This window comes from Anopheles bellator, chromosome 2 (genome assembly GCF_943735745.2).
Source record: "Anopheles bellator chromosome 2, idAnoBellAS_SP24_06.2, whole genome shotgun sequence".
NCBI lineage: Eukaryota > Metazoa > Arthropoda > Insecta > Diptera > Culicidae > Anopheles > Anopheles bellator.
The window spans coordinates 8,759,886-8,830,708 of record NC_071286.1 but is presented as its reverse complement, the minus strand read 5'-3'; the positions used below and the strand labels follow the sequence as shown (position 1 = coordinate 8,830,708).

Below are 70,823 nucleotides of genomic sequence, written 5' to 3'. Positions count from 1 at the left end.
TAATTATCAATTATATCTATGCCTTTCTTTATGCAATTTTATCAAAATTAATTCACAAACTGCCAAAAGATGAGAAAAGTATTATTTTCTGTCCTAATTAATGTACATTTCTCATTCAGCTTTGTTAAATTCGTACCTTATTATAGCTAATACTAATTGAAAATTTGTTAGAATACGATACCACCATTAATGATTATTCGGACAAACAAAAAAACTCATAACTTTTTGCACTAAAATTGGTTTCATTTATTTCTTTCAGCGTATAAATTGCACTATAATACGTTTCCTATATATCATATGCCGAGAAAAATGAATATTCATCCATTTTTGATTGTTTGCGGAATTTTCTCAGTGTCCTTTTCGTTGCTTTGCACACTGCAGTTAGGCACAACAAAACCAAATCCATCGCAGTGTGATTTTTAATATTGATGTTGAGACTTACTATGTAGAAATCTTTTTCGAATTCACCTCTCATTTTCACCTAAATGACTCCTGTTAGTTTATCACTAAAACATTTTTTTATTGTTAAATTTAAAAAATGTAGCGTTTTTCGTTCGTTCCTAATTCGTTCCTCTGTAAAAATGATTTTAGTAAAAGAATATGTCACAATTATTGTAATTGTTTTGGTAACGGTATCATTTGTTTTTATTTTGTGTATGGACATTTTTATACTATATTACCCGTCGGAAGTAACCAATTTTTTAATTTGTTGGTGTGAAAAAAGCGCACAATTCAAACAATTGAACCCAAGGTCTCAACATGGCGGTCTCAACAACTTCCATTGGTTGAATAAGAGAAAACGATTACATTTAAGACTTAATTAAAACGGTCCTTCCTTAATATTTAAAAGAATAGAAAAAAAGGCTTTGAAACCGATGTGGCATCATACTTAAATTTATCATCAAATTACTATACTTCGTCGTGTTACTGCACCACGCTATGCTTTAAGTACCGAATCGTTTGTTTGCTCTTTATTACATCACTTACAAAAACCAATTAACTCTTTGGGCAGAACAAAATAATTCTGTACCTTACCTCACTAAAAATGGTGCTGAAACAATAGCAAGCGTATTGGACACAAGGTTGCTTCAAAAGAACCTGCGCAAATTTACTGTTTCTCTAATTTGTCAACTACAACCACAATTAAAATACTATTCATTTAGTTTTCGCAACCACGATCCGCAATAACACATAATTTTTCGTAATCGATTAGGAACTAAACAACATATCTTATGAACAGAAGAATGACACTTTCTCACATTTATAGTTATGATCACTAGCTATAACTATTCCATACCGGTGAATGACATCTTTCTAATCACTGCATCATAAGCGGTGCGGTAAAATGAGTCGGACACAAAATGGAGAAACCACGATAAAATCATTACCGGAATGCACCGAAAGTGGGCCGTGAATAATCCGCTCCGTTCACGTGTCAATAAGGTCACTTATGTCCGAAATGCGCAGCAATGAGTATGCTAACTGAGTAGATATGGCCATCCAGCTGTGGTAGTCGTCACAAGTGTGATAATTAATCCGGCGAACAATGTAAGCCTTGAGACGAGGAACGCTTTCAAACTGGTGGCCGCCGAGAATTTTATTTTATCTGCAATGAAAAACAGAAACAGAAAAAAACGGAAATGTTTACTATCTTTGCAAATTGAAATGATATCTTTTTAGAGACTTTTCGCATATTCTCAGCTCTTTGGAATTGTTTCGATAGAAAAAAGGATATGCCAAGAAACAGGTTACATGAGTTCTAAAATCCCTTTACTAAACCAATTGAAACTGTTTTAAGATTCAAGGTTAGCTAAATAGCGATGGATGTTGTTGACAATGGGCCCAAAGGATTAGGGTAAAAGCCAAATCCTTTGAGCCCAAAGCCAAATAGTTCCAAATTTCAGTGTGGCAAAGTTCTTTTTCCAACATTGTTAACCTCCAACACACATCAATCGGAACGGTTCGCCAGAGAACCATAAAACCTCTCGGAGAGAGCATAAGAAAACAAGAAAGATGTATGATGAGTAGCAGTCAGTGAGATGAACCATTTGTTGAAAGGAAAACATGCAGCACTGAACAAAAGCTGTGCCCACTGGTGACGAAATAGAGGCCGGTGTTAATGGATCGCCCATCGGAACATGCCAAGGTGCGCGGGCATAGTGGAAATCGACCCTTGCGGTTGCCGTAAAATGACAACTATCGAGTTGACGGTTCCGGAACGATAATGCAAATTTCATTGCCAGCGTGCGGCTTCAAGACCACGTGACACTGGGTAAAATTGTTGAGGATGTTGTAAACAACAGTATTTTGCGGTTTGCTCGAAACATGCTCATTTTGTAGGGCTGCTATCCACTACACGTGATCTAACTGTCATTTTTAAAACAGCCCATGAGCGAGCAGATTTAGCGCGCGCGCCGGACATCTCAAGAGCCCCATGACGAATACCTACAAATTTCGGGCTGTAAAAAAGTTGTGGACTAGAGTGGCTTCAAGAAGGTGCGCTACTGGAATAATTGCAGAGCTTACGGAAGTGTACAACACAAGCAGTACACTCGGCATGTGATTCGTAACAGAAGAAAGCTGGGACGGAGAACAAATTTATTTGAATAATATGTTAATGAGAAAAAGAACATTTCTTTGATGCTCAGCTTAAGTGTACCATTTTTCATGCTCATCGGTGTGACAAACACTGTACATGCAACAACTTCGCAGCCGCTCGGTGGTACTGGAGGGCGTCACATGATCTATTTCCAGTGTTTGTTTACAAGTGGCAAAACCGCGCTCGAAACGTCCCCAGCCGTATCAACAGTCAATCCGTCGTCCGGATCCCGCAGTCCTCCAATAAACACCGAGGTGTTAAATGGCGCACACCGGCGACTTCATACTGTATCCCAGTGGCCACGGCTTGCATCCTACCGCACTCGGGGAAACTTCACTGGCTCGAAGTGGATCGTCGAGAGAACCTTCATCGGCAGTCTGTCAGCAGTTAACAAATCTACGATGATCCAAAGCCACCCGGATGGCTTGTCCGAGAAAGCGGTGCCTCGCTTGGTCGTGGCGAGATTACGTTTTTGGACGGAAAATAATGATTAACGTTTTGTTGGAAATGGTTTTAGCAAATGCCTGCTTCACTTCCCAAGGGACGGATAGGCAGTCTCCAATGCTACCCTTACGTGCCGGAGGTCAAGTGAAAATATTTTACCAACCTATCACTCACTCTTTCAACACAACTCATTGCTGCGCGGTTCGGCGTTTCTCTTCCGCACAAATGCCAGAGCAAGCGCCAAGCGATCGGTGATCATGAAAAGTGTTTTTCGGACCCAAGTTTTCGGTGGTTTACAGTAGGTTACTATATTGGCTTAGAAGCTTGCACAGGAACTAGACACGCGATGCACACGAGTCGTTAGCTCCGCTAACAGTCTAACACCCAATCAATTCGAATTATTATTTACGATCTGAAAACAGCTCCAGCTCTTCACGGTCGGAAGGTATTTTTGGCATGCTGGAGATTCGGTGCCCCGCCACCGAGGTCATGCAGTCGTCATGAACGGCGGCCAAATTATTAATGCCTCGCCTGCATGATGTTAGTTATGTGGCATCGTAAAACTGGGATATTTTCTTCAGTCAAATCGCTCGTCCGTGACGACGATCGGCCTGGCAAGACAACGACTATTTGCCGATTGTTGATACCATAACGATCGGCAGATCGTTTTGTTGCCCCAAACGTTTCTCGGTTGGTTTTGTTCTGGTCTGAACCTAAAAACTACAAAACTCTGCCAGCCGTGTCAACTGGCTGACAGCCGGCGGGATGTAATAAAATGTTGGCCAACGCTTGTTGTTTTGCGTGCGACGCCTAGGGAACGTATGCAGCAGCTTCCCCAGCCAGCTTCCCTTGCTTCGAGGAAACCCACTATGACCTGGCCGGAATCAAAATCGAGCTAACCGTGAATTCTGTGGTTCAGTTTTTTTTTCGGTTCCGACAGCCGGATACATCGATGGTGTTCGCTTTTATGTGTGTAAATATTTATTCCCACCAGTATGTGTCTGTGGGTGGATCGATAAATTTTATTGGTACTTTAATTACGATAATCATCATTCCGATACCGAGGTTCATCTATTTTCGACGGGCATTTCACAAGTTACGCCCGCGATGATCTAACCGGAGCCGGGATTCTCGCGTTGGTCCGTATCCCTTCAAGTACTTTCTGCAGCTCCGAGCTTCCAGTCCAACGCTGGACCAGCGTAGGTGCAATCAATGTCCGAAACCGTTAAATTAAACGAGATCCTATGGATTATGGAGGATGATTATGATCTCCAGCACGGTGGCACATTAAAACGGCACCGCAGGAAGCCAGCCGCGTAGCTACGGTAACCGGCAGTAGGTCTGGTTTGTGTTAGCCCAGATAAGCAGGCAGACTGGCTGCAGCCGTAGTGGAGTTCGTAGTGAATCTAGGTGAAGTTCATATCCCCGTACGATGGTTGTAAGGTGCTCGTTATCGGGCCGCCCGCCGAAAAGGTTAAACAAACACGGTTCACACCGCAAAACACAGAAAGAAACCCAACCCCAAACCGTATCCCACCAGCGGCGGGTGATTCAGTGTAAATGGACTTACATTCGAGCTTCGTAAGCCGATCGCAGCAGCACTCTTTGATCGCGCGGTAGTTACTGCACGATCCGGCGTTCGCGCTGCAACGTTCGCCCAACTGGCGCAGGCAGGTGTGAGGCATCCATGGCAGTTGCTCTGAAACGAAAGACAACACCAGGCTGTGATTAGGCGAATTCTCGAAGGGGCAAGCTGATACGGGACCACCCGAATCAGATCTCACTCCATTTTGGTTAATGACGCTGTAGCAGATTCCAGATTTCGTTTCCATGTGGCGTTCGAATACTGTGGCCGACTGATCAGACTCTTAATTTTCGCACACACGTGCGAAAAGCGCACGGTCTGGTCAGAAGTTGCCTAATTTACACTTCCTGAGCGTGCGTACGTGAGGACGATCTCCAGTGGTCCGATTATGTTAACTAGGTCTCATTGGATTTTGCTATACCGATCACGTTCTGGATGCTAATAAGGTGCCCGCCGAAAGGAAGTATGCCTTAGGAGAATTTCGCAAGGTAGAACAGTTTGTTTAATGTTCATCATGGCGCTACCCAATTGTTTGACTCGAATCGCCAACTCCGATTACGGAGCTGCCAGCGTGCTAGTAACAATTGGAATTCCTCGGTGAATTAAAGTACCACTGGCCAAAGACGACGTACGGGGTAGAGCTGAATCCCACTGAACGTTGGTGCTTCACCGCAGCACTGTTAATTGCAGGCGTACCATGCTTGAGCACACGTAGCGGATTACTGTGTCAGACGGTCGAGAACGGTTGTACTGTGCTCCCGGGCTGCCAGGGTTCACGTCCAGAACCGTATAATACGTTGGGATGATATCAAATTACAGTGCAACCCAGGGTGATCTGTAGGTTAAATTTAAGCCCGGCTCTGGCGAGTATTATATTGTGAGGTCTCTTCTGTCACAACTCACTGGGTTACACGCTTCCATATGTCCAGCGGTCGCTGCATTAGCCAGGATTCTTTAGCCTCACCGGAATATAGCAGTCGATCGCCAACGGGGGATACGTGGCATGAATACCAAACCCTCGAGCGCTCCTCTGGCTGCGTAATTCAGTGTAACTAATATGTGACTAGAAATCGCTACGATCGATCGGTGTTGACGTGATCAACTGATCGTGAAATCGCAACGTTTCGCCCGGGCGGACAGTGGGGCGGTGCCACGCGACACGCGACCATAACTGCAATTTGGATAGAATTTGGATCACGTTGCAGTGGAGGCAGAAGATGTGGAATACCGCCCCAAAAGATCACGTACTGCGTGTGGTTCGAGATATGCTTTGAAAGGCCACGAAAAGCCAATTTCGTTGAAGCTGATGATGAAGTACTAATGTGCGCTTCATGGGCTGATGACAATCATCGCGCTGACAGCTTGATCAACTGTTAACCTACTCAAAGAGAAGTGATGGCCGCTTGGCGCCACAACGTTCAGCCGCTTGTAACTTCCATTGTTCTGCTACGTTCTGGGCTTAGGCACGTTTTAACTGTCATAATCAATCTGCGCTGCGTTAGATTAAACAACGTGGTATCGGAGTGTCGTCCACGTCTCTATCCGTCACCGGCCAATTGGCGGTCAGTCTTCCAGAGCCGGCGAGGGAGAATGAATTTTATCAACTGGAACTGACTGACGTAGACTGCAAATCTGAACGCAATCAATTAACCGACTGCCAACGGCATGGAAGTCAACATGCCTTTAACTGCAAGTCTGAGACACTTTTTTAAGCGCGTTCCTGAAGCTCTGGAAGAGACCGGCGGTGAAAGTGAGTTTACAAAAATGTGTAAGAAACGCCCCAACGAGGGACCGAAATCGTTCATCGTCTTATTCACTCCCTTTGCTGGACACGTCATATCGGTAGCCGCCGCAAAACGAACGGACCCCTCATTTGGCCATCTGCGTTTTTTTATTATAATGTCTCATTTCTATTCACCGTAGACCCACTTTTGGGACCCTACTACAGCTGTCGGGCGGCCCCTGGCGACCCAGGACAACACATTTTTCTCGGTTCAACAAACTTATGCTTGGCACCACTTTTTCCACGCGTTCTGTCCCTTTGCGGCACGTGCCACACGCGAGGTGCTTTGCTGGGTGCAGTGCCTAAGAACATCGAGGGTCACACTGGTAGAATTGGTTTTTATTTTATAAAGTGAATTCCCATTTGGCAAACCTACTGAGACAGAATTCTGTAAAGGTTACAGACCATGCCACCGTGGTTTCATTTCTTGCCAAAAGGTTTGCGGATGTGCGCTTGGGGTACTGAACTACCGCAGCTTGGAGCCACATGTTGACATTCTGATAAGATTATTGGCAGGGCAGCAGCTTGTCTATGAATCACAATCGCAAAAAAACCACCATGAACCCACCGGTGGATGGGAATATGTATTTTGGAGCTCTTCTACTTCTTTCTCTCTGTCGCTCTCGGAGGGTTATAACCAGGATAAGGAACCAGGAACAGTGATTGAAGGTAGATAAGTGAATTGCCAGCAAGAGACGACGTTTGCCGTCCATTTCAGTTTGGTTGCTTCACTGTGCGTAGCAATTAATGATGGTTTGGCAAGATAGCCTAAGCGTGATAAAGTCTGAAGGTGAATCGTGCCGCCTTAGTAGCGCTTCTAAGAACCGGAAAATGAAGTTCACGGATCCAAAATGTGTAGCATTTATTGGTAGTTGCTTTTTCAAACATCGATAACACTAAACGTTAGCGGATCAATATTGCGAAATTGCGCGTAAACGTAAAGGCTGCTCATTGGTTTGCATTGGGAGTCAATGCTTTCTTCCACCGTCTTTGCTTTATGCTCGAAGGTGATTAGAGCCGGCAAGCACTTCCTTCCGTCGCTCGCACACAAGACATGGGAGACTGCGAGTCTCAATGGTTATGTTGTTGTAGCCACCATGGGACCATGCTGGAGGAGCGAGAACGGGGGACATTGTCATGCAAATCGATTGTTTGCGCTGGGGTCGAAAACCCGGTCCACCGGGCAGAGGCACGTCTTAAAGGGTTTGGGCAGATGATGCCCATCTTCGCGCATGGAGTGCTACAGTTGATTGTTTTCGTACCGTTGGCCGTGGACATCGGAAACCAAGCGAAACGAGGATTGATTGGATGACCGGGCGACGTCAGGCACGCAAGATGGTTCCGAAAAGCTCTGTAATGCAACTCCGAACAGAACAATCGGCCAATTGGTTAAAAACTACCAACAACACCGCTGTCTGTCCGGACAGAACATCGTCCCGACCGACGTGACTCCGATCAACCCGTAGGTGGGCTTGCGTAACGCTGCACTTCGCTCCGGAGTCATTGCAAGACGCTTGCAGTGTGCCATTTCGTGACGGGACAAGTTCACAATAGACATACATACAAAAAAAACCATAATACACAGCTCGGTGGGACAGTTTTGAAATGTAATGTGGTGCTAATACACGTTATCGTTTGGCAGCGGGCCGAGAACCGTAGCCCGTCCAATCATGGGCACGCTTAGCGGCCGAGCAATTTGTCATACACCGGCGCCACTATTGTTTTTCCCAGTAATTTTCTTTCTTCCCGCGTGCTCTCCCCGCAGTGGTGACAGCGCATTTGCTGTATCATTTTCAGTGCGGCCGTTTCGTAGCCGGGAAACTGCATAAGGCGTGCGGTCGTTTTTAGCGAGCGCAAGGTTATGATGTCCATTAGTGTGGGTTACTGGCTGATGGTTGCAACTCTCCCCATGCAGCAATGCCACACGCGGTAATGGGAGTCTAATCACGTTCGGCCACCGGACAGTATCGTCCTTGGGAAGCAACAATGATATCGAAATAATGTTCAAGCGAAAACGATCACCGCCGGTAATTTAAAAAAAAAATTGTTTTTATTCCATCATTCTTAAAGTGTGTCGTGAAACACAATTGTTGAAAAGGTATCTAATTGCAACAGAAACTGTCACAGTAAGATGCTATTAATGAATTCATTGGTACCGATGTAGTCTTTGTGTTAGACGCGGCTCTCGATTCGCGGCTCGACTCTGTTCGGTTGCCATTCCAATGGGATATTCCCCGGTGGAGCGATGAAGTATTCCTTTTCCGTAATGGACGCGTTTCGTAGCACGTGTTCTTGCTGATTGCCATCGTCAACTATGTCTGCACGAGGGTTTATCTTTTCCTTCTCTAGCACCGACACCAGCGGTTTAACGCCGTCTGTGGTGATATGCAAAATGCGTGAGGCGAACGTAATGGAATCGTGGAGAGTGCGTAGGGCTTCCTCGGTGTCGAGATCAACTAAAGAGAGTCTTTGCAATAGTTGTACCGTTTCTCTGTTGATTGTTGATGTTATTTTGTTGCAAGTTCCCGTCTCTGGGTTGCTTGTTGTCGCTGGAAGTTTTGTACGAGTTGTTTCACGGGAATCGCTCGTTGTCCTTAGCAACGTCCAACGTCTGTCCACTGTGCGGATCGCTAAATAGCGAATCATTCTCTTTCGCGAAAATGAAAACGGAAAATGTTAATGAAACGCTCAAAGGTTCAGGCTCGTGTTCCAACAAGGACTCCTATGATCAGAAAGTAACGACTGCGCACAATCCCTGCAACTACACTCTAAAGTATATCGTCAAAACGATAAAATTAATGACGTCCCAATGGCCAGTGAAACGAGCTTTGCTCGCTAACCCTTGTATGCGCTACTGTGCGCTGCGGCCAAGGGTTTACCAGATAAAACACTGTTCCTGTAACCACAAAACTAAACCCCAATTAACGGGCACATGATTTCGTTGACCGAAACATCCGACTCGGAATGGGTTCGATACGCGGTTCCTGGTCAAGGTTGTTGGGGATTAAACAAATGTTATGAGCCCCGGTTTCGTTGGTTCAAACGCGCGACTGAAGGGTCTACATGAGTGTAATGAAATTATTGAGTACAGTTAGAGTAAACAAAACGCCGTTTCTGGTTCATTCCATGTGTTTGCTAATATGGTTGTTATAATACAAAGGTGGTGAAAGGGCTCTAACAAGAAGAACATTTGAAAAAGCTTCAAAGTCCTTCAATGACCTTGTATTAAAGATTACCTTGATAACTTTTCTTGTATACTAACAAAAAAGTGCTAAGGTTGAATGAAAAATCTATGCTTTAAGCTTACCAACTGAAATAAAACTGAAACTGCCATACAGTGATAAAACTGAAATAAAAATAAACTTTATGAAGAAGGCAATGTTTGAAAAAATATTGTTTATTGTAGAAAAGTATGTGTCTCTGGGACACGTAGTTAGCGATCTTCTGGTTCCATATCTATTCTAACTCATGTTCTTGCGTTTCTCGAATCCAGTTTGGTTTCGTTGAAGGGACATATTGGATGATTAGTTTGTAAGATGTCCAGTCAGCTGGAATTTGAATCTTTTAGTTTGATGTGACTGCCATTATCAAGGATAGCAGAGATGAGTACGAAGACTGCTCCTCTACAGTTGCTTTCTTTACTGCCCCACAGTTTTGTTTTGTACGTTCAAATTGCCCATAATAACGCAGTGCTGTGGTAGTTGGTCTATTATTTTTTTAATTTCCTGCTCCTATAGGGTGGAGTCATTAAAAGGTTGTAGTAATTGTAGTGATGTGTATGTTACGGTTATGGGGTTATTTACTGTTGCTACTGAGGCTTGTAGCGCTGTGCTAATTTGTAGTTGCTTTTCATGCTCTTCAAACTTTGTTGTTAAATTGATTAATGAGTTTATCTGTGATGATTATTTATTCTTCAAGGGTTTTGATTCTAGATTTTTTGTTGCTTCGCTTCGTGCTTTTATTGGGTATTTATTATAGTTGTCGAAAAAGTTTCCATCGACGATCGGGCTGATGAAACACCCTTCTTTGGTGGTAGTTAGAACAAAACTAATTTATTTCGTGCTCGTATGTCGTACTTATTGGCAAGCCCTATGCTAATGGTACAAAATCTCAAGACTCACTAACTACATTTCATTTCAATAATTAGTTAACACCTCAAGCCACACATCACCACGTTTGATTTTGTTTGGCGACAGCGTTAAGCGTCCGATTCAGATTGACGGAGGCACTTTAATCTACCAGAAACGCGATGTGGCGCCACGATGTTTCGAACGCCCGCTAGGATACAAGGCCAAGCACCACCCCGGGTGATAGCACCCATGGGACTTGCCGATGAGTCATCAGGACATCGTACCAGAATGAAAGTAGGACACGCGACTCCGAGTCGCTGGAGCTGGAGCATGCAATTTCCTTTGCGGACTTACCTTTGGTGTGCGAGTATTCACAGCAACAGTGGTCGTTGAGAAAGTTATTCGAGCGGCAATAGTGCAGCAAGGAGCTGTTGCAGTGCTTGTGGCACCAACTCGGAAGACGGTGAATTTCCGATTCGTTTAGAAGGGCCACATACCGGCGAGCGTCGTACTCCGACTGCTCATGCTCGACGTGGTACGTCACGAAAGGGGTCGCGCTGGCTTTCGGGTTCATTTGTGTCCCCTTTTGGTGCTGCCGATGGTCCGTTTCCTCCGGTAGGTGCACATCGTTCGTTGCCAAGGACGTGGTCGCAAGGGTTGGCCCCCAAACAGCGACCAGGATCGCCACGAGGCGCACGAAAGCCATTGTGACGGTGGCGGATTTCGGTTAACGTTGTCGTTCCGCATCCATTTTCGCGAAGGAAACATACACTATCAACACACAATCATCCGCCAATCTGGTCCGCACACAAATGATGTAGAAAACCGGCACAGGAACACCATGAACCAAGAAACTTACTTCAGAATGGTTCCCTCTTTTTTCCTTCGATACGCGATTTGAAAAAACCAACAGTTGTGTGCTTTTTTCACAGATTATGTCACAAATTCACGATGGTGTGCCGCTTCAATTTACATCCACGTTTTGGATTTTTTCTTTGGCTTGGGACACATCCTTAGGGGGTATAAGGGGCAAAACTCCACACGCGCTTGCGGAAAGGATAACAATACTATCACACTATCCTGGTTCAGTTTGCACCACTACAGACAGTCACCATAATCATCTAGCACACATACATTGGCGTTTTTTCCACAAACGGATTCCTTCGAAGGACACTGTGTACCGCTGTCCACGAAAAGGGTTCTACGCAAAAGATGAACGGCGTAGCGCACGTGCGTCTGTTTTGCGCCCGGCGTAGAGAACGCGCAAGACGCAAGATACAAGTCCGACCGGAACGATACTCTGGCCACGAATGCGGCGGATAGCCTTCCGGCTATGGGCGATAGGTTATGTTGCCGCCAAACGGTGCGTGCGTGCGTTCTCGCGCGTGTATAGGGTGGTTCACGAATGATTTTTTTTTCATTTGATTATCATACTAAAACGGCTGAATATTTTTCGATGCTTGAACATTTATTTGAAAGCTTGATACTTAAAATTTATGTATGAAATACAATTTTGGTTGCGGAAAATTGTAAAATATGAAATAGTTATTTCCAGGTCTTCAAACTCAAACGGTACGATATTTGAAAAGCTCATTTCACTTACACTTTTGTCGCCCTCAGTGGCTATGTTAATAAGCAGAATTGTCGTTTTTGGGGTTCGGAAAACCCACACATCGTGCAGGAGCAGCCAATGCACCCACAACGAGTGACTGTATGGTACAGATTTTGGTTTTGTACGAAAATGAAGAAGGAACCGCTCTTATTGTCGTTGGCGGATGCTACTGAGCAATGTTGGCTGATGGGTTCATCTACGAAATTAAAGCTGAGAGCTTGGACCACTTTTGGTTTCAACAGGACGGCGCCACGTGCCCATAATCAATCATTTGCGCCCCATCTTTAAAAATCGAATAATTGGCACCGAAGAAGCTTCGATTTGAAACCATTGGACTAGTATTTTTGGGAAGTGGCGAAAGATAAATGTTATGCGAACAAAGCCAAGCCAAAGCCGAACAAAGCAACCATTGACGACCTCAAGACCTTGATCTCGAAAACTTGAATTAAGCTTCCACATAAATGTTCAAGCATCGAAAAATATTAAGCCGTTTTTGTATTATAACCAAATGAAAAAAAGATCTATCGTGAACCACCCTGTGAAAAAAGTACAGTGAGTTGGGATATGTTCATCCATTTAAAGCGATTTGTTAAATAAATATGCCATATTCATTGGGGTTTTCCATGAATAAAGAATATAAATAAACTAGCGTAAAATTAATTTGTAATCCCAACCGGTTAAGCTCTGTGTGGCAGCAAAAATATAAAAACGAATCAATTAAATAATCAATTTTCATAAACCCATGTACAAAAAGGCGTTTGCATTGAAGGGTTCACTCGAGCTGGCTGCGTGTTTTGGTCGTTGGACGGCCTCAGCCACAGCAACTCGTAACTCGCAGGTGTTACGTGGCGTTATCCAAATATTTTCGCTGTCAACTGTCAAACGCAGAAAAATTCTTCGATAGTGAAAGGAAAGCAAGTGCCCGGAGAAAAGCCGTGCGTGCGTGCGTGCGTGTATTGTGTTGCTGGGGAACGAGCGAGAACCCGTCTCAGGATGATTCCTGATCCCTTCTCGGTCGATTTCAATGTGTCCTTCGCTCGGTTCGGGTCAGTTTCCGTGTTGTGAAAGGGCTGTGTGCCGTTTGGCGCAGGATTGTCGCCGTGCCCGCAAGTTAGTTTCGTTCGTTTCCGGATAGTGACACGGCCTTGCGAAGAAGGATTGCACAAGCAGCAAGGCTCGAGGGGTGTCACGGGGCGCAGGTGCGACGCAACCCACGGGGCTCGATAAGTTCATTCATCAACCACAACACAGCAGCGGATTAGAAGGTAGGTAGAAAGGAAGGGTTCAAGGAGGATAACAGAGTGACGAGCGTCTGATTCGCCCCGTGCTTCCGTTGGCCACGGCAACACATTCCTCCGCTGTGCACCGTAGCATTACGAACGCGGAACCATGTCCTTGCGTAGAGATTTTTTCTCGTTTCGATCGTATCCCTTTGTGTTTGCGTGTGGCTGTGGGTGTGTTTGGTTCTGGTTTTTATCTTGCAGCAAGGTAGATCGCAGTGTGCTAGAGCAAGAGGCAGACTGAGCAGGCGCCGGCGGAGAGAAAGAGACTGCAACAGAAGCGCGCCAGTGCTGCCAACGAGCGCCGTAGCCCGTCCATCCTTGAGGGAACGGTTTGTTTACTATATATATCGTGGCACATTCCTTTACTCCAAGGACGACTCGATTCAATAACGTGGCCCGAGAACGGGGGGGCTTGCCAGCTTTCGAGCTGGGCGAGGGAACGCACTCAGCCAGCCAAGGGAACCAAGATACGGCCAGCGGGTCCCCATTGCGTAATGCTGAATTAATGTTCCGATACGTGTCGAAAAGCGCACGTTTTGGTCGCGAGAAATTGCCGTTCTGTGCCGTGTCTAGGGAGATAGAACCAAAGGGGCCAAGTCTGCCGTTTCGCGATTAAGCACCGCCCGCTGGTCGCAGGGTCACACGTGCGCGGAGGAGAGATTGATATATTCATCCATTTAGATTGCGACAGATACGTCGGCCACTCGGCGGGCGCAAGTGATAACAATCAACCGGAGGTGGCATTCGCGTCTCCTACGCTGCTCCGGCCCCCGGGTGGCGCCGCCGGCAGTACCATGTGTGACATTATGCAAGAGTCATATTTTAATGTATGCCTCACGACCGCGCCGGCCTGGGTGAGAGTCGTTCTCGAACGCGGCGGACAAATGGCGCTGTACCGCGTGTGCTGCAATACCCAGTTACCCAGCCCGTTTTCGGTTGGAGTTGGAATCCGTTTTTGTTGGGTCTTAAATTAAGGAAACTCACTTTGGTGTGTTGCGGGAAATGCGACGCACCAAGCTTTCGTTCCCGGTCGGTGCTCGTGCCGGACTCGGGGCGCATTCGGATTCGGTTCGGTTTTCGAGTTCAAGGATATTTTGTCCGGAATATCCTTGTACGCCAGGCCACCGTCGCTTCATGTTTACAGTTTTCTTTGTTCGCGGCCTACTTTGCGGCAAGGTACGAGCAAACGGTGACGGTGGCACAGGGAAGTCCTGGAATCCGATGGCTGGGTAGCTCCGGTTGACCTTCTGGCCGCGGGAAGGTTTAGAGAAGGGTTTTATCGCTCCAAAGGGGACCTTCCGGGCTGGCACCTTATGCGCAGTCGAACATTTTCGTCTGTTTCACTTGCCTGGCGCCCAGCTTCCCTCCGACCGACCGCCGTTACGTTTTTGGCGTGGAGCACGCTATCCGATCGTTCTCGGACGATAGTAGTAACCGTTCGGATAAATGGTTTCTGGTTCGTGACGCTCGGTAGTGTGCTTTTAAAGCTCGTTTAAAGAGGCGACCGGTCAATGTTGGTGGCTCGAGCGCGGTGTTCAGTTTGACGGTGACCGTATGGCGTGTAATTTCAAGGAAGATAGAGTGAAACACTATTGACTGTTTGGGAACTGCGACCAGTTTTCTGGTGACGTGTGAATGTAGTGTGCTGCACCGTCTCGTCATGGATTATCGGTTTGTGGTTTGCGGTCCGGCGTATGGCAGCGTCAATCCGCGGTAGTGTGCCTGCGCTTCTCTTCGCGTACTTCATGTTGGGTTATGCAAGAGACGTAATTTTATTCGCAAAAATGTATTTCTTGCTCCACAGGCGTGCCAGATAGATAAGAAGTATTAATAATATTTCCAAACACTCTATTTACGATGGATCGGAGTTTGTCAAATTGTTAATGCAAATCGAACAAGGCCGGCAACTTTTCACACATCTTCAACGATGGACGGGCCAGCCGGAGCAGTATGGCCGTTTGTCATGGTGTTGCAGATTTTTGGTGATGGTTAGCCATCAAGACATCGTTAGAGAACCGGACATCGAGCCGGTTACTCATGTCTAGGGTGGCCGTCAAAAGCGCGGAAGCTTTTTTGCTTGTTCAAATTGTGACGGTTTGGTTAGGACGGAGGTTTGGGTAACACGACCAAGAAATCGACCAATTATTTTAAACATCACAATGTTGATTGTATTGTTTACTATCATGATTCTTTATGCTTTATTTCCTCACGCTGCCAGCGAAGGTAAAGTCAACACGTCCCACTCAAAGTTCTCAATTTTTGGCTCTGCATCATCGCGCTCTGAATGCAGTTTTGCACGGGGATCGAAAATTCGCACAAGTTTGTCAAAATTAACAAACAAATCCGTACGCTGGTCGATATGAGGGTTTCGTGGTTCGTGAAATTCCGCGTCCGAAAGGTTAATGCACTTGTTTGGTGGACGAATTTTTGTGCATTTTCATCCGCAGGTTCTGTTTGCGGTAGAAGTAAATATTTCTGCAGTCCTTCTACGTGCGCCGCCCGATGTTTCTGAGCAGCATTGCTAATTGATCGCGAGTGTAATTTGGTTTTGTTTGTTTTATTGCCTGAAACGGGGACAAATGCCTAAGTCAATTTGGGCGTCTTTTGCCAAACAGCTCTCTCTCTGGTATGTGTTCGGCAAATGAAAAATGTGCCGGCATTTTTCGACGGAAAGTTAAAGGCAAACTGAAATGATGCGTTAACTTGCGATCGTTTGGGTGACTTCGAGTGAAAAAATACGATAAATCGTTGTAACTAATACTTGTTTTCAAAACTAGAAGGATAACTAAATCTTGCATCTCAATGCCTCAATTATGGTGAACATGCGAAAAGAACGTAAACGGAAAAACCCAAGATCAAGGCCGGAACGCAGTGCTACAAATCATGCAAAAGGACGAATAATGGTGTTGTTGTGACACATTCTTGCCACGTTCGATGATCCAAAGCAAGGCCCTTAACTAGCAACTGCACTGATTTGCCATTTGCACACATTCTCACGCGCTTGGTTTACGCTTTGATCGTGATGTTCATTAAGATTTAACTATCAATACAGGCGACCGTACGGTGGAGGCCATACAGGCCTTCCTTGGTCAGATTGTGTTGGAACCACGGATTCGAAAGGTTTCGCTGCTGCAAAAGGAACATTATTTTACATTCGGCCCGGTTAAGGCAAGGCGCGCGCTATATGGTCAACCGCGGCTAATCGGAGCAATAAATCATAATGCCACAGCTGGAAGGGTTTCGGGTTTTGATTTGGGCCCCGCGTATCACATGCGCACTCGGACAGTTTTGTGAGGCACATAAAGTAATGAGACCGCCGCCCTAGGATCGCTATCTATTGCCGGCTGCGCGGTGTGCGAGCAATTTGTGATCCGCCACCGCCGTCCGTCATCGATTCTGATGCTTATCCTGCTACAACCTGTTCTGGTTGCATGACGCATAATTTGTATGGGCCGCCATATTTAGTGTCGGCGGTTTTACGACCAATTGCTGCTTGTTCGAGTTGTTGATACCCTGCTGTAGCGCTGCCCGGTGTTTCGTAATGCTATAAAACTCTGCTCAGCATGCGTGTCAACCTTGTCAGCCCACGTTAAGCACATGCAAAGTGATATTAACAATTACTTTGTTTTTCGAACAGACCCCCCGGGCAAGGTAGAGCAATGGGCAAAGCGCATTATTGTTCATCCCGACGGTGTTATGCGTGACTCTAGCACAATTATTGTTGGCGTACATCCAGTGAATCTAATTAAAAACTAAACCAAGCACCATGTTCTCTCTCGGTTGTGTGGAATATACACACATGGGTCGTAAACTAATCCCCATTCGGAGGTCCCAGTACTCAAGCCTGTTTGGCAGTGCAGTTTATGTAAATTAAAGCTCAACAATCACCCCTAATGTCTCTATTTGTTTCCGCGCGCGCGCACGTCGTTGCTGCATCAATCATAATAATGTTTCCATTTGATGGAATCTTGGTAATTTAATTATTTTCACGATCCTTTCGCACACGGACGAATGCATTTGTGCGGCACTCCGCAGCCGAAATGGAGATTCAAAATCGATATGCATAATGGGCTTGTTGCTTGCCAGAGCGAGCTCCGGCAGCACGCGGGCTGCCAGTAAGAGGTCTCGCCTCCAGACGCCTCCAGCGGGCACAGCGAGAAAGGCCCAACGGTCGATTCTTGAAACCCGGACACATTCACGGTCATTCTTCCGCACCCGATCCATGGCGGGTCACCCCGTAATTTATATTGCACCATGCAACGTCTGCAACGAGCACTCTCGAAAAAGGAAATGCCTCTCCGTGTCCGGCACCCGAGAAGAAGCCAGCCCGGAGTAAGACGAAACGAAAACCTTCTCCGCCAAAAAATAACACAAATCCGCACGCCAAATCTGCCGTCATCCCCGACAGCAGACGGCCGGCCGACGAAGGGGGAGTCCTGGGCCATCGGAAAAGGAAGTGCAAAATTAAAGAAAAATCCATCATCATCAAGTCATCGTTGTCGACGCCATCGAAAATGCCGAGCCGCGAGACCCCGCGGAAGATGGCAATAAAACAACTTGACAGCAAAGCAAACAAAACTTTGGTCTCCCCCGAAACGGGCCCAGCAGCGGCGGGCAGCAAGCACGTCGGGGAAGAAAAACGAACGGAACGAACAGAATCATCACGATCTAACCATGTTCCTTTACGCAAATAAGAGTGATGCAAAAACCCATTTGACACACACTCGGGCCGCGGACACGGGCGAAAAAAACACATGCCTGCCCAGGCCCAGAATCCGCATCCTCCATTTGGTTCAATCACCTGCGCGAGTGATCGTCAAGGTTTTTCGTCCCCGCGCTCGGCTCGCACGCCCGTCGTCGTCACGCGCCACGGAGGACAAGTGCAACCGTTTTACTTCGCCGTGGCTGCTGCACTTAGTGCTGGGCTTTTTTTTGTCGGTCGGTTCATGTGGCGGTTTTTGGGAGCTGCACTTGTGGGACAGGGACTCAGTCGACGGGAACACACAGTGCGGTTAGAAAGTTTCGAGATCGAAGAGGCACCGTACAAACGAGTAGCTATGGCAGTGTCTTTAAGTTGATCGGAATGGGAACTGGAAATGATCAGTCATCGACCATATCATTTCCGACGGGGGTGGTCCGAGCGGTCCTGGCCTGTACCAGAGACTCCCTCCATCGCTCGCCATCGAACGCCTTGACAGTAAGGGGTCTTTCTTCTAAGTGCATGGCTCAATGTCAAGGTTTGTGCCACCATAAATCTGGTCTTGTTTTCATTTATCTAAAGATCGAGATTGTCCGCATCTTGCTCAATTCAATCCCACTGGAGCTGGCCCCCTTCTATTCTCATCTGAATCGTCCAGCGTAATAGATTGATTTAGCACACCTTTGAGCAACATTTTTTAAATGAATTCAATAGGACAGTTCTTGAACCCGTGCGCCCGTTGCCGATTTTCTTTAAAATTTTAGTCCCCCGAAAATTGCCAGCATGGACTGTAATTACGGCCAGAGTCTCGGAACTTTCTTCCCGCACTCTGCAAGTGCGCACGTACGCGGCATGGTACTTGATTTTTAGTGTGTTAACGCTTTCTGATGAATTAAGGGAAGATAAAAAAAAACGATGTTCGAATCGGAGCTCGGGATGATTTGCATAACCCACTCTCGCCTTGGTCTGGTCCGCATGGCGCGCTGGTGGCTGATGAAAAGGGTTCGCTGAGGTCCCAATTGCACTGTGAGCCACTTCTGAGCCCGCGGAGTTTGGCCACCGGACGATTCGCTTGGCGTTGCCGCCTGCGCCCGCGCGCGAATTGTTGCATTTTAATTAAAAGTCAATTTCGGGGCCGCTTCCGCCGGGCACAGAGGTCGGGACGGGAGAGGAAATCAAGCGAAACTTCAGTTGGTCGCTTCGAAATTAACAATTCATCGGCCCATAAGTGCCTCTCTATGTGCAGCTATGCGCGCTATCTCGGCGTTAGCGACGGTAACGACCGACCGGCCGACCGGAATGGTCGTGCATCCTTTCGAAACCGCCATTCCTGTGTGTCCTTCTTTTGAAAGACCTTACTAAAGAAGACAAAAAACTACAAATAACCGACAAAAACCGAAACAGAAAAACAGATACTCAAACCACACGTAGCGCTGCGGTCGTAAACGCGCGGAGTTATAGAATCCTTTTTGGCACTTTTGGACGCGCGACCGCGGCCCGCCGCCGGTTGAAGCCTCGCGCGGCACTCGTTAACCACACTTCGGAATGGGCGAACGGAGTTTTGACAGATAGCGATCGGTTTGACGTTTGTCAAACCTTTTTTTCTCGTTTTGTCCAATGGATTGAGTTTCGGCGATCCTTCGCGCGTGGGTGGGCGCACCGCGTGCGTAGGAAGAAGTCGCTTTGCATGTGGGTTCCTTTTTTTATTTGGAGAGAGTTACTTTATGTCGCTTAATGCACCTATCCCGCCGGGCCGAGGGACGACGCATTCGCACGTTCGCATTAGCCGGACACTGGGGTTTGCAACGGCGGCGGCGGCGACGGTGACGGCGACGGCGGGGAGTACAATTTTACGATGCCGCCATGGCCAGTGTCTTGGATGGACGTGCGCGCGCGCGCCCCCGTTGCCCTTTCGTCCGGCGGCGGCGCACTGTCGGTGTTTTGCATGCGACGGAAGGTCGGCTTCCCAAATGTTGGCCATCGTTTCAATGTCGGAGAATTTTGCAAAACATAAACGGGCGAACGTGAATGAAATAAAGTTTGGGGCTGAAATGAGAAATTCTCTCCGCGGGACGCTCTGTGAAGTAGCACCGCGCGAATGCGGTTCGTGGTTCTCTTTCGGCGGCTTCGGTTTATGGCGATTGCCGGGCGCGAGGTGATGGATTGAATTATTGAGTAAACATTTCGAATCAATGTGTTATTAATGTGGGAGGAGTGATTTATGGCGCAACGCTTTAGAATGGAATTTATTCGGTACGCGTGACGCCGGTGAAGCACTGTCCCGGCACTCGTCAAGAGTTGAGACCCACAAATAAATAATCACGCACCCAAGCTGAATGCTCGTTGGGGTGTCCGAGGCGCTAGATGCCGTGGCTAGCAGTGTGTAGTTTTCGTAACGAATTATCTGTCGGCATCAAAACAATCAGCAAAAGTTTGGCCGACTTAATTGCCCAATTTCTTGGTATTGTTCCACAAGGGCTTAGGGTTTTTTTTCATTCGTCAACGAACATTTCGTGTCAATTAAAACTGATCCAAAACATCGAAATTATAATTTTTAACGAGCGTTTTATAATCAAAGCACAAATGAGCCCTTTGGCCGAAATCGCAATCGAAAGTGTTTTTTTTTTGTTAAACTTGGTTGACCACTGTTTAGTGAGAAATCCGATAGTCCTTCAAGAGGCAACTGTTTCGAGTGAGCTAGATTTGATGGATGTTTGTAATCAAGTTTTATGTTTCGCCTTATTTAGCACCATGTGACTTCTGGTGATTCGCTAAACTCAGGAGATCGTTCCATGCACTCCGTTCAGAGTCGATAGCCGGAAGAATAATGTGTTGAAGGCTATTCCAAAGAAGAACCTTTCGGACCCACTTTGGGAAATCGGCACAAATGTCGACAGAGATGGGTTGCATTGAGTAGGGTTTACTTCAAAAACGATGGCACAGATTAGACAAAATTTTGAAGATTTTTTTTGAGTTATGAGTAAAATTCCGTCTATTTTTTCCCACAGTAATCTTCTACGTTTTCGGTATTCAACAAATTAAGGAACATCAACATCCTTGTACGGCAACACCCATTGCCTCCAATTAGGGTTTTCGCAGGACGAATGCGACCAACTCGGCATAACTCGTTGATGGAGCCGTCAAGTTTGACGATCGCAGGTCGATCACCCATCATCGTGTCGACGGGGATTTGTTGGGTGTCATTACAACACTAATGGCTATGGGCGCGCTGCATTGAATGTATCGTACTTTTTTCATAAAATTAATTTTACTGTTTTTTATGAATTCCTGATTCGGGTTTTGCTGCCGGTGTCCCCTTCGGCCGTTTTGGGGGCCCATCGCCGGGCGGTATGGCGACCGTAAATTCGGTACCGTGAAATGGAAACACACACAGGCCCAGGGCGGTCTAACGAGGATGCCGAACCGAAATTTGCGCCCAGTGCCTGTGTGCGTTCGACCGTGTTTTGGGTAATTGCTGCAATTCGGTGCGCTCTTCTCGCTCGCTCTCGCAGCGTTCCGGGACAACGGCGTGCATCTCAATCAATTGCCATCAAATGCAGTCACTGTTGCGCGGCCATACGTGACGATGCAGCTCACTTTTTGCCTGCGACACCATTGTGTTGCGCACAGCCTGGCCACCCAAGCAATAACGATGACGATCATTGACGATCATCACCGAAAACTAAACGCAAATTGCATCGCACTTTCCGCTGCATTCCCGGCCGGTATCGGTGTGTCTACAATAATGTCCTGCCATGTGTGCGACATTCGATGCTACTTACCAACCCGTGGGGTGATGGTGACAATTGCTTCTTCCTGGTCCACTGGTTCCATTTCAGTGCACCCCTTTTCTGATGAGACATTAGCGGCTTTACGGTGACACCTCCATGCGCTTCGGACCCACTTGGCTGGCAGTGTGTTGGCCAATGTTACTCAATAACCGCCAGCCGGCGGACCAGTGCCGCCGGTCGGTTTGTTTGATTATTCGTTGGACTGGTGCCGCCGACTGGCCGCAGAGCCTTACATCATCAGCCCACAGCAGCCCCCAGTTTTGGCCCCCGGTTTTTGTATTTTTCCACCGTTTTCCAAACTAAAAATGCCTTTTTGTGTGGTGCTGCTGCTGCATACACAGAGCCAACGTGGGTAATCGTTGTCATGCTCGGCGTACTTTGGAGGCCCTTTTCTCCCGGACCCCCCCACACTCGCCGCCGTATGATGTATGGTCGTGTGTGCGCCCTGGAACGCCGTGTTCGTACTGGTTTTTTTTTGTTCTTCGCCTTCGCCACATATGCTGCTGCCACCGCTGACCATGAAAACGGCGGTGCGCGATGCGAAGCGCTACAAAGAGAGACGGAGAGAGCGAAGCGACTTCGGCGGACGGAGACGAGGAGGAGAGAGAGTGTGTGGCCGGCCGATGTGGGGGGCCAATGGGGTGCGAAAGAGAAAGGGTGCGCGAGACTCAAGTCAAGTTCAGGGTCAGTACGAAAAGATTTATTTCAGTCGATTTTGCACAAATGTTCGTAGCGCATCGGGGCTCCGTTCGTGTTGGTGTTCGCCGCGTTTGTTGGGTTGTTTTTTGCTGCACTTTTCGGGAGCTTCCTGCCCCCACGACACCCGCGACGTCCTCCCCGAGCGCGGGGGGCGGCTTTGTGGTTGTGTAAGGGTGTGTGCGTTGTGTGGAGTTGCTTTAGTCACGCTACGCGTTTCGTGTGTTTCGGCGGCTTAATTGTTGCGCCGCGCCGAGTTGCGCTACGCAGAAACGTGCGTACGGGGTTTACTACCGGTTTTGCACGTGCGCGTGTGTTGGTCCAATGGCTGTACGCATCTTTTTTGCTGGCCCCACAAATGTTCGTGGTGGCCATCGAAAAAAAACCCCTTTCTGCTTCGGAAGCGATTTGCTCTCGGTGTGTTGAGTAGTGAGTACTACCGAGAAAATTTGGTTCGTCCATCATCTTACGATCGGGTTTGGTTTTGTACGATCAAACGCTGACAGTGGATTGAAAACAGGAACAACAAAACGATCTGTCTGCTATCCGCTAGCATATCGCATAAAGGAGCTCTAGGATTGCAGCGGTGGAGAATCGCTCAAACCACACGGCATTTGCTGTGTGGCATCGTACGTCAATCGAGCTGGAATTCTGCCCGTCAACTGTCAGTAGATTGTTGTGGCCAAAACCGACCCTAGCACCAAACTAATTATGCCCTAACCAAAATTTTCATCGGGCGGTCATGTTTTCATCATTTGGCCAGGCTTTTCCCCTGTTTTCTCCCACTTTCAATGAGGTGGCGGTTGTTCAAGAAAAGGCTTCCAAAATGTTTGAAGCGATCAGCGAAATCAGCCGTAAATAGGCCGACCATCAGGTTTGAACAGCTCCCTTTTTCGATTTGGATATGATTTGGAAGGCTTCAACAAACAATTCTGACTTCGAACACAAATCGGAGCATATCAATACATGTGGTGGTGGTGGTGGACTTTGGTGATGGTGACGTGTGCCGTTGCTGCTGTTGCTGCGAGAGAAAATCGTTTCCGGTTCGCTTCGTACCACGTCATTTCATGACTGGCCGAAAATCGGGCGTATTTCCCCGGCCCGGTTCCTCATTATAATTTGCCGGAATGACCATACTAATGACATTTTTCAAAGCCAGCCCCCCGGGCTAATGTCTCTCTCTCTCTCTCAGGGGACGATTGCGTGTCTGGCGATAGACCGTCAGCCGTGCAGTATCCTCGGGCCCTTAGGACAGACCTTATGTGGATGGTACAGAAATTGGCAGAAATGTTTAGTTTTTTAAAGCGGTAAACGATGGCAATCAGTCACTGATTACGGTGGTCGTGTGCCGGCCGACGATGGTATGTTTCTTAGTATAGTACGCTTTTGAGCCAACTATAAATGATGGATTACGGGCCAAAATGTCGTAGATCGCCCATCAAGCTGAGAATAAATGTATTTTTCGTTTTTTTTTCAATCCCAATTCCTCCGCTGCCGCTGGAAAAAGTAATTTATTTCGTGCCGCGATGTAAAAAAGCGCGTAAGAGGTGTCTAGGCAACAACGGGGAGCAAAAAATGTGGGGACCGCGACCGGCTTGCGATTGCGAAGCCGGCCACGGAAGAAAAACGGTGTCAGTGTGTTAAAGCGATCCGGTCCCGAGTGTCTGACGATGGACACTTCGTGCCGGCGTCTGCTGATGCCGTCGCCGCCGGCTGCGTACCAGATCTCCCACCGTACGCACACCAGGGATGATGATGGTGGGGCCTTGTCTCGTCAATGCGGGTTTCTGGGCGAAAATTCAATTTTGCCTCCCGCGGCCAGCTGTTGGAGGAGGGTTGGAGTGTCTACGACACGATGGGCAGGCTGCCGGTCTGTTGGTTGGTTGGTTGGTTGGTGGTTGTTGACGATTCTCTCCATTCCGGCTCCAAGTTTTTTTTCCGTACGATCACACGCAAACTGCTAGACGCACCCCCACGATCGTTTATTAGGCGGAACATCCGCGTGTTGGTGCGAAGCGAATCGCGATGGCGTGGGCCGTTCGATATTTGCCGCCGATCGAAGATCGCGAACGATTTTCCCGAGACGCTGGCTGGGAACACGTCCGTGTGGTCTCCGTCGTGTTTGTTTGTAGATATTTGCTGTTTCCGCGAACACACAAGCCACTGGAGTTTAATGGAAGTGATTGAAGTATCTCCACTTTTTTGTTCTGCCTTTCGTTACAGGTATGGAAACGTTCCGCTGACAACAGTGGCCATAGCGCGTTAGGACGGAGCAGTGAGTGTTTGAACGCTTTTTCAAGATGTGTCTCGAGCTGTTTCTCGATAAACGCTTACGGGCCCAGTCGAAAACATTCACAATAAGGCAACCATTTTACTCATTTGATCTATATTCTACAAATAATTTATCATGGATCACAAAACATTAAATTATTTCGAAAGCTAAAATTAATACAGACCGCCGATGCGTATTCGATTTGTAGAGTTGATTGAAAGAATTTTCGGTCACATTTGTCACCAGCCAGATCAGAAACGCTGAACATTGAGCGCTATTATCCGATTTTATCAATACAACTATCCTACTAATTTCTTTATCGATGGTTCCTTGTTTGTTTGACCTTTCCGAAAGGCCTCCAAAGTAATCAATGTTTGATAAACTGTGCACTCGTCGACGAAGGAATTATGTCATCGCGTTCCATCTGATGAAGGACTAATTGTGGAAAAGGCTGGATATTTTTATCGTTTATGAAATTTTGATCATGACGCCCTCTCGAAAGCCATACCGTCCATGGTTCCATAAACTTCTGTTTAGGTAGAGTTAAGTTCCAGTACCACAGGCGATGACTAAATGATAGTACTTGACCAGCCTCCGTTAGTCAAATGAGATGGCAAACCCAAACGGCCTAGAACTGTCATTTCGCCATCATCTAAGCGTCTTCGTGATGCAATAAAAATGAATCGGATCTTCGTTTGAGCTCTTTCATGTATCTACTGAAAGTATTGTTGATATATTTTAACGTATTTTTTTAAACTGTTCTCGACGAACCACAGGCCTAACCACGTTGATTAAAACCTAACCTAACTAACCTTAAGACTAGACATTGTCACGTAACTACTTCGGATAAACCGATTTTGATGGCGGATTTCGCGTTTCTTGTTTACCGCGTGGAATTTTATTACATTTTAAGTGCTGTGCAGCCGCCGCATTCGCAAAGCCATCATGCACGTAGCCGAAACAAACCGATTACAATTTTAATATTAAGCATGTTGACGGAGACGCACAAGCCGAACAATAAGAAGCCCTGTTTAGCTCCGGTGCAGCTCAGCACGCAAGGAAAGCCACCCACCTGAAGCAGCCGGCTTGTCCGCGTAATCTGTTTAATGTCGTACTTCAAAGAAGACCGGGTCGCTCCGGAGCCAACTGCTTGATTGCAGCGGCCAGAACCGGCGCGCAAGTGAGCGAAACCGCAGGCGACTGATTATAAGGTCAAGCAGCGAGAAGAGTATTAACTTGCGGTTGCGGTAGGTAAAAAATGTAGGTAAATTCGCTAGACATTCGCATCCGACGAATCTTTCTTGCGGAAGGTAGGTAGGCCACACTAAGCCGTCGCGAATCTGCCGACGGTGGGCAACAGAATTGGGCAATTAAAATTTCAAATCTGCGCCATCATTAAAGCAGGTTGTGTGTGCGGTGTCTGCCGTCTGCTGCGCCGGGACAGCAGGAAGGAGCCCGACAGGAAGCGCTCTGTTCGGTGGGCAACTTACGGCTAGAAATAGAAGAACCGATCCGAGGTAATGCCGGATCGCGATCGCGATCTCGCTGCTGCCGAGTGTCGCGGGGAAGTTTGGCTCTAGACGAAGCGCCGTAACACGCGAACTGGTTTTTTTCGGGCGTCTACTGTTCGTCTGGAGCCTATCTACGGTTTGGGAACGGCAGCGAAAAGAACTACCACCATCACCAACGCCAAGAAGCGGAACTCCGCCTCCGAACCACGGTGAAGCCAGAATTAACTCTTGTTGCGGCTGTGTCGGAATGTTGTAGAAACTCTTGCGCCTGACGCTGGGCAGAGCATGTGCATGGCACTTTTTAACGCTACTCCTGTCAGCCGCGCGGCAGTCTGAGGCCATCACCGCACCATTGGCACCATTTTGGGGATAAATGTCTGCGGCGGGGTCTAAAATTAGAAAGCTTGTTGGGTCCTCTCGATCGTTCGTTCAACGGCGTCGGCTTGGAATGGTGAAAAATTTTCACTTTCGTGCCCGTTTGCCCCCCCCCGTACACTTTCGTTGGCCGTCCGCCCGCCCGCGGCCGTACGCCACATCCGGAACGTGACCGTGAACTTGACAGTGGATTGACGCTGTTCCGCCGTGTTTCTTCGCCAACGTGAATGCTCGGAGCTCTATTATTGGTTAGCTGGGGTCTTCCGTTGCAGTTGATGCAGCTGAACCCATTGTTGTTTCTTTTTCATGCTACGCTCTAGAAGGGAAGTGTGGATCAGCCATCGCTGCGAAAACGTGGCGCTCGATGTCAATATTATTATTTGCACGGTACGATCACCTAGGACCCTTCTGCACTACTGACGTCCGTGGTGCACCGTTTCGACGTAGATTGGCGCGATACCGGATTGGCCAAGTTTGTCAGATGCTTAACCGCACGTTGATTAGCATCGGATCGGGCACTCAAGGATCAAGGATCGCGGCACGGCGATAACCCATGCGTCAATCGCCCGTTTCCTTACCTCAGCAAAGCGCAGTTCCTTGTTGGTGTACGTCAGGATCGCCGCGCCTTGTGCGTCGCGCAGTTGCGAGAGAGAGAGAGAGAGAGAGATGCTGTCACGTTTCGGCAAACGTGATCCCATTTTGGGTTGGTGCACCCGTACTGACCGCACCTAGTAATAGCGCCTATCGGTGCCTCGATGCCATCGAACAACTCGGCCATCGTTAGCCATCGAGTTGTGAGTTTAGTGGAAGACCTGTCAAAGCTACTTTCACTGTCTCCTCCAGGGCTCAGTCAAAGTGGGGTCACTCAAGTTATCGGTTATGGACGCCGCAGTATGAAGTGATCCTGATCCTGAACGATCGTGGGCTGCGAAGGCCAAGATGTGCCAAGGAAAAGAGGGATTTGCATTTGTAATTTGCGTGCTGTAACTTTCTTCTACCGCTCTTCTCGTGAATTTTGTGTTGTTTTGCTGGCCCGAGGCCCGAGAACCCTGCTGGGGGCTGCTGTATTTGCTTGCCATTTTTATTCCGCAAAGGTGGGCGCGAGAATGGGCTTTTGTAGGTCATCCATATTCCTGGGGATAAGTGATTATGGATAAGAGGATCGGTAGAGCCTCCGGCCGCCCATTGAAGGCTCTTGAGGATCTCTCGACGCAAAGACTATCGGATGAACGGAAGATCCAGAGCCAGCACTGTCGGGGGATTGTTACTGGCGTCGTGGGACACCCTCTTGGGAGTCGAATCTGGCGATGGCTGGCGTCGTTGCAATCATCGCCGGCGGTTATCATCATCGCCAACCAGGAGGTCTCTGATAGTGCAGCTCCCACGAGCTTTCTCATCTGGCCGCGATAACTCTCCGAGCACCTCCACCACACAAGTACACGTTCATTGATTATCAGCGCGGCTCCATGTTGGCAGCCCGCGATGCCATAGATTGGTGATCGCCGATAAGGGCTGCATCGCGGCACTCTCAAGGCGACTGTCGCTGCAAGTGTCTGTGTTTGTGTAATGTTTGGTTTGTTTTGCATAAACACACCGCTCTGTATGGGCGATGTTATCAGTTGATACGAGCCTGCGAACAAGTGCACGCACGTTTGCCTTGGGTAAATGCAGTTTCCGTTTTTGCTTTTGCTACATCACATTCTTCACGTTGGCAGCACAGAGCCCGTGACTGCCCGCGGAACACACGAACGGCGCAAATTGTGTGATCAATACTGCATGTGTGTACGTTGATACGGGCGTTTGATAAATTTTCAAGTACCTCTTTGAAGAACCGTTTTTTCGATACCAAATGAAGCTCTTCAAATGATAGTTCACGTAGCAGTTTTGATGATAGTTTAAAAATTGTAAAATTCCAACAGTGAGTCATTGCTGGGAAATGAGGTCCACCACGAGATCTAGATACGGCTTTTCAACTAAAAGCACATAATTTATAAAGTATCAAATCGATTAACAGGATAATTCTTATGCATCCATCCTATCCATCTCGAATATTTTTGGCTGAATTTCTACCATTTTTTTTGGGTTTTGTGGAGGAACCTATTCGAATAGAAATAGATACATTTGATAGAGCCCAAATAGAGCCCCACGTCATGCCACGTCGAAAAGCGCTTTGGGTGCTGATTTCGGACGCACGGTTCGGGGGTTTGGCCAAATTTATGCAATCGAGCCGCGCTCCAGTCACCAGCCAGCAGCAGCATCAGCATGCATGTAAATTTATCGTGTCGAACCACTTTGCATTTTTTGGTCAACTTGGTCAGCTGGTTGTTCGGCGAAAAGCGAAAAAAACACGAAGCAGAAGAAGAAGGCCCATGTCTCCGCCTGTTACTCACGGTCAAGATCGGCTCCGGCTCCCCGGATCGAAAAGGAAAACTTATTCCTAAGCGCTGATGTTGCTGATCGGAGATCGCACTACATTTCGTATGTAGAGTTGAGTGGCGGCATGAATTAGAAATTTCACGGTTCTCCAGATCCGACCGCCAGCAAAAGCGGGGGTTCCTGACTTCTAATTCCGACGCTCCGTCCGTCTGTCCGCTCACGCCTACTGGCTGCTCCGGCTGGGCTTGCGCATAATCTGACCGTGGGCGACAGATGACCGCCACGACGTTGGCTGGCCGGCCGGCCGGTGGTCGGAAAATTCGGACAAGGGCAAGAACTCTGGCTGCAGACCAACAACCGACCGACCCAACCGACGGGGCCGGGGCGCGAAGCTGGTTGATCTTGAAAATCTGATTGCATGTAAATCGATTTTTTCGTCGAGTGTGTGCCGCCATACGCTTCCAATTATTCATCTCACTCGCGCTGCCCATCGATTAGAATGCTAGGCAAACACTTTCGGGCCGGGCCGTGGCATTAATCGCTCACCGACAGCGAGTCAGCTGTTGCGAACGAAGTGGCGTCTATGGGCGAGCGAGGTTTGTTCTTGGTCACACCGTAGGTCTTGTTCCGTAGTGAATCCGCTCTTTGGAAGAAATTTCTCCCGTTTCAGTTCCTAGATGGACTGCATTTTTTATAATTCCTGTTTTAAAAATGTAAAACAATGCGAAGATGCTTTTAAAATATAAAAATATAACATAATATTGTGAGTATTGTGTGTTCACATTTAGATTCATAAACACCCTTTTTAATGTACCAATTGAAGGCGAAATATCTTTATACGCTTTCTACATTTGTTCATAAATTTCCTTTGCTTTTGAACCTTCCAAAAATAAAAATTCAATCACTGTTCGTGACACTAATTGCCTTGTAAAAGAAGAATCGATCGATTGAAATGTAACTTCTCATACGTTCATATGGAGAGTGTACCAACATAACAAAAAATTAGTCGAGGCTCCGAATTTATTGAACATCCCAGTATCTTCTTTAAACCATTAAATTTAGACCTTCAAATTACTGAAAGCGAAACTAGAAGACAACAATCATATGAAGTACCAGGCGTCTCCTTTGTGCACTAAATTGCTTACGTAATTTTCAGATAACCTCCACTAACGATTGTTTATCGGCCATCAATCACGTGCCACAGTTCGATCACACTAAACGTTCCCTGTCCGGTATGCCGATTTATTGTCGGAAATGTGTGCACACTAACGTGCCCACATCACTAAGCGGATAACTGATTTCCCATTTTCACCAGGCGTCTCCATTGATAGCATTATCACCAGCGGTGGCTGCCATTGGAATGCCATGTTTATGAACGTTACGAACTTACATTTGGTGGCCTTGGAACATATCGGCGAACCGAATAGCCTCTGGCAGCCACGATTGGTTCGCCGAAGACTCATTAGCTCCCGGTTCGAGTTCGTGGCCACCACCCCTTTCCATCTATTGTTTTCCCCATCTGGCGTGTCTGCCCCGACCGGAAGAAGCGTCGGGTCCGCGGGGGGGAAGGGGTTGGGAAAGTGTTCCGTGCGCTGTGCTGTGCTGTGCTCTACGACGGGCCACTCTCGCTCTCGGCCATCGATTTTCGGCCCATGTGTGTCCGTGTGCCGCACATTCCAATGTGGCGCGCCAGCTGAGATTGATGGTTTTCCGTGTGCTGTGGCCAACGCGAGAGGGGAGGCCCTACACTCTCTCTCTCTCTCTCTTTCGTTCCCTTTCTCCCCATGGAACGCATTCGATTATCGCATCCATTCCGCACAGCGAACGCCGGCGCGGTGGCGGCGGCGGCGGCGAAGAGAATGGCAAAGAAAATGGCCAACAACGAACGAAAAGGAACGAAGTGAACAAATAAAAACATCCGCGCGCCTCCTCCACTGTTCGCCGCTCCATTGACCGCACTGTGGTGGTGTGTGTGTTGCGAGGTGCTGCCAGCGACGGGGGGGCCGCCAGCCTCCCCGCCAGTCCGATTCGTCGCGCTCCGCTGAGTGTGTTGGTTGCGTATTGCGTTCTTCGCCGTGCGTCGGTCGCGGCAGCGGCGTGTAAACAGCTGAGTCGCGGGCTGCGTGACAGACTGTGACACAGAGCGAAAGAGAGAGAGAGAGCGAGAGGCGGAGACCATCCGCTTCATCGTCGCCACTCACCGCGCCACTTGTTTGCTTCTTGCCATCGTTTTCGCCGCTGGCGCTGGCGAGGCGAGTGAATGCAAAATACCGAGACGGGTTACGATGGTCGTGGCCGCGGTAGTGACTGGGGCGGCGGCGGCTGCTTATTCATCACTTCACGTGTGCCGTTCACGCGTGTGTAGCGCACAACTCGCACACTCTCGCGAATCGCGCCGGTGAGAGGCTCGCCAGTCCCCGGCTCGCTGTGTGTGCGTATCAGCTCCACAAGACCCCACGGCTCCTGAAGCGCGCGGCGGCAGCGGCACCGTAAAAACCGAAACCCCCTTCACACACACACATAGACGGCGGGCCACGCAACATCCCGATGCACGGGCCGCCGCCGCCGATAAGTGATCGTGCGCGGGGCAGAAGAAGGTTGGTTGGCGTCGTTCTCGAGCGGGCCCTTCCCGTCCGCCGCGGTTTATATGGAAAACAAAATTCGCGACTCGCAGCGCGCTCAGTACGAGACTTCATGTCGCTCGGTTCGGTTCACACCCCTAAAACGGAGAGCGTCCGTCCAGCAGCAGTCCCCCTCGGTGAAGCAAAGTGTTCGGCTCATTTGCCGGTGATCTTCGCGACTCAAGGAACGCGTTCAGTAAACTCGAGTCGCTCTGGGTCGAGTGAGAGTAGATCACCTCAGGAACTGCTGTCCGGCCCTCAGGTGTCATTGTTGACGATTGTGCGCCGTGGGTGCGCCAGTTCGGTCTGTGTGCGCCTCTAAGTGCCTTCCAAAGCAAACAGCCCGCGCGAAATCGTGTACACTAGACGTTCCTCACAAACACAGAGATAGCCGAGTAGATCCGCCGCCGATCCGCCGTGAAAAGCTGAGCCACCCTCTGCGCCACGATTTGTTTGAAACACCCGACACCCGATCGGGGAACGGAGCACAGGTGCCTTACACTGTTTTTTTTTCCTCGGTGTCCAGTCGCGTAACTCGCGATCAACAATGTGTGGGTGCGATTGGTGAGCTATTGTGATCGTCACAACTGGTTTATGGACATTTTTCGGAGTGCGCGCCACCGAGTCCTCCAGCAGCAACGGCAGCAGCAGCAGTCGTCCTCAGAAACAGTTCCACGATGGACAGTTGGATGCAAGAAGTGGTAAGTGGTTCGACGCGGCACACCGGAACCGGATCCGCACTCGAATGTTGCACAATTGGCACGGTGCATGGGAGAGCGGGCGGGCCCTCTCGGGTTACACGTTCCGTCGACGTCCCCATCGAGGGCCGCGCGACACTCACAAATCGATCGCCGGCCTAGTCCGTCCCAGTCTCCCTCGCTCTCACTCTCTTGACAGTGTGATTTATGGTTTATTTTTGTCGTGGGTTCTGTGCGACCTCGTCACCGCGGGTCCGCCCCGTCAGGTCAGGCCCTTTTGCATCGGCGAAATCGGTGTAGTTCAATAACGGGTTTAACGGGAACACAATGCTCTTTAATCGGCTTCACGTTGCCGTGTGTCTGTGTTTTCGGACGCAGGTGGATAGTGTTTTTCCACCGCGGCTGACATTCCCTTTTTCTCGATTCCCCCAACCGAGAAACCGAGCGTGTGTTACGTCACCGATCTGTTGCTCGCGGCAGCGATCCGGGGAATCGGGTATTGATGAGCCGTGGGCTAAAAAATCAAACTTTTGCTTAAGGAGAGAGGTACCACTCTACGCACAATACGCATATTCCATGAGAAAGAAATAAAAAGGCTGCGAAAGATGTTGTGGAACATGTTCCTATGCGCTTATCCATCATTTCTTCTGGACAGCCGGGCTGTATTTTTTCTGTGGTGGACATAGCCGTCAATCGATGTTGCTGTGTAGTCGTGCGATCGGAACGGTTTGAATCCAGTTTTTTTGCGCCACGATCGTGCCCGATCCCCTAGAATGAGTCGCAGGCAACTATGGAGTTGGATACTTGAGTTATCTTGTTAGAGTTGTTCAAATTGTTGGTGAAAAATTGGGGAGCAAAGTGTAAGCAACATAGCAATTTGTTGCGAGACCGAAAAGGAGGAACTCTTTCGAGAGGACCCGTAAATTCGCCTATTCGCCTGGCGTTGTCGGGGAAACAAAAATGTTAAAAAAATTACCCATGCATTTGCTTAACGTTGAGCGGTGTGGAGATTCACGCACAAACGGAACGTCTCAGAAGCCCAGATCGGAACGGCCGGGATGTGGATGGTAGAATCTTAGCTTAGAAACGAAGTGAACCGAAACCAAAAAACGTTGCTTAAAAATGGCTCGATGCGGGGGACACCCGGGCGGAGTAAATGTTTTCGATGGGCAAAAAGTGACTAAAACTAATCGCATCTCCTACTTTCGTGTACCTGTACCATCCCCGGAGCCGTGAGCGAGCCGGCGGATGAAACACGCGGCGCTCTTTTTAGCGGCCGATGCTGTCGCTTTGGGGTATGCAAAAAGTTGAAGAAGTTGGTTTTTTTTTCACCCCTTCTTCGTTATCGTGCCGTGCGACGAATGGGCACCATTCGCCGGCCGTGTCGGGTTGATAAGTTTTTGGCTAACCGGTTTGTTTGCTCAGTTGTATGAAGGAAACAAGCTCTCCAGTCGTCGGGGTCCATAGTTTCGTTTGGCGAATCGAAAGTTGACGAAACTGCACACAGGACTCTTTCTGTTCTGTTTTGTCAAGTTGAAAGAGATGAATTTTTACTGTACCATTAGATTGTTGAGCGTTGAGTGGAACGGATAGGACGCAGGCGTCTTGCCCAAGAGCTTATCAACCCGGGCAGGAGGAGCGTTAATCCATCAACCGACGCATATGCGTCCCATTAGTTTGGAAGGCGCACGGAACGGAAACAAAACGTTTTACGACCCTGCCCTCCGCGCCTAATCCTTATGCGTTCCTGGCCACAGACCGACACCGACACTTTGACTGACGGACCCCGGCCCGACGGGCGTACGGATCGCTTCGATCGGCGCAGTACGTTGAGAGTAACATTCTCCTGGGCGAGGAACGCATCCTCAGCGACCGACATCCATTAACGAGCCGCATCTCTCTGAGCGTGTTGTGGCGCAGCTTTTGGGGGGTTTTCCCCCACGGAGTCTAGAGAATCAAAAAAACGCTGGTGGTTTTATGCATTTTTAATTTAATTATCACTACCCCATCGTACTAAGCTGATCCAACGCGGGAGATTGACAGGAGGGGACCCACACCTGTGGTCGCGACGATCTTGAGTTCGAGAGTGTGGCGAAGATTTACGACAACCGATACGGCGAGGGCTCTGCAGTCGGTTCGAGCATTTCCGGTCGCACCGAAGATCACCCAAAAGGCCTGTGGTGCAATAAATTTAGCGAACGATCAGCGTGGTCTTGGCTGTTTGTCTTCCAAGATCCGCTTTGCACGGAAGGGTTCAGCGCAGTTCTCCTTCGCGAGGCAGTAAAGTTTTGGAACGATGCAATCGTTTTGGCTACTGTCCGCGCCAGTTGAGATGGGTATCTTTTAATGCCCATCTCATCCTGATGGCTTTGCGTCAGTCGCCCGTCACTTGATCGTATCAATCAGTTTGCGCGCGCTAGCTTAATGAGCTGCGATGGTTAAGCTCTCTCTCTCTGTCTCTCTGTGGGGGGGCTTGCCGTGTTGTGACCAAAATGGTGGGGCTTCCTTTCTTGTGGTGTGGTCCATCAAAAACACCTTCAATTTAATTGTTCTGTTCCCCGGCCGTTGCACGTCAAATGCACGCCCTGTGCTCGCCGTCATGTTGTAATCTTCAAATCCTTTAACAGGATTGTAAATCATGTTCCTCGTGTGTGCTTTATGCCCACGTCCGATTGGACGTAATGGGTTACACTTTTCAATTTGGCTAATTGTCGCGGGTGTCACCCCCCCCTGACCGGGTGTTCCGGTTGCGTAATGGTGCGCCCCAGTGCACCGCCGATTACGTTCCAAGGTGTGGAGCGACCTCGGTGCAGACTTGCATGCGCATTGGGCGTGGTATGGTGGTCGGTGGTCCTTTGGCGGGTTGTGTTTGGGTCGGTCGGCTGGCTGGGTGACCACGCGCATCATTCGCCGGCGGCCACCGACGGGTCGGCTGCCGATACTCTCTCTCTCTCTCTCTCTCTGTCTCTGTATTCGAGTGCTGATAGTGCGCGATTATCATCGTCATGCGAAGTTGCCGTGCCGTGGAGAACCAGGCCGCACTGCCCCCGGTCAGTCCCAGGCAATCTATTGGCGCTCGGTATCTGCGCCCTCTCACGGTCTGGCCGAACCGGCGAGATGCTGGGTCAAACCGGTCACGAGCACCCAGCTCTTCGGGGTCCGGTAGGTTTTATGTTTTGACTCGCCCTGGACTCAACAATGTAAAATGTTTTTGAAAGTACCAGCGCGTAAAGATAGTGCCCCCTGATGTTGTACAAACCGTATTGATTCTCCAGAGACGATCACATTAAATAAATTAACAGATCGAAAGACCACATTTTTACTCATACGTTTCATAGGGTTTATATAGGGCACTGTTCGAAAGGACTCGTTCGAAATGGAGTGTCAGAAATCTTCTCGAGATCATCTCTCTAGATCAGCACACCAACCCAACCAAGCTCCGTGTGACGTGTTCGCGTAGAACGGTTTGAAACGGAAAGTAAAATAGTTGCGCGCCCATTCGCTGCTGCGGCTGCTTCCAAACGCAAAAAGTGAAGATGAAGTCCGCCGCCGGCGCACATCGCTGCGCAGCGGCCCTCTATTACCTCACATTTGCCGGCCGAGATGCGGTAACACAAACCCCGTTGTGCCGTAATTGCTCTCCGGTGTTGCTGCCGCCGGCCGGCTGCTGGAAAACAGTACAGAGCGCAGGGTGGTGTGTGCTGTAGGGTTGTGGCCAGCGTCTTAGTAGTGGTGATGGCGGCCGCTACCGGCAGCTCCGGTTGCCTTGACCATGACCATGAGGCGAGGAGAGGCTTTTACTATTATTTCGCCCATTTGTATTTGCGCGGGCCGCAAGACGCTCGACCGGCGGCCGGGAACTGCGTAGAACTGCGCTGCGCTGGCGCTAGATTTTCTGTTTTGATTTTCGTCTCCTTCGCTTTCGTCTGCCGTCGTTTTTTTTATGCTGCGGTGCTCCACGTCGGTTAATTGCTATAAAATCTTCGCGGAATCTCCCCCCATCGGATAGATCCGGCGGCCGTGGAGTTTGCGAGTTTCGCCCCAAACAAACACGCACACGCAGGTCGTAGTGGGAGCGTAATTGGGGGGTGGGGGGGCCTAAGAGCTTAAGGTGAGTCCCGTGAGTCGTCGCTCTAGCTCTCCGGTCGCGGTCGCGTGTAAGATTCGTGGGAAGCTTCCTGCGGGGCCAGGCGCGAACTAATGCGCGCTGCGCAGGGAAAGTAAAAGTGGTGTTCCCGGTTGGGGCCGCCCCGTGAAGTCATCTTCGAAACGGGTCCCAAAGGTCTGGTTTTTTGTGTTATTCTTATTAATGTTTAGCATTTTTCAAGCTCCGCGAGTGCTTTTCTGCAAAACGTCAGCGCCTCCGAATCCGCGACCGGCAGGGGATTAAATTTATTTCGCCTTTAATTTCCGGCTCCGTAGCCCGATGGTGGTGAAGCTTTTGACGGCGGGCCAGCAGCAGCAGCAGCAGCCACGAACCCGAGGAGAGGAAGCTATTTGTGCACACCTCGCTTCGCCCAACCCCCCCTCTCAGGTATCGATTGGCCATCGAGCTGAAACCAAAGTTGCGAACGAACAAGTTTTCGTGGAGTGTTAATTTTTGACTGCATGCTGCGATAAATTAATAAAGCACAGCGCGCAGGATCGATTCCGCACCGGTGAATCGGGGTGCCGTAAAATCGACCGGATAAATAGAAGCGGCGGCCCAACACAAAAAAAAAGAAACACATCGACGGAAAGTGCACTTGCACCTCACCGTCTCGGCGTTCGGCCATCTTGGGCCGCGTCGATACTCTGCGCTGTCCGACGGTAGAGTGCTCCGGCGCAGGGCACTTCAGGGGCCCCGTTTACTCTGGTGATCGAGTGGATTGGTTGGTGTCCGAAATTCGTTAAAAACGCCAACGATCGGGCGCCGCGGACGACGACGACGACGACGACGGGTGATGATGATGCATTCTCATCTTCCACTTAAGTATGGGCCCCGGCCCGGGGTCATTGGTCACCGTCAAGGTTTGGCTCGGGAGGATCGGAGGAAGTTCTCCAAATCGGCCGCGAATGAAACGGAAAAAAGAAAAAAAAAAAATGGCCAACAATAAATAAAGTAACAAAATCTGCATCAAACTGCAGCTCATTACACGGTTCCCGTGGCCACCACCACCGTGGCATGGATCGATTAATGGCAATCCGTGAAGGAGGGATTTTTTGTTCGCGCGCTCCGTCGGTTGGGGTCTCTCCGCTGCAAGAGGGCGCATAACCATGAACCGTGCAATTCAAGCCAGTTCCGGAACGGACTTCTGAGGGGGAGTCGCGAGGTGGTGGGCCGGGTTGCTGCATTCTGGATTCGGGGGTGCACGGGGTGGTAGAAATGATTATTGTAATTGTGGAACGTGAGCGTAGGAGATTACCATGCGAACAAAACGAGCCAAGCGAATTGTTGCGGATGCCTCGGGGTTTGGGGCTCGGGACTCGGTCACCCCCCCACCCGCAACAATATGATGGCCACACTCACACAGCGAGACACGCGCGAGGGGCGAAACGGGGAGAACGAATCGCAACAAATCCATCAATCAATTGTGCATTAAGCGTGTCCGGTGGTGCGATGGTGTGTGGTGGCGCAGTGGTCAAAAATAAAGCCAACTTTTAACCCGCCCCTGCGCCACCCCTGGATCTGCGGCACGGCGCAGCGGCGTCCCTGTAGCCTAGTGGCCGAAAAAGTACTACAGCAGAGAGAGCCAGCAAAAACCACCAACGCCCAGCCCGGGCCCGGAGTTGACTAGCGTGAACGAAATGCAGCCATTTTTTTGGGTTTTATTTATGGTGTGTGCCTCGTTATTTAATGCATTCTCCTGTGACCGGCCGACTGAATCCTGCCTGACGCGCGGACGCTGGCGCTCGCGCCGGGAAAGGCACCCGATCGCCGGTCGGATCGGACAAAGAAAAATTTAGAATTAATTACGAACAATTTTGGCTGCCGTCGCCGGTAGCAGCAGCCGAGTTTGGGGATTTTTTTGTTTACGCTGGCCACGCAGGTCCGCAAAAGAACGCAAGGTGTTGCATTGGGGGGGGGCCAGCGTTGTTTTGTTTGTTCGTTCGTCGCATTCGCCGTCGCTGCCGTGATCGTGAAGACGGTAATTAGCCGGCGCAGCAGCAGGAGCAGAGTGGCCAGGAGGACCCGGCTTTCGGCTGGCAGTCGGATTATCAACGGATTTTCATCCACCACCATCTACCCGCCGATTGGTTGTGCACCGAACCGCACGGCGGATTCGGGGAAAACCATACAGTCAGGCTACGAATTGCACTACCAAATTAGTTACCTGTTTCTGGGGGATTTCGATTGGTGGCCGGAATGCACCAAGTCATTGGAAAACGGTGGCTCTCGGGCGTCGTGCATTCGGATTTCCGATTAAGCATTGAATAATGTATCGAATGTGAGTTAGCATTTATCATTGTTTGGTCCAATGGCTTCCAAATGACTCCATTAGCTGTGCGCAACGGAGGATGCGTTCACTTGACGGCCACCAACAGCCACCTGTGTTGTGCTATCTTCATCACTATTAAGTTAGTTTATGCAGTTGAACTGTTTTCCCTCTAAACTTCCTTCGTTAAAAGCCAAGGCCAAGGATACGCGCCAATGGGTGGCACTAACGAAACGGACTGTCACTGTTTTTGGTACACGCGCAATCATTCGTCCCGAACGCATACTCAGCAGGCGGTGATGGACGAATCATGTGATGACAGCATCACATTATACGATGGTATAGATGATTTAAATGATTTCGCTTTAAAACATATTTACAAACTAATTACGAAGACAAGAAATGAATTATTGATAACAAAAACATAGGAAACTTACGAACCAGTGTCTTGGTTTGCAGATACTTCATTGAACTATCCGTTGCACTTTGGCTTCAAATCGTAGCGACGTCTAAAGGCCTTCCGGCAGAGAATAACTGTGATGTTGAGCTTCACTTGAGGATTGCTGTACATACCATTGTGGAATTCCCGAAATACGCTTCATTATTTTGAGTATCGTTCAACTTCATTTGTGGGGGGCTACAACAATCCCAAACATCTTCTCTTCCCATGAATCTCACGCGCAATTTCGCTGTTTTCCCTCTTTTTTTTTGCAGGTTTCTATGATGGCAGGCGACGGTACGCCTGCTCGGATTAAACAGGAACTGATTGAAACGTCGTGCTGCAGTCCGTCTCCTTCGTCCGCCGGCAGCCTGACACAGACAAACCTGGTGTATGGCAATTCACCCACCAGCAAGGTAATTGTTCTCGTTTCTTTCGAAGCAATCTTTGTTTTCGGGCCATTTCTGTGCCCTTAGCAAAAACGAATCCATATCTTGCGCCACATCGTTAAGTTCTAATTACTGGTCTTAGTTACAATTCAAGGGCGCTTTATTTACGTGACAGAATTTTTTTCTGTACTGCTTACCATAAACGCTAGCTTTAGACTAATGCATACATTATTGATGACCGACAAATATGTTAAATGGTTTATGGAGCACACACTGCCTTGCTTTTGAATAACAAATGGCCTGTAATTAAGTTATAAACGATTTGTTTTAGTTGGCAACGTAATGTTTACATCATTATGCTAAAGAAGCGAGGTCGTTCAATCATTCACACGGCAATTGATGATGGGTTTGTGTCTGTAACGGTTTTTAGATGGATTTCAAATGTAGCAGCAATAACAACAGCGACACCCATCTGACGGAGCTACACGGCGGAAGTCACAGCGGCAGCGCCAATGGCAAACCACAGTCACCCGGTTCGCCCGATCGACAGTTCTGCAGCTCCACTACCTCGGCCATCGGTGACTTTGGAAGCGACGGCACCAACCACGATGCGATCAAGGAGGAGATACCGCGAAGACTGTGCCTGGTGTGCGGTGACACTGCGAGCGGCTTTCACTACGGGGTGGCCAGCTGTGAGGCGTGCAAGGCATTTTTCAAACGCACCATCCAAGGTAAGCGGACACTACTCTCTCCCGTTGGATCGGCGAGCGGCGAGTTAATTGAGGTTTTACTTTCGTTCGCTTCAGGAAACATTGAGTACACGTGCCCGGCGAGCAACGACTGTGAGATCAACAAGCGGCGGCGGAAAGCGTGCCAGGCCTGCCGCTTCCGGAAGTGTCTGCTAATGGGCATGCTGAAGGAGGGCGTCAGGTTGGATCGGGTACGCGGCGGGCGGCAGAAGTACCGCCGCAATCCGTGCGCAAATCCGTACCAGCTGCAGCTGATCCAATCCAACCCTCAGTATACGCCCCAGTCGCTGGAGGACATTAAGATACTGGAAGTATTATCCTCGTTCGAGCCGGATCCCCTGTCGATCGGGCACGGTGCGGATCTGATGAACGTCGGTGACACGGATGGCACGTCCGGTGGCGGTGGCGGTGGTGGTGGGGGTGGTCCAGCACAATCGTCCACCTCGTCGCTTTCGTCTTCGGCATCGTCCTCGTCGTCTTCGTCGTCGGCGAGCAGCAGCTCGTCATCGGTCGGTATTGCGGCCGATTCCGGACTCGATCGGATGGCGATGGGTGTGGATGCGCAGGAAATTCTAAGCGTGCTGAGTGATATTTACGACAAGGAGCTGGTCGGAGTGATCGGTTGGGCCAAACAGATACCCGGTTTTACCGACCTGCCGCTCAACGATCAGATGCGACTGCTGCAGGTGAGCTGGGCCGAGCTGCTCACGCTGATGCTGGCCTACCGTTCGATCCCGTTCGATGGTCGCCTATACTTTGCAACCGACTTTTGGCTCGACGAACGATCCGCCAAGGAGTGCGGTGCACTTGATCTCTACAACCATGTAAGTCCTCACCGCAATCCGTCCAACCTGACCGCGTTCTATTCCGTAACGACGACCGTATTTTGTTTGCACCCGCAGCTCGCACAAATCACCCAACGATTGGAGAAGATCTCGGCCACCAAGGAGGAATACTACCTGCTGAAGGCCCTCTCCCTCTCGAATTGTGATATCCGACTCGACAACTACAGTGCGCTCAAGAAGATTCGCGACTCCATTCTGTACGCGCTCAACGATTGTGTTCTGTTAATAAGGTAGTAATGGGCGAATGCTGGTGGGTCCCAGGACTATGTACTCTACTGAAACGGGCGTCTTTTCTGCTTTCCTTCCCTACCGCAGGCAACATCAGGCCGTCTCGCACCAGCAGCAGCTGTTGCTGTTACTTCCATCCCTGCGCCAGGCGGACTACATCATCCGCAAGTTCTGGACGAATGTGCATATCGAGGGCAACGTGACGATGAACAAGCTGTTTGTCGAGATGCTGGAGTCGGTCTCGCGATAAGGCAGTGAAGGGCGGATCATCGTTCGAACCCGGCGACACTGGCCGGCAAACGGAGCGTTCGGTTCAAGTTTGCTTTTGCGAAGACACCCGTTTTCTACAACAATATTTCGAATCAGATCCCACACTCGAGGCGTTGTGTGCGGTCCTGTTGCGAACCGAAGTGGACGAAGAAGCGTGGTAATGTGTGTTGCATTATTAGCGTAGTCGGTATGGCATAATGTTTTCGTTTGTTTCGTGGAATGGTTACCGAAGTTATATTCGAATTGTTTACATAGTTCATAAGGGTATCCTAGTTCTTTCTAGCCTTTCCAGCCTTTGTCCGTGTCGCGTGACATTAATGCCCGTTGATTGGACGCTTTGTCTGCGTTCCAACGCGCTTGGTTAATGAGTTCTGTATCTTTTAAAGGTGGTTTACTTGAGCACCCTTTTTCAAGCTTCGTTCTTTGTTAGTGTTTTGAAAAAGTTACCATTTACGCTCCTCGACGTCACTGCTTCCTTCCAGGGGAAGGTGCACGAGCAGTCCGCAACTGTTGTGGAATCAAGCATCGTGTTGTAGATGTCCAAGAAAAGTACAATTAAAATGGACCTCCAGTTATGGCAGATGAGTTACTGCTTAGTAGAAATAGCGAACAGTATAATTTGTTTTACTCTGCCGACAGCATCAGGATGAGGCCCTTATGGCACAACTGAGGTCATGGTACGACTTTCGGAATCGTATCGACGAAAGTGCGCTGGAAGCGTTTCGTATTGTTTAGAATGTGTTGCACGCATTACCTTATTTTACGTTTTCCTGGAGTTTGTTTTGCATTCGATTATGCAGTACTCCTCTTCTATTACGCGCCGCATGGGACCGTCGGAAATTGTGTAAGAAAAATGCAATATATATATACATATATATATATATACAAATGGATGCAATAGTATGTAAGTGCTCTAGTAATTTATGGCAAGAAAATGAAGCGGAGAGGTGCAATTAGAATCGTCCGTTTCGCTGTGGGTCCACGCTCCGGAGACGTTCCGGTTTTGAATGTAGACGTGCTGTGGTTGTTTTAATGCTTAGTTTTACATTGCATCTTTATCAAGACTAGAAGTGAGTTAGAAAGTATTGGCATGCAAAATAAGTGGCGCACCCGATTTCATGATCGGGTGGCAACGGAAAGAACACTCAAACCCGAACTTTAGTGAGAGTTTATCGGCAGGCAGACAGGAGTGGTTAACAAATCGTGCTGCTAACACAAACTTGCTGAATCTCGTTCAAAAACAAATTACAACACTGGAAAGGGAACGTCGGCCGTAGCCATATTTTCCGAACTCTAACCAACTGCCCTATGGCTCTTTAGTGGAAGTAGTTCGAGACGAAGAAGAAGAGGCACAAACTTGATAAATCTTTGATTGATAGGCATGCAGCCGTTAGATGTATAGGTTGACCAACACAACCCATTATGTTTATGGACAGCGCTAACTGCATCTTGTAGTACGCAATGATTGATCAGGCGATCCTTCTTCGGGACTATACTTTCGTTTGTCCCTATATTAGAGTATATGGCGCAGTTTAGTACTATGCAGGTTCATACAAAATGAACATTGAAACTACGGCCGAAACTTGTAATAAATCTTGTACTCATCACATACACACACGCGCAGAAGAACCAGCAACGAGCTGACGGGGTCACTTTGAACCGAAGGGTCTCGACAGATTCGAGCTCTAGTTCGAGGCGTAGCGGAGCGAACTGAAAAGTACATCGTTTCCCTATCGATTATTTCATTTTGCATGTCTCAGTGATAAGTAAATGGGAGTAAGAAACCCTTCTTATATGAACCCCCTACCGGGGCAAAAGGGGTGAACCGAGGGTGCGTTTTTCTGACGCGAACATGACCCCACATAGAGAAGCACCACAAAGACAACCGCGAAATTATATAACAAAGCAAAACAAAACATAGCCCCGTAAGGAACGCGTTGCCAGTGAGTAAGTTATAGCGATTAAGGTACAACACCGCAAGTGAACAATGTGCAAAATGTGCGAAATGGTTAAGGTTAAAGGGGGGAGATCGTTAAAATATAGAAACATATGTTTGCGCTCCCCCAAAAGGGAAGGGCACTCAATGGGGCACCCTAGGCGAAGCCGAGCATTGCGCGGAACCAGAGTGGGCACTAAGCTTACTGCAGAATGCGTACCGTGTTCTGCAGCTCACCGGTTGTGGACGACGTGTTGGGAACCGAATTTCGTTACGAGAACGATGAGAGCGATTCAGATGGATTTCAGTAGCAAGCAGCAATCGTGGAATTCGGAAGTGACCGAGAGCGTGTGTTGGGAGCCACGATTAGTATGATAATTGATAACGATGGTGAGTTAGTCTCAGGGAATGTTACGATGTGCGCTTGAAGGAGAGAAGTTAGGCATTAAGAGCGTATGCGATTGTTGATTGTTTCTGCGTGGGGCGTAGCGCGACAGATTATAAACTGGCAATGAATAGAGAAAGTAAGGAATAAAGGACTATGAAGGGGATTACCGGTTGGAATGGAAGAATAAAATTATATCTAGCACTATTGCTAATACCGATACGCGATTGCTTTGGAGTTTATTGTTCATTGGACCTAGTCGTTGATTTGGAATGTTTTTAGTGTGATTGTTGAGACTAGCGCTAAGAGATTAGTGCTGTGTCCAGTCCATCTCGTCCAGGCTAGTGTCCAGTCCATCAAATCCGTCATGATGAAAGAACCCAACCATACACTCTCCTTGGCAGCGATCAGCCGATATCCCGAATAATAATTTCAAACAATATTGCTCTTCCCTTTCACCAAATAAAGTATTACGCTGCTTAATATGGTCAATGTGACTTTTCCAGTTAATTTGGGAAAAGGAGAAACCAAGCACCGAACAAAGATGTAGCACCGGAATGCGAAAACATCGCGCTAAGGTGTACAAGCTCATTATCGGTCAAACCCCATAAGCGATTGGTGTGCCAAAAGTCTTATGTTTGATTCTCGGAAAGTCGAAAGTCAAACATTCGCCGCCTTCATGCTGGTGCTCGTTTTCCAAGAGTGCGCGTTAAGTAGATTATAGGATGATGGTGGAAAGTGTTTATTCAATCGCTACCTTCATCAGGCGAAAGGTTGAATTTGGTTTCATTTCACAATGTGTTAAGCGATACGTGACTTACAGAACCAACCAAAATCAAAAATGTAACTCTACACTATTCTGGGGCCAGACTCTTTTACTAGATAACTCATGAATTCTGCATGTATTAATATATGGTTCATTTGTTGTCTTATGATTCAACACTTTTGAAAATACCATTTTTGTGCTAAATTCCCTAATAGATGAATATGCTGGCACCTCTATAATGGCGTTTTTGTCGATCCTAAAGAATAAAGTAAACGGAAAGTAAGCAATGCGTGTTTCTTCCATTTTAGCACCGTTTTTTTGTGCTTTTCTCAAACAAATTTAAAACCAATATGCAAATGAAATGCATAAAACACTATCGTTGTCCGTGCGTTGTGAAGCGCACGTTGTCATCCGTGGTAAAAAGGCTCGGTCTCCATTTCCATATGGTCAATTTTTACCGTTCCACTATGAGTCGCCATGAACCCGCCCGACTGCACTTTGCAACCACGTTGCACGGTTTGACGGCCAACCTAAAGGCTATCTGAATTTAGATTGGTTCATTTAAAATATGAAATATGCCATTAATAAGTCACTTCGGTGGCCGCATCCGACCTCTCCGGAGTTCACAGCATTCAAAACCAAAGGCTATCGATTAAAGCTCTTGCCCTTGCTGCATGCACCGAGTGTCACTGTCTCAATTATCAACTTCCCTTTAGGTGTGGATGGAAATGAATGGAAAAGCCCAGGAAACGGAAACGGGACGCCCCCCGTTCGGGCATAAATTAATCGTCTCTACAAACGAGGCCAATCATGGCCGTAAACAAATCATTCTGTGGAAAACAGTTTTGCTCGGTGAATTAATATTCCTGCTTTGGGAATTGACCGAATTTGCGTGCAGAGACAACTCACACAGAACAAGTTTTCAATTGAGACAAAAATTACCGTCGAAAGAGGACGATAATCATGAATAAATGTAAATGCCCCATTTCACGGGCAGCCCCTATGAGACGCACAAACACAAGCTTTAAGCCACTGTTCCTTTGGATTAAGCTCTGTTTTAATTCCCTTGTTACGGCCAGGCTTATGCTTGAATCTATCATTGCCCGAAAAAAAGCGTAAACCAAGAGCTACGAAATGCGCCGCGATCCGTTTGAATCAATCGCGTAAGCCTCTTTAGATGAAAACTAAGCCACCCATTGAACGTGGCCAATGGTAAACATTTTAAGTGAAAGTAAAACCAATATTAGTTCGTTCAATGGCTGTTAAAACCCCATTGAATTTGCGCGAAGTAATCCATTTTCAAAAACTGTCGTTCGGGCGGTCGATTCATCGATGCTCGAAGCATGCCAGGAACAGTGGTTCCTATAGCAGCCGCGGGACCGTTGCTACGGTTCCAGTCCGTCCTTCATTATGAATGGTGTGTTTGGCTCGTGACCAATTTCCGAGCGAATTGGTGAACATCATTTTGCGCCCCAGAACGGTTCATGCACACGGCCCGTTTCGTCCTAGGCCACCGTTAGCAATTAAGTACCCATCAAAGTGTGTTTTTCGCATCCACTGTTGAGTGATTTTATTCCTCGTTGTGGTGACAAGGCTTTTGAGCTTATCGAAAACGTGAAAATTTTCCGTTTACCCACTACAAATTGTTTAGCAAATATGCTCCTAAAATTTGCAAATAGGGGTATAATAATCAGTTTTTAATAAGCGGAATTCACACTTAAGTTGCCGATAGTAAAATGAGTACTTTCTATTCTAACTAATTTTTAACTAATTAACTAATTCTATTCTTCTAATTTTTTTAAAGATACATTTCGTTCCCTTTATAAAAGACTTAATAGTATCGTCTATTTGAAAAGGAATTTGTTGAACTTGTGTTGATGTCCAGTAAAATTAAGAACCAGTAAAATTCGGCTATACGATAAAGGTTCTTTTAGTTGCAAAAACACAAATAACCTACAACCCGTCACCTACCCAGCTACTAGATCCTTAACGATGGCCACATTTCTGGTTGAAAACATATTCCTGTCGAGTCACCGAATTCGAGGCGTTGAATGAGACATCGTAGCCAGAGGCGTCAACGTTAGCGGCACGTGTCTTCCCAGAAATAGCCGCAAATGAGGCTGCAAACGACGTCTCATATATCTCCGAGTCGCTAGCGGTGCTTTAAAATGTGCTGCAGCCTAACGGCCAATGTGGAGGGCATTGAATAATATGATTTTTCGGACACGAGAATCAAACGCTTACCGTGGCATGTCTCTTTGCCAACTCTGCGCGTGGCTACTCGTGGACAATGGAAATTTCCAAGTAGTAAGTGCTTTCAAGGAGCGTAAAACCGGCCTATCGGCCCAAACGACCATTGCTGCCGGTGGCTTTAATGTGTTTTCTTTCGAAGCAACTGATGGCCTAAACTGCCGCCTTAAGTAATCAGTAATGTATTGCGATTTAATTCGTTTCTCTTCCTCAATTTACACGTTCAAGAGGAACCTCCGGTCGCCGTGAACACTGAATGTCCGAATCTTTGTGCATTGTGAGATAAACGGTCTGAGAGGCCGGCCGTGTTTGTTGGCATATTTTCACGAACAGCACACCTTCTTCGAACCACACAGAAACGCATCCTTTTCGTTTTCTGTTCTTTTGAGAAGCCGTCGATAGCCGTTAGTAAATAAAACAAATCATGGAAATAAAAAGAAATATTTGCAAAACCGACTTGACTCAGACCTGAGACTAGAAATTCTCTTTTGTTATTCGAAGCTGACCGAGGGTTAGCCATTTCAGTCGGTATAGTTACTGTTGGTTTTCGGCGCTTTATTTATAGCACACCGCAGGCTGCCGCTGACCTTCTGAAAAGTAAGAGGCCCGCATTACTGGGAATCCGGGAATCGTGACAATGTACCAATCCAAGCCTTCTCTCGGACCTTCCAGGAAGTTGCGCTTTGCAAAATGAACCTTCGGGCGGCATCCATATGAGGTGTCTGTTCGTCAACGAATGTTCTTACGTAGGTTTGGCCGTACAATTGGCCACTCTGTTCAATTCCGTCTCAGCAAAAACAGTTCCTTCCAATAGACACCACACGTCAACGCTTTAACAAGCTTACCACATATCAAGGCTCCACACACGGACTCCGCTTGTTTATCCTATCATGCCCAAGTCAAAACGAGTCAAATATGGTTTGTCTGTTTGGTGATGTGCACTCTTAATATTTGCTTTGGTTTGTTCGGCCGCCACTGGCATGTTTGTGCGCTTGGCCCTGGACATTATGACACAAACTGCAACTGCAACACGGACCCTGTCTCGAGTGCGAGTTGTGGGAGAGCTTCCACACAAATTATCGGCTGCAGCACCACTCGGAGCACATCGGATGTAACGGATAGCGGACAAGCAGAAGTTTGTCCTGACAGGATGTCCGCGCAAAAAACACGTAACACGTGCAGTTCGACGAAAGGCAACACAAGCATGTTCGCCCACAGCGCCCTTTAGTTGCCACTGCAATCATGCTCTGTTGCTGTTATTTAAATGCTGGGCCCATGGTCCGGGATGTCGTTAGTCGGAGCCCTTTCTAGTGCCATCGTTGCGGAGTGCAATTTGCATACGAGATTGAATCGATGCGAGTTGGGTCTTAGGTGTTTCGCGCTCGGGACTCGGGACACCGTCGGGTTTCGTAATGGGTTTACTTGAACGAATTTCGCGCACTGTGTTAGTCATCCTCCCAGTCGAAGGTGCCACTTTCATGTTCCGTCGTCCATCGGTATACCGTGAACGTAAATCAGCGAAGGGAAATTGCCTTTGCTTTTGCTGAGCCTTGAATGTTATTTTGCGTCTCTTCAGTTCGGTCCCTTTGAAACACACAAGGCAAGTGAGTATTAATCATTCGACACTACAGCGACGATTAGTGTAGAACAGAATAAACAGAAAATGTTGGCCAATATTACTCACTCGTATTGACAACACAACGAGCTCTTTTTTGGGTCGATGGGACGATTAATTGTAAGTGATTAGAAAATAAATTAGTTGCCAATTAGTTAAAATTAGATTTGCATTAAGATAAAAATACTATCTTAGATAAAGAATATTGGCCGTTTTTACAAATCGCTGTTGTATGTCGCCGTTCGAACAACGAACACTAGTGTAGTGCTCCGGAAAACCTCCCTCAGTTTCCTCTACTCGCATTCACTCGTTCGGGCCGCAGCAAGAAACAGCACTCAAATGAATGCAAATCTGTAATGCAATTAACAGTAACAATGGTTTAATTAAAATTGGTCATCCACTACTTACTAACAGCCTGCACCATAGCGCCTTCCCTATCATCGGCACTGCGAAACGATGCATCCGGCCACGGCCAGCTGGCCTCGAGCAATCGATGATCGAGAAACTATTCGTAATTATGTTCGATCGAGATTTCGGGCGTTTTTCGGTCGTACAGTGCGCCGCGTGCACTGCCATTCGTAAAATTTATTATATTTTCCACTCCGTTCCGATACCGGAAACGCCGTTTTTGTCCGCCAGGACAGCCCAACATGACAAAACCACAGACCGAACGTTCTTCGCATTAGTTTGCAATAGACGAAGAGCCGAAAGAAGCAAAAAACCGAACCTGCCACTATCGGAGCGAAGATGAAATGCTTCTCACTTCGAGGCTCACTTCGGGGTGAACCATGTCGGCACCGATGCAAAGTGTAGCGATAAATTTGTGGCCCCCTTTTCGGGGTGGGCCGCCAGAGGATGGTACGCTTAAAAAGCGGGTGCACCCCGCTCGTATGTAAGCTCGTGTGTTCGGATGGCGCCAGCTGGGCGTCGCAATCTGGTCCAAAGTGCTAATCTCGTAGCACCGCAAACCGCACACCGGTGGCAGGGTCCGGGTATTGACTCATCTCCGAAGGCGTGTTACAATCGATACCATGCCGTGATAGTAATCCGTGTGATCACGGTCAACGATTCACGAGCAGCGTGTTTGCATAATGTTGACGGGATCGTCCTGCCACCGCCCGTTGAAAGTTATCCGTGCGAAGAAGGCACCAGTTTATTGGAGTTACATTAGTTTGGCGAATGGCGAAGAGTTGAGTGCGTCCTTTTTGTAATAAACGTTGAATAAATCAGAACGATATCCGAACCGAGCGAGAAGTTCGATTGGACCTGCATAATGGTTAGGAATGGGAATTGGAGAGTGGCGCAAGCATTACGTTTAATGTTATTATCCACGAAGATCCTTGAGACTTGTTATTGGGAACCCGGGGCTTTTATCTCCTGTTGAAACAAATTTTCATTTAATCAACTAAACACATTTTTATGAAGCACTAGGCGCCTCCATGTGAAATTTAAAGCCCATATCATTTTAGTAAAGTTAACGATATAATTTTTTCAAAAATTAAGATACTCGTTTTCGTTGAAATTACTCACAACACCACTGAATTGCGTTCTATAAAATTACCTTCTGAACACACCAAGCCAAAGCTTATTTTATGCTCTGTTCACTTTTTTAACAATAATCAGCGCTAGTGCCTTTCGTAATCAACGTACATTAGCGGGTTCTGTGGCCGAATCAGATCGGCCTCACTACTCCTTTTGGGTGAAAACCGCAAAGAAAGATTGTGGTTCGCGGCATAGAATTAAGTCGCCCAAAATCTATGCAGGATTGTGAAAATTTGCGGTCCACCATGAAGCTTTAAACAGTGGCCATTTCTGTGACCGTCGTTTTTAATTGCGATTTCGCAAAGAAAGGTTGGTTGTGCTTGGTTGCAATTGCCTTTTGAGGCGTTATGTAACGGCCGGTGGTGAGGTTTTTGTTCCTGAGTTTTTGTTCCTGAGCTGGGCGATTCACCCGAAGCCCTAAGGCTTGGGATCCGGATGCCCATGTTTTGTTGCGTAAACCATTATTAAGCTTTTTTTCGTGAAATCATGAAGGTGGCAAAACGAATTAAATTTGCATATTTTACAGCACTGAAAGTTGCGTTGAGTAGTGAAAAGCAAATAACGATTTCGAAGAAAATAGCAACCAAAATAATCCGACAGGTCGAATAACTATCATTTTTGAATTGAAAAACACCGGGTTTTGAACCCTTTTAACCGAACCGTATGGTTCATTGATCAACTGACTTACATTTACCGAACATGGTATCAGTTTTTAGCGACTGTACCGTCCATCGAAACGATCGTGCCCCCGGCGTGTCATTAATTCGGTGCACAAATTTGGCCTCCGGTATCGAAAAATGGTCAATTAGCAGAAATGGGCCGGAATTGAACCGAAAAAGTGCTACATCAGAAAGGGGCCAACGACGGGGTCTTTCGACAGGCCGATGCTTGATGGCAGAAAAACGAAATCACGGCCCCAGACAGGGCCGAATGTGATTAATAGCATTTGCGAAGTGAAACGAAAAAAATTGCTTGACACGTGGACATCGGTGAAATGTGGCCACATTTATCATGGACCCCTCGGTGGACATATGGGTGGTGGGGTAGTTTATTTTTTTAAACACTCTTCCGAATTGCGAAGTCGAAAGAGTTTGCCATCCGTGCACACCAGATTAATGTTCCACCGATCGAAGGTTGAATTTGAAATGACTATTTCTGGATTGCGATGCGCTTGGCAACGTTGGCTTGCGTGCTATTTTCGGCTTGAAGTTATTTTGGCCTCTGACATTTAGCGAATCGCCAAATGAAATTAAGGAGTGGTGAAAGCATTGAGCAAACCAGAAAGGCGAAGGTAATTGAAATATAATTCTTCACCCGGCCAGTGGGAAAAACCGCATCAACCGCAAACAGAAGTCGCCCACCAGGAAGGGTCAGGTCAGGGCCACCCTTCAACCTGTTGCAAGTTAAGCCTCTGACGCGTTAGCACCCCCGTGCTCCGCTGGCCATAAATATTTCAGTATGCAGTGCACGATTCCCGAAATCATTAGTTTCGTTTAAGGTGAAGGTGTTACAAATAACGAAACGCATGTAGGCGGCACCAGGAACCCCGTCCGAGTCGAAGTCGGTGTATGGTGTGCCTTCAACATTGAAGCTTAATGGGAACGATGATGTAGCGTTCTTTTGCGCCCCGTAAGTCCGTAACATTTCTAAACCTAGTTTTGGCCCAATCGAGCTTTCGAGTTACCTGATGCTGGATGGAAACCTGGCTCACGGCCTGTGCTGAAATTAATCTAACTCCGCGAAACAGCAAAAGCCTCACAAAACGACGGCGATTCACGAATGGTAAGGGCCGGCGTCATGCTTTAACAGCAACAGCAAATGCTTTTAGTGTTACTCCGGTGGTTTTTCCTTTTTCGGGCGCTTTTGGCCGTGAAACTGTAGCACCGCGGAACGCGTGCGTGCGGATGGAAACGGAAGCATGAAAACCATAAATTGCCTTAGCATCCCTCCGTCGCACTCTTTCTTTTTTTTGAGCGCCGCGCAGCCAAGCATTGCGGGAGCTTTCACAAACATTTTCCTTTTCCATGTTGGTCCGCGTGTGCGCGGCTACTAAAACTTTTGCCCGTGGTTTCGGCTCATTCACCAACACCTCGCTCGCCGCCGTTGACTCGCCCCGAGGCAGGGCGATGCATCCATGATTTTTTGCACTTTGCACTCCACCCTGGGGCTGCGTGACTTGGTGCAATGTGCTCCTTTATCAATTCCCATTGCTCCATTACCGTGTCCCGGAACGGACTGGACTATTAAATTTATTCACTTCCTGTCACTCTTCGTCGCCGGTACGCCGCTCGCTGACGGTGCATCGGCCGGTGTTTTCAGGTGCACCACCAGGTGGACGCACCGGGACGTCGAATCTGCGGTAGGAAATGCATCATTGCGTTGACATAAATTTAATTTCCTCCTCCAGCGAGCAGAAGGGTAGGATTTTCGACTCGACGCTTCTTCGAGTTGGACGATTCTCAAGAATGTGCATCTTGGAGAAGCTTACCTTGGGAGGAAACTGCGAGTGTGTGACTTGTCCGTGGCCGAGCGTTTTCTTTTCCCCTTTGGCCGCAGGCATTTAAGGTGCTTTGCGGGGCTTATGCAGAAATGGTACCAGATGCCGGTGCGAATAGAATGGTCATGCAATAACTGATCACTTTTGGTTTGCGAATAACTGATTCCCGATAGTTTGCGGTAAGTTCCCCCGGTGCGGGAAAGGAATCCTGTACATTGGTTGAGTGATTCTGTACACCATTACAAGCGCCTGAGGCGGTGAAAAAATACTGATCGCCAGGAGCATCTTCAATGCGAATTGATTATATTTTTTTGTTGAGATTTAATTTATCATTTTTCATTTTTCATATTTCATTATTTATTCATTTTTATGTACTTAAAGATTTTTATAAAGTTTGTAACATTTGAGTCATAATTTTGGGTCGCAGCAGGAAGGGTCATTATTTTTTCTATACTGTTTGGTGCCGTTTTTTTCAACAAAATAATATAGCGAATTAAAAACAGTAATAAAACACAAATAAAAAACAGTAATAATCAAACTTTCGACTCCAACTATCCCTTACGCCACTGTTTCTGTTTCAGGTTGTTGTGTAAATGAGTGAAGCCCATGAATTTGAACCCAAGGTGAGTTAACAAAAACACGCTATGTTTTTACAGGATATGAAGCCTTATTTGAAACGTTTAGCGTAGCTTACGGTCAGCTTGTTGCAACACGGGTCCTCACTTTATCCGACGATGCTGGAGACTATTCTGTGTCCCCGGAGGAACAGATGTGAACATTAGTGAGTAAAGCTCATTTTGTCCTTCTATTATAGAATCAAAAGTCTTAACCTTGTTAGGGATCTGATTAAGCTCACTTTGCTTGCCACCAAGCAGTTACTCTTAAATTTCGTAAAGTATCTCAGCCCAGACCACAATCGTACAACCAATTCACGATAATCCGAGCACGTCCACTCGACGACGAAAGATGAGCTCATTTACAATTTGCCCAATGCCCCAGGGTGCTTAACAATTGAACCCAAAGGATTTCATTCACAAACCGCCCGTTGAGCAGGGACTCCCAGTCCCGGCAATCGACAAGGCACCGAGGAGACGAAATTACTTCCCAATTTGGCTCATTTTCTGCCATCGTCTGTTTGATAATTTTCTTCAAATCTGCTCCTTGTTAACAACAACTTCAACCCCTATGATGGCGTAACTGACGTCATGATTGGAGCATTCGCATATGGTCTTGATAAACAAATTAGCTTTAAAGGGAGAAAAGTGTACAAAGTTTTTCAAAACTGTTCTGTATGTAAACTAATGTAACTACTGAGTAGCGTCCCTGGTGACTGGAAGATAGTTGAAAAACTCAAAAGGCATTGGTTTGCGATTTGCTCCTCAAAACAAAATGTGGTGAATGCGAAAAACAACTTAAACAGTAGGACTGCTCCAGCGCAAAGTCCAACATCTGACAACGTCCCTGATAAAGACACCTGGTGCATGGCGACAGAGTTCAAAATGATTTTATGCCACTTCCCCGAACGCCATGTTGTTGATGAGTGATGCAGAAATAATTTTTATTAATGGAGCTGAGCGGGAACAGAAATTATTATTAGCTTTCGGAAGGAAACGCAATTATGATTCTGCATGGTTTCAGTTGTATTGTCAAAATCAGACTGTGGTTTCAGTATTGGGAGATTGTTTTTTGAACAGTCATTTTTAAAAGCCCAGTCATTCGTTTTCGTACCTTTTCTTCAGCCTTGCGGTGGCTGGAATGTTGAGGAGGATAGTGAAAAGCGATATTTTCCGATAACCAATGCCCTGCAATGGCGGACGGCTCGCTGAAATCCTCCCTCAGGTCGAACGCTAAAAAGTGGTGCATCCGGCTTGGGCGGAAAATTATTTTCGCTCGGACAACGATATCCTGTGTCCGTTTCGTGGTGTTTTATGCTTTATTGCTTATTGCCGGGACTGGGACCAAACGCCCGCGCCCGCTATCGGTCCGGCTGGATCTAACGTGCCACTGAACCGTGGCGGAATCGTGCCGCTGGCTCCGTTTCGCTCGGATTTTCAACGGAACTGTCTAATTGAGTGTCGGACGCTGGTAGTGCGTGGATTATAAAGCAAATGTCACGGTCACAGAGGAATCGTTGGGCAAAAGTTTTATTTTTCATCAAATTTATAGTCTAACAGTAGCCCCTGCTGCAGTTTAATGGAACTGCTGTTTCGTAAAATTTACAATAGAGCATCCCTCGGGACAATAAACTGGATCCTAGAATGATCCAAGGCTGCAACAAAGGGAAATGTCGTAGAGCTTTGTTATTCAAAACGAAGGTTTTTCCATAAAAAGAACAAAATGAATATGATGAGAAGGAAAATGTTTGAGTTTAATATAAAATCCATTGAAATATAACCTTATTTCAACTTGGATAAACCTAAACCTTTATTGAAGTGTAAGGCAAGTATATTTGAATTTATCCTGGCATTAATTATGTTGAATTAAAATCATCTTAATTGTCACATGTAAGTTGATCTCCAGATGAAGCTTTACAAAATGTGATAATTTGTTTCAAAGATGTAATCGTAGATTTTCGAGCAGATCGTTCAGTTAACAGTTTACGTTCAAAAAGGATATCACACCTTTAATTTTTTACATCCGCACTATAGCTACCTATCGAATGCATCGCATGAACCTAGCGATGCAATTTTAATTCGTGAAATAAATTCGTATCAAATTGATGCGCAACGATTCGTATCTGCTTTGTATCGCAGCCAGCGTACGACAAAGCTGGCTCCGGATTATGGCATTAAGTTTACGCATCACACAATGCAGCATACAAAATACGATCCGTTCGAAAACGGACCTTTCAACTTGGCAGGCTGTGCGTATCTAGCCCGTCAGTGACGATCTTTGCCATCCCTGACGGAACCGGGCACCGTGACCCGAGTGATGGATTGGTCCGCGAAGCACAAATTAATGTGTCATAAGCCCACCGGCGGCCGCCCTTTTGACGAGCGAAAGAATCTCTGCCGTTGTGGCGTTGTTTTGACTAGGCTTGGAAGGGATTTAATTTCGTGGAATTATCTAATCAGCGTTTCGCCCGAGAGCGATCCATCTACCGTACGCATCATCATCCGTCGCTCATCCTGGACGAACGGCGTTTCGCCGGTCGCGAATGTCGCGAATGTTTGGTCTCATGTACGACGAAATTAATCGGCCACACGTGAATGTTCCACACATCCGGGGTCGGTTCGCATTTGGCAGGCAGTTGGTACGGAGCCATTCGCCGCAAGAGCTTATTCCAGATCACCGTTTCACACTGCAATGCTTTCGAATTGATGATTTGCGGAACTGTTTAGCAACTTTATTGTGGCCAAACAAGCGTATTGAATTGATAACCCACTAAACAGTTGGGTTCATTGAACATATTTTCTCAGTTGTTGATTTACAAAACCTTATTTTTGGTTAGAAAACCATTATCTGCTCACTAGAGGAGATCTCTTGTTTCACACCTTCTGGCAACGTTACAGGTGATTGACAGTTAATCGATTCGGTAACTCAATCAGCATTACATGCTCTTTGCCTTAGCGCGCCAATAGGAAGGCAATTTTTTAAAAACGTAACCACATTCACTTCAGTTATTGGATAAACGATGGCGATGATACCGCGCCCAAAGTCCCGCACGTAACGCGTTTCTCTCTGCATTGTTTCGAAGAAGGAACATTATTGAAGTCGTGATAAAGAATGGCTCGGGTCGATGTGGATTTTGTTGACTCACTTCCCGAATCATACGGACGATGCTTTTCCTATAACGATGAGCAGCAACAGCGACAGGACTCACCGGGAAACGTTCAACCTTCGCCCCAAAGACAACGCCACGACATGTGTTGCGCATGAACAGGGCGAATTTAAGCTTACAGAAACATTCAAACCCAAACATGCTGGTTCACGGACACGGAAATGCAATTGAAAATTCGCTCCACATTGGCTTGGCCTTCCCTCGGGAAAACTGCGACCGGGGCATGTTCAGGAATGCTGCAAATCGATCTCAGGTGCGTTCGCCACCGTCGCGCCATTGTGCCAATCGATGTTTGGAGAAAATGTGTGGAAATAGATGGAAAATGGAATGCGATGTCATGGATGGGATGGACCAGAATTGATGCGCTATTTTCACGCCGATGTTGCTGCGGTTGACCGCGACGTGGTTTAGAACAACAGTTTTTAATTTTGGAACGCCTGCACTTCGAAGGTTGACTACTCTTTTGAGTGAATTAATCCTGATTGTTTTGTTGTTTAAAGTAGACTTATAAAGCCAAAGTTTTAATTTAGAAAAGTGACACGAACCTAATGCATTCTGTTTGAGAAATTGTCAATAAAAGAAATCAATAATTTATTTGTTTGCAAATCAGTGAAAAATTAAAACATACGAATAAATGTATTGAAAATATCACCCAATTTCTGTAAGATAATATCAACCTTACGCAAAATATGTCGAATTTATTTAAAAAAATAAAAAAACAACATTGCTTTCCCTATTTTTAATCTTCAATAATAGTCAGCGGATGAACTGAAATCTACAATCAATAAATTTATACAAAAAACGGAAACCATAAACAGACAACACAGTAATATTTTACATGCAGATCGTCGGTTGGTCGAGAGCGCCACAACCTTTGAAACGACATGTTGAATAAAGTGCATTAAACACGAGTCACTAAAGAAAAGAGTCGCTATTAAAATGATGGTGGTTGCCATCGAATGGTAGTATCACGTTGTGTCATTACACAGTCGTAAAACACATACCATCCACGGCACGTCGGATGAGAAATGCTACGAGACACATTTCGCTGAATAGCTGCTCATCAGCCCATCTTACGGACGAACCTTCTCATTACGTCCATGTTCATGGTTATCATCCACGGAACGTCGCAGCTCGTTGACATGCTAACTACAACTCCGGTTCATGATGATAATTTAGTTGGAATTTATTTTAAATTGTAAAAGAAACGTGTACAACGTGTAACTCTTCGCAACGCGCAATACGCAGTCCATATCACAACATGCTGATTATACATCTACGACCGACCCGAGTGCCAGGTCTGGGACCGCAACAGCCCTTCTACACTACAAATACCATTGAAACTCCGTCGCAATCGTCGTGATTTTATTATCAAATCGATATACTTTTCTTCGTGAATATAGTTTTGAAAAATCGAGCGCCGTATCCTGTGCCGTAGTGAAGCAAACCTCTGTTAACAATCGGGTCCCGCCGACCTACTGCCAATTACGCACACCAATGAAACCGAAAACTTCCGCCACAGCACCGCATCGATTAAGACAAATTGTTTCTTTTCGCACTTCGTTAGCTGATGTGTGTCCCACTTAATTATGGACGATGATATACGAACCGTGGGAGTGCAAACTAATTCGTTTTTTCCGCTTCGCACGCCATCCGGTTACGCTGTGACGGATCTTTGTCGGGCACCATGCGCCTCCATCCTATCGGAGCCGGAGGTTCGTCGACAGCAGCAAGCCAATCACGCCCATCAGTGATAGTGGCCCCCGGTGCCGGGCCAGCTCCTTGCCAGCGGCCGAGCACACCTCGTGCTCGATCTTATCACAGTTCAGGAAGTGCCGGTCGGTGGAGAGCAGTTTCGCGACGGTGCGCAAAAAGACGGCCGACTCCTGGCGGCACTTGTGCCGGGCGCTGTTGTAGACGCAGTTCTCGTAACCGTACCGGGCGCTGGCAGAAACGGAAAAGGGAAGAGCAAGAATGACATCAATAGCCAGAAAGTGCAGGAAGTCAGGTTGCGTCTTACCAGCAGAACTGCATGTACTGCACGTTCATCGATTGTTTCGTCGTCTTCGTCATCTCCTCCTTGAGGATGCTCACAAATTTGTTCGAACAAGCGTCCCAATCGGCGTGGACATGGTGGAAGCACTCCTTGTGCTGCAGGAATTCTGGGAAAGAATGCATCCCGCCGTGGGACGTAAAAGCGCACAGGTAAGACGGTGCAAAATTGAGAAATTCCTACCACAGACCACGGGGTCCCAAACACAAAGGGGTAAGGTTGCCTAGTTGCCGGCGGGCTAAGGAAGTGGCTGGGCGTAGGGAAATGTTATTAATAACCCGGAAGCTCTACCGAAGCTAGCTTACTCCCGTAAAGGATGATGGCAAACAAAAAATAGCTGCGCTCAAAGTTAGGCAATGACACTAATGAAACGCTGTACGGACTGTGGAGGATAAGGGAAGCACCATTTAAGTCACATCCGGCTAGGCTTTCTTACCTTTCTGAAAGGACCGGTCACGGCACAGAAACTCGTACAGTCGCTTGGCACCATAAACTTCGTTTTCAATGATTTTCCGTTCCTGCTGGTCAACGCAGACATTCAAGTAGTGCTGAACGCACTCCATGCCTCGATTGAACAACCTGCCGACCAGGAGAGAGAGAGAGAGAGAGAGAGAAAGAGAGAGAGAGAAAGTGGGATGTCGAACAGCATTGCATCCTCCGGCTGGCGGAGTGCTTTATGGCGGATGCTGGTGACCTACAGGCAGCGATTGCTAATTTCCTCCGCCGAGTCGGGGATCTTCACCGAGTGCAGCAGCTCGACGGCGACCGAGGGCGACGAGTTGCGGAAACAGCTGTCCAGCATTTGCGATATTTGACCGCACACCGGTTCCGGTAGCGCGAGTTCCGCCGGGCTTTGAATGGTGTCTGAAACGATTTTCCGAAATGAAATGGTGGCGAATGTGTACACGTGTCTATAAATCATGCTGCTACGCCTTCAACGCGAAGCCGCTTCCGCACAACTAATTGAATGTCTTTCTGGCTGCAGCTGCCGTTGAAACGGGGGCCATAACGCCTATAAAGAACCGAATTAGGTCTCCCGGAAAGTGTTTTCTGTTTTAATAGTCATAAGCATAGTTGGTCATACTTAGAAAAAAGTTAACGCAATTTTACAATTCAGCCTTGTTAAGTGTGTTCTCTCTGCAAACAAAGATGCTTGCAGAATGCGGACTTTTTTGAAACCAATTTTTAATAAGTGATCCATTTATCATTACCATTTATTATTATGTTCAGAAAGGTTTCGATTATTATGGGAAAATGCCAAAATGTAAGTGACAAAACATAGCATTTTTTAACGTTTATGCATGTTTGTTGCATCATTCATATGTTATTTATCCTAAACTTTGATATGTCAACATTCTGTAAATGAATTTCGTGTTACTTAAAATGGTCGATAATTTTAGATATTTCAGTTAATTTTCTTGATTCATATTTGCGATGAGTGATCGGTGAAAAGAACGAACTATGATAAATATGCGTGAAAGAAACGCGTCGAAAGTTATTGCATTTGAAAGTTATACGTAGAACTTTCCGGTATGCCTGAGATCTACTATTATTATGTGTGGTCAATAGCTTAAATAGCTTTTAAATAATGTGTTAGAGCAGTCTAAAAAGGCATTTGGAGTGGTTCTTTACAATTTTTAGACAATGATTAATCAATCGAACGAATCACATCGAACAGTAATCGATTACATGTAATTTTTTTTACATATAAATTACGGAAAATTTGAATTACAACCTTTGTAAAAAAAAGAACACAAACACCATAGATATTAAAAAGCGATAGCAGAGTTTTCATAAAGCAGAATGGTTTGGCCATTGATTGGGTGCCGTTGTTTTGTATCAATTTGGTTGTATCATCATATTGTTTTCTGTTATTTTAGCTACTTGCCGACATTTTTTCTCAAACTGAACTTGTTCTAAAATGCATAAGTCTGTTTGAAAATTGAATAAACAATTTGAAATTTTTTTGTTTGTTTTACGTTTAGAACATACCATTAGAATAACATGTTGATCCAAGATGTTTTAAAGTGGATGTTTTTAAAGCACATCGATACTCATTAACATTGATTCGCATCAGTGAACTAATTAGTCATAATTATATCGATATAAATTTGCATCCAGGCGTGAGTCATTTGCAGCACGGGTCTCACCATCGAGACTTGCTGGACGCCGATGTTTGTGCTCGTGGTCTTATCAACATTTTGGTCCTGCACATGCTGTTCTGTGCCCGAACGGTAAATACCCTTCACTTTACGTACCTTTTTCGCCAACCAGATGTGTTTACACATAAAATGTGTACGAAATGCTTTTTCGCGCTTCGCTTAGAAGTTCACCCGAAACTTTTGCTCATAACAGGTACTAAAGTTTTGTACCATGTAAGTATTTAATTTAAAACACCTCCACAATTCTAAAGTTTTTCCGGCATGGCGCGATTAAAAATTCTAATAACTTAAGCTGTTCATGCGTATCCTTTTATGCAGCTCCTGTAGCCTTGGCGAGATTTCAAGGAGTTTTAGATTTCAAGGAGGATTTAGAGAGTTTTGAATTTTCTATTTGAACCCATTAAGCCGTTGAATAGCGCAAGGGGTTCCTCAAGCCTTTGTAGGATCAATTTATGGCATCACTTTAAATTTAAAAATTCAAACGAGCTCGTTAAGAAAGCCGTCGGCTATAACGCTTTGGCATGAATCAAAGGAACAAAGTAAATATCGTATTCTACAAATTATATCCCTGGGAAGTATTTGCTTTCATGTTCAACCATCGTCGACCCTGCTACCGATCATCTTAGTCCCTAGGCTAACGATCCTGATGCGGCCCAGATCCCCAGACAATGGTTCAAGTTTCTGTCCGATGGCCCATTTCGGCAAAAACTTTTCTCAAATATTGCATTGGAAAGTTATCCACATCGCTCAACATGGCTTTTACCGAGGGCGACTGTTGCTTTCTTGGCGCATCGTCGGCGTGGCTCACGAGGTGTCGGAGAAACAGAGGATGATGGACCTTCACCCATAACTTTCCCATAGTTCCTGCCGATATAGTCATCACTCACGGATTTTGGCAAGCAGCTTATTCTGCTGCATAATCGATTCATTCGGTTTCGTTCAAAGTTATGACAGTTATTCAAAGTTAGGACATACGGTGGATGGATTTCTATTGTTATCCTGCAAATTAGATACACGCCATGCTATTTGCATAAGACTTTCGCTTGACAGTATGTGTGCACGTTGATTAAATTGTTCTATCTGCTGCACCGGTGGTAATTTTGAGCCAAAGTTTGTGTAATCCCCCTTTAAACGAAGTTGCTGGTGTTTTTCCTAGGAGTAGGATACCATCTGTGGTTGGACTCGCCATGTTTAGATATGTAAATTGAAAAATGCCTCGCAAATGTCGCAAGTTTCGCTAAAAAGTTGGAAGATGAAGGATAATGCGCATGATTTACTGCTCTGCAATACGTTTGCTTTTGCATCTTATCTTTCTGTCCATTTTGAATTTTCCTGCGTCAGTCGTACATTTGGGCTACGAAATAAATGTACATACTTGGCCGCAGCCTGGTTTTCTCATTTCTTTCTCGTCTCGCGGATGTGGATTTGTTTAAGCTAAAAGTTCACAGATAACTTTTTAGCCACGAATTGGGTAATCCGCTTAAATTTATTCGCTCTTTGTAAAGTAATTAACGTGGAATGATGAGGATCAAGTTAAACTACTCCTCTAGGAAATTTATTCCAAGCCCTTCCGTGCCCGTATAAATGCAACGTTAGAATGATTAATACCCGCAGGGGCTTTCGTGTTGCATTTACTTATCTCGCCACTAGCAGCGCACGATTTCAAGTACGTTAACCAACAATTATCCGCTCATCTACTTACCACAGCTCGCCAGCGTTAGGGCTACGATGTATATCCAAAGTTTCATACAAGAAGCGGCATCCATAATTGAGTACTTTATTCGAGAGAGACGGTTAAATTGAAACGGAAGCTTAAAGGTTGCTTCTCACTTGACTCATCATTACAATGGCGGGTAGAATTAAACACTTCGACACAAACTATTCCAACACTTTTATTATCCACCGGTGGTTTTCTTCACATCACGTTCAAAAATGTGTATCTCTTCGCACAAATAATATCGGTTGGCCCAAAGAAACGACCGCTAATCTGTGGTTACCCGTCAGACATCGCATCGCACGCCAAGCACTTTGCTGCTCCGAGATCCGATTATCGTAACTTCACTTTTCCGACCTTTGACTTGTCGCACTTGTGGTTGCTCGCGCTTGTTGTCCCGGTCAGCGCTTGTTGTCCCGGTTCGTCGACGACTAGTCATTGTCCCGCCAAGTGGATGTATATTTAAAGGACCTACGATAAGGACTCGGGAATGCTCGGCTCGTGCTCGGCTTCACCGATGAAGTCGCACGGAAAGTGAGTACCTCATTTCGCGCGTGTGGCGCTCATTTCTTTTGCGCCCCCTGAAGAATATCTGATAGTGACACCAGTGCGACATGCTTTTGGGATTTTGAGCCATCATCAATTTTAAACAGGCTTCGACGAAACGTGTAATTTTCTTTAAATGCAGCCTTTCAACGAGTCGTGTTTCTTAAAGGCTTCGACGCGCACAAATTGATAGCGATTTCGGAGAGTTTAAAGCGTTCCGAAGGAACGGCAGCTTGGAGAGATGCTTTGACGCGAACGTTTAACGTCTCGGTTGTTTGTGACTGAAAACGGAAACCTAGAAGGCTCATTCCTAACGACGATGAGTTCTCGCGAATGCAATGCGTAGCTCGCATTCCGGCAGCATCTAGTGTATTTGTTCAGTAGCATGAGTTCGTTGTTAGATTTCCCGTTCCGAGTATCGTTTAATTGTTACTCGGAATAGACTGTCACCACCTCTGTGCTGCAGTTAATAACTGTACCATAATCTGGGATCAAAAATGAGGTTAATAAATTGCAGAACTCTGTGGCGTACACTGGCACACCTTTAGTTGGGCTACTGTAAATAGCTGCTGTTTGGTTTGTTTACAAAAAACTGTAGAAGAAGTTCTTGATTTAGAAAATAAGACTGCAGACTTTCACAAAGCTCTCCCGGTCCTAGTTTCCTTAATATTTTTGTCCTTAAAATACTTAATAATTTGTCTAACATAATTTGAAGATGCTTCAAGAAGATGCACTTTAATCGGCCCTACTACATGTCTGGAAACTCCTCATTTACGGATAATTACGAGTTTAGTCGTGTGTACACAGTTTGTTAGTATTTTATTTTGCAGTAACTGAAAACAATAAATTAATTAACATCAACTTATAAATTAGATTTTGAATCCTTAATATGTGTTTTGCTACGCACCATGTTTAACTTTTCAGTGTGATTGGGTGTTATGCCCACGAGGACCGCGTTTCCAGGGGTTCATTGTTTAATATGAAAATAGCACTTAAGGAAATATGATAACGGCAACAATTCAGAAAACCATCCTTCGCCCGTAGATGTTATAGTCTGAATTTTACCAGAGGCAGAATATGTTTAGTGTACCCACGGATCTTTGGCGTACGAAGAAAATGTCCATTGGCTTAGTTTAGTCACAAGATACCAAAACCACAACGACACTAGCTCTAGTCAAGGTTTACTTTAAAATCACTCGCCAGTTTTCTTAAAGCGACGGTTCTACTTTCACCATTATCATTTGTTTCATCGGCTTTTATTCGCTGATGTTTGCGATATGCTACATTCAAATCACAATTTTCTTTCGACATCACAAACAGTGGCTAGTCTATTTAAGGAACAAACTTCACACTAAATTTCCCAAAGAGGTCTTTTTTTAGTCTCGATTCAGTCTGGGTTTTGCATAATACAATGATCAGCGACGCGACACGACTTTCACTTTTTCGCGCCAGAATCAGACAAGGCAACGGCGTGAAATTGTAAGTCGATGGATCCCGCCACAATAATACCTTCCCGGCGACCAGACAGCGCCTATTTGGGGAACTGCTTGATCGACGGCAGCCAGCACAATCATCAACGTCAGACGTCTAGGGAGAATTCCATTTCATTTTTCTACAGCTTCAAACTTCATTAAGTATACTTCAGAGTCAGTTGAAAGTCATGATAGGAAATGTTTTGAACGAATGGACTGTTCGTAACCCGTTAAGGCTTCGGTTGAAAACTCAGCTCTAAACGACCACAAAATCTGGTAAACGTGCAGTAAAATTACGTTCCAGTCATCGCTGAAACGAGCGAATGACTTGCCATTCTTTGGTGTTCCTAATTGTGTTTTATCGCATTTGCTATATTTTGGTTCGGGTCCGGAAAATGAGCTAACAGATCGGCTAATGTCTTGATTGATTTAATAATGAGCCTTTGTTGTTGCACAGCCGGCCCCGACCTTGCTCCTGATCCCGGGGTCTTTTTAACTCTCTTCGTCCTTCGAACACTCGAACTTCTTCAATCTCAATCATCGTCAGCTTCTTGGTGATGAATTAATTTCGCGGTTTCGTCATCCATTCGCAGACGCAGACGTTTCGGTTCGTTCCGATGAAAGGCCGAAATCAGTGTCTTTCGTTTCCGTCTTTGCAGTGGCGGAAATGGGTGCCGAAGAAAAGTGCCGTTTGAGCCGTGGAGCCAATAGCAAGAATCACTTCCACTTCGCGGGCTACCGGGAAATCTCGGTGCCGAACGCAAACTTTGGTTAACTTTAATCAAGTTTTATGCGAGGTGTACTTGAAACGATTTACTCGGTGTCATAACACCCATTACGGGTCATGCTCAGAAAAACCACCGAACGGAAAGCATTCCACTAACTAAGTGCGGTCACGTGCCAACGCGAACCGCTTTCGCTTTCATGGGCTTTCGGTTTTTCCCAGGATAAGCCACCACCGCCGTTGCGGTCCGGAAAGAGTTGGCAGCATTTCTCGCAGCATTGCCAGCTCGGATTTCAAAGGTCCGTTTTGCATTCCATTTTTCATCGCTTCTCGCCTTTTCTTTCCCTTTTTTATTCTGTTTGCGATGCGATCCTTTCCCCCTTCGATACGATGTCAACTGTAACGATAAGCTCGGTAATATCGATAAAGTCATGTTCGGAAAACTTTACACCAAAGGGTGGTGTTCATTTCTCTGTAGAAGAAATTGAAAAGATTACGCTTACTAAACGATGACTACCAGGCGATTGTGGTCAACTTGTATTTGGGCCATTTACGATCGATCGCATTTCAATAAAACGTTAAAGATTTTCCCCAACACAAACGCAAATGGGTTACTGCAGACATTGGAATGCCAATATTATACATTCCATCGAATACAGGAGCAGTTTGCCGGGTGACCTGGAAACGGTGACCGGCATTGTTCCGTCGCATCCAATGAATAATCGTTTCGTTTTTCATTTCCGTTTACAACTTCACGGGAAATCGATACAAGGATACGTGTGACCGAATTGGACTGAGAGAGAGCTCAGGAAGTGCCGTGAATGAATTTTTCCCACAGCACCCTCTAAATTGCGAGCAAATTCAACGGAAAGATGCCATACTAGTGCGGGGCATAATAAAACAGCACCAATTCGTCGATAGAAAAGCTAAATCTTCAGTCGATACTGCGAAGTGGATTTTATTTGAACTTCCCTTCTATTTTCACAATAATGAAAAACAATTTAGCAGTCTGGTGTGATTGTATTTCACCTATTCGGGTGGTAACACCTCTCACCAATCAACGGTTTTCTTCGGATTCCATTATGTTAAAAGCAACAAAAACCCTCGCCACGGACGGGTACGGTTGGGGAAAGCCAGAAAGAAAGGCGGTCACTTGTAGAAATTCTTTTTCTTTCCCGTTCCGAGCACTCCTCGAAGAGGGTGCCATTTGCAATCGTTTTAATTGAAAAGCGGCCCCGGCTAATTTAGTGTGTTGGGAAATAGTTCTGAAGATAATGGCGATTCGTAAATTTGCTAATAAATTCAATGAAGCAAAATGTTCCTCTAAACGCGGCGTTCGTTGGCAAGCTGTGAAAAGGCGTCGTGATTTTTTTTTTCATAGCTGTATGCTGAGTACAGCATAACCGTGTTAATAACAAATGCATGCATAAACCATAATGGGTGTTGAATAGGTTATTCCGGGGTATTCGGAGAAGAATATCTTGAGCAATGGTATCCATCGGCCGCAAGCAGCTTCCGTCCGAGATGCACGATGGGATTTCCTTCGTCAAGACTAGGCTTAACGGGTGCATTCATGGCATTTCAAAATTTATGACTTCAGATATTCATTCACCACCAGTGGGAACGATAAAGGCGTACTGAGTGGCATTTCGTGTGAATCTCGTTTAGCAATTGTAATAAACACCGCCGGTCTGCAATCTCTGTTGAAAGAGACGATAAGGTGTGCACATTCTTTGAATTTTATCGTACCAATTTTATGGTGCTCTTAGTTGGTTGCAAGAGGCGCGTCTCGTTTCACTCCATTGGACAGCTATTGCGTATGGCACTTCGTTTTGGGATTCGCAATGGGAAACCAATATCGGGGTAAGTTTGCGTTATTGATGTTTTTGTGCAATGGGTGCAATATTAAATTCCATTGCCATAGCATAATTGAAAATCATTGTAATAATTGTAATTTTGGATTTTAAAAAAATTTTTTTGTCCGTCCTATATTTCGCCTGTTGTCCAAAACTCCGCGTGAAATTTTGCACAGCGTAGTTTTGCTGACACTGGACAATGATTACAGAAGTTCGACCATATTACTGGGAAGAGGGCTTCAATAATCGATTTTTTTGCATATTTACCAATATCAATCGGCCCGATCGGTCTGTTATTGTGGGATAAGTCATTCCTAGTGTACTTGTTTTTGTCCTACAGAATGCCAGCAAAATAGAGAATTCTACACCCTTAATGCTAGAGATCAGAAAAACATGAAAAGAATATAATTCATGCCGACACATTGATTTCGTTATAAAAATACCTAAAACACAGGTAAGCTCTTTCCGAAATTTTGCTACAGATTCAAACATTTTCTTTCCAAATAAGTAACAACCAGCCAGAAAATGAACCGAAAGCACTAGGGAACCGTTCGTAACCGTAATGTAGAAACGACAATCAGAAAACTTAAAAAATACGAATTGAAACAAGTGTTGAAATATTTCGCAGCAAACTTAATGGCACAGATGAAATATTCCGGTCAAGCAAAGACCGAAAAATTTCGGAAAACGCTTTCCTCATTATGAAGGGTTTCGATGCTTTGAAAAATAAACGGATAAACCGGTCAACCGAATTTACATAAAATAGCTACATATGTTTTGCTTCATATGTATTGCTACGAAGAATAGGAAACGTTATTGCAAAAATTGTAGTCAAAATAATCTTCTTCTCTTCGTTGTCTTCGCACAGAATCGTTGTCAAGCTAAAAGTTTCTTTACATTGCAATATAAATGACCGGCATACATGACAATTTTCAGCTAATGGCTTACGTTTTACCATTTTCATTCTTTTATTCGTGGTTATTCAACATTACTCGAGAAACGAGATTCCTTTCGATGGTAACTAAATAAACGCTAACTAAAAGAACCATTCTTCAAGCTCTTAACGGTACACTAAGGTGAAAGATTATCATCAATACGCATCCTAAAAAAAAACTAACTGTACAAGCTCGTGACATTTTTATTATACCTAAGCTATTAAAACCGTCTTCGGTTACGACCGAACTGAACGTCCTTTAGAGCTTCGTTTTCGGTGGCCTGTTAATGTTCCAGTTTCACCGCACTTTTCCCGAAGCCTTTCAAAACAAAAACAAAAATGGTAGACAACGATCAAATGTTTTCTAACTGTGCGCAATCGTCTAGCGCGACGTCAGAAAGTAACACGTGTTCAACTGATCGCCTTGAGGCCACCGTGCGGGCTCGCGCTTCGGTTTCGATGGTGATGATGAGAAGGAGGGCAGTGCGCGTGCCAGATGGCTTGGATGACTCCTGCCGAAATTAGTTGCTCCTGCCCAGAGCTTCGATCGCCCGTGTTGGGTCCTTGTTCCTTTTGTTATTCTTGTTTGGACCGGCCTGCGTATCTTCGTTGTTGGCGAAGTTCACGGTGCGGTTCGTGTGGGTAGGAATGCCGCGGGATCCCCAGGACATGGATCGGGCTTCCTGGAAAGCGCCCATTGCCGATCGCACAACGCCAACGCGCGTCATCTGCATCCTTACGACGGTTTTCGCGGCAGGAACGAAGGAATCGAATGAAGGCGCGTTTCCTACTTGATCCTTCCTCTCTCTTCCTGTCTTTAAAATGTTGCCCACTAAATTAATTGATGATGCCCACTCGTTTTGCACGCACGGCAACACTTGTTACCATTTCCGTTTTGGACAAAACTGGCCAACCGTGTTTCGAAAATACATAAAGTCAACCTTCTGGTTCGGGTCCGACACGTGCCTCAAAACCCGGACGGATATAACCTGGTTGTTGAGGAGTTTTTCTCGTCTGTTTGTACATACCAATTTCCTTCGTCAGTACATAAGGGTTTCTCGTCAGTACATAAGGATCCAAACAGTTGTGATTGGTGGAACGGCACGTGCTCTCGGATTCGTTCGTTCCAGTTTCCACGCGTTCCCTCATCTCACCGGTTCCAGTTTCCACGCGTTCCCTCATCTCGGTGTCGGAGTGGGGATGTCGGATCGGGCGTTCGGCGCCGAAGATCGCTCTGAAGCGGTATAAAATCAACCGGTTTCGGCGAACCTGAGCTCAAAATCCCGAGCTCTGTCCTGAACGGAAGGAGAATTTCTCCACACAAGTGAAGTAGGCACGAAATACGCCAGAAGGATTTGTGATCGCGAACTGTGACTCTAAGCTGCCCGAAGTCCCAACCTGTTAGTGTCTGGGAAGATGGCGAGTGACTTTAGCCGGCATCAATCGTTCTACTACTATGGCCACGAAGCGATGCCTCAGTGCGGTGTAAACGTAAAAATGGAGCATCTGGAAGTGCCTTCGACACTCGCCGACGGTTACGCCGGTTCGGCGATGTACGGGTTCGGTCAGGTGACCACGGCCTCCAGTGCACCCATGGTGCAGCAAACTTCCGCCGTGGCCCCGAACGTGGTGGTTCTGCCCGGGTTCATGGACAACTCATACCCGGAAAGCTGGATGACACCGAGCCCGTCGAGTTTCGGGTCCGAAAGCCCCGAGTACTACTCGCTGGCCAACTCGCCCCAGCGCAGCTTCATCGACGTCGAGGAGTACAAGGAAAATCTGCTCGGCATGCAGCGGCAACAGCATCAGCAGCAACAGCAGCAACAGCAACCATCCACGACCCAGATGTCACCGCCGACTCTTCCCCTGTCGCCACCACTCGGTGCCCATGCCCAGCAGCAGTGCTTGGGTAACCGCTCGGCCGGGGCTTCTCAGGCGTCCGCCCCACCAACGGGGACTAGCCTGCCGGTCAAGAAGCGTCAGTACAACCGGAAACCGAAAGTCAAACAACCGGAACAGCTACCGGCCACCGCGGCAACCGAAGCTACCTCCGCCACGGAACTGTCCTGTCTGACGTTCACCAAAACGTTCACGAAACCTGCGACCCAGGACCCGGCACCTCATCTAGAATCCCACCCGACCGGAGCGCTCCTGATGACGACCAGCGGCGGCTGTCCTGTAATCGGGAAGCGGAAGCGCAAACTGGTGTCACCGCAGATCAAGAAGAAGCGGCGGCTGGCGGCCAACGCACGCGAGCGGAAGCGGATGCAGAGCCTAAACGATGCCTTCGATCGGCTGCGACAGTACCTGCCCTCGCTGGGAAACGATCGGCAGCTCTCCAAGCACGAAACCCTGCAGATGGCACAGACCTACATCACCGCGCTGTACGAGCTGCTGCAGTAGTAGCCGCCCGGTTCCGCTTCCTGCTAGTTTTCTATAGCCTAGATTCGAGCCATTAGCCCAGTGTACAGTAGTCGAGAATGGGGTTGTAAGGTGTGTAAATTAATTGGAAACGAAACCTAACATGAGGCTACTACCAACGCTTCCACGCGGTGTCCGATCGGAAGCGTCCGTCCGACTTCCGTTTGCCATCTCCCGGGGACGCCCGGGTGTGCTGCTCGAGCGACGGTTAAGAAACGGTGGTTAAGTTTGAACTGTAAACGACGAGGTGATTAAATTATTACTGATAGACTGTTATCGCCACTATTTTTATTATTACTATTATCAATATTGATAGCTATTACACATGCATTTATTTGTTCACATTGAATAAACTAATTAACAAATCGACAGAGTATAAAAGCACAAACCATTTAAGGGTTTCCTTTGGTCAGCAACT

General features: G+C 47.0%; 4 protein-coding genes across 5 annotated transcripts; 2 read left to right on the top strand and 2 right to left on the bottom strand.

Annotated features, from left to right (window-relative positions):
- Window positions 1–548: 548 nt before the first annotated feature.
- LOC131210222 (uncharacterized) lies at window positions 549–11,351 on the bottom strand. Its single transcript, XM_058203433.1, has 3 exons — window positions 10,836–11,351; window positions 4,614–4,742; window positions 549–1,606 (listed from the first exon to the last, which is right to left on the bottom strand). The coding sequence occupies exons 1-3, from the start codon at window positions 11,185–11,187 to the stop codon at window positions 1,479–1,481; spliced, it is 609 nt and encodes a 202-aa protein (XP_058059416.1). The 5' UTR covers window positions 11,188–11,351; the 3' UTR covers window positions 549–1,478.
- A 1,668-nt stretch (window positions 11,352–13,019) lies between these two features.
- Window positions 13,020–44,287, top strand: LOC131211483 (estrogen-related receptor gamma). Of its 2 annotated transcripts, none has more exons than XM_058204968.1 (6): window positions 13,020–13,358; window positions 39,546–39,686; window positions 40,090–40,390; window positions 40,466–41,232; window positions 41,311–41,483; window positions 41,569–44,287. In XM_058204968.1, exons 2-6 carry the CDS (start codon window positions 39,552–39,554, stop codon window positions 41,729–41,731), a joined length of 1,539 nt encoding a protein of 512 aa, XP_058060951.1. In that variant the 5' UTR covers window positions 13,020–13,358; window positions 39,546–39,551; the 3' UTR covers window positions 41,732–44,287. The 2 variants fall into 2 exon arrangements, with proteins under 2 accessions (XP_058060951.1, XP_058060950.1); XM_058204967.1 differs by lacking the exon at window positions 13,020–13,358 and adding an exon at window positions 32,339–32,418.
- A 13,415-nt stretch (window positions 44,288–57,702) lies between these two features.
- Window positions 57,703–62,832, bottom strand: LOC131210234 (uncharacterized). Its single transcript, XM_058203446.1, has 5 exons — window positions 62,441–62,832; window positions 59,275–59,440; window positions 59,013–59,155; window positions 58,544–58,685; window positions 57,703–58,467 (listed from the first exon to the last, which is right to left on the bottom strand). Exons 1-5 carry the CDS (start codon window positions 62,502–62,504, stop codon window positions 58,224–58,226), a joined length of 759 nt encoding a protein of 252 aa, XP_058059429.1. The 5' UTR covers window positions 62,505–62,832; the 3' UTR covers window positions 57,703–58,223.
- A 6,568-nt stretch (window positions 62,833–69,400) lies between these two features.
- LOC131210512 (protein atonal-like) lies at window positions 69,401–70,387 on the top strand. Its single transcript, XM_058203770.1, has one exon. The coding sequence runs from the start codon at window positions 69,401–69,403 to the stop codon at window positions 70,385–70,387; it is 987 nt and encodes a 328-aa protein (XP_058059753.1).
- Window positions 70,388–70,823: the final 436 nt, after the last annotated feature.

Bases quoted from the DNA above. Each gene is read 5' to 3' on its own strand.
- LOC131211483 (XM_058204967.1), top strand. From the start codon at position 32,395: ATGGACAGTTGGATGCAAGAAGTG. The intron at 39,687-40,089 runs GTAATTGTTCTC...AACGGTTTTTAG, and splicing joins GCAATTCACCCACCAGCAAG to ATGGATTTCAAATGTAGCAG. The intron at 41,233-41,310 runs GTAAGTCCTCAC...TTGCACCCGCAG, and splicing joins CACTTGATCTCTACAACCAT to CTCGCACAAATCACCCAACG.
- LOC131210234 (XM_058203446.1), bottom strand. From the start codon at position 62,504: ATGGATGCCGCTTCTTGTATGAAACTTTGGATATACATCGTAGCCCTA. The intron at 59,441-62,440 runs GTAAGTAGATGA...AAATCGTTTCAG, and splicing joins CCTAACGCTGGCGAGCTGTG to ACACCATTCAAAGCCCGGCG. The intron at 58,686-59,012 runs GTAAGAAAGCCT...ATTCTTTCCCAG, and splicing joins TGACCGGTCCTTTCAGAAAG to AATTCCTGCAGCACAAGGAG.
- LOC131210222 (XM_058203433.1), bottom strand. From the start codon at position 11,187: ATGGCTTTCGTGCGCCTCGTGGCGATCCTGGTCGCTGTTTGGGGGCCA. The intron at 4,743-10,835 runs GTAAGTCCGCAA...CTTTCGTTTCAG, and splicing joins TGAATACTCGCACACCAAAG to AGCAACTGCCATGGATGCCT. The intron at 1,607-4,613 runs GTAAGTCCATTT...TTTTCATTGCAG, and splicing joins TCGGCTTACGAAGCTCGAAT to ATAAAATAAAATTCTCGGCG.
- LOC131210512 (XM_058203770.1), top strand. From the start codon at position 69,401: ATGGCGAGTGACTTTAGCCGGCATCAATCGTTCTACTACTATGGCCAC.